The sequence below is a fragment of the Coffea eugenioides genome, chromosome 2 (assembly GCF_003713205.1).
Source record: "Coffea eugenioides isolate CCC68of chromosome 2, Ceug_1.0, whole genome shotgun sequence".
NCBI classification, from domain to species: Eukaryota; Viridiplantae; Streptophyta; class Magnoliopsida; order Gentianales; family Rubiaceae; genus Coffea; species Coffea eugenioides.
In genome coordinates this window covers 58,329,460-58,401,548 of record NC_040036.1, presented here as the reverse complement: position 1 = coordinate 58,401,548, position 72,089 = coordinate 58,329,460, and the positions used below count along the sequence as shown (strand labels likewise).

General features: G+C 36.3%; 3 protein-coding genes across 3 annotated transcripts; 1 reads left to right on the top strand and 2 right to left on the bottom strand.

The window, feature by feature from the left end:
* Positions 1 to 31,819: 31,819 nt before the first annotated feature.
* On the top strand, positions 31,820 to 37,927 carry LOC113759961 (receptor kinase-like protein Xa21). The gene is made up of 5 exons (XM_027302541.1): positions 31,820 to 32,048; positions 33,829 to 33,900; positions 35,637 to 36,187; positions 36,304 to 37,627; positions 37,797 to 37,927. The coding sequence occupies exons 1-5, from the start codon at positions 31,820 to 31,822 to the stop codon at positions 37,925 to 37,927; spliced, it is 2,307 nt and encodes a 768-aa protein (XP_027158342.1).
* Positions 37,928 to 50,538: 12,611 nt separating this feature from the next.
* Positions 50,539 to 52,954, bottom strand: LOC113759960 (dammarenediol 12-hydroxylase-like). The gene is made up of 4 exons (XM_027302540.1): positions 52,906 to 52,954; positions 52,158 to 52,228; positions 51,338 to 51,571; positions 50,539 to 50,610 (listed from the first exon to the last, which is right to left on the bottom strand). Exons 1-4 carry the CDS (start codon positions 52,952 to 52,954, stop codon positions 50,539 to 50,541), a joined length of 426 nt encoding a protein of 141 aa, XP_027158341.1.
* Positions 52,955 to 61,593: 8,639 nt separating this feature from the next.
* LOC113759959 (dammarenediol 12-hydroxylase-like) lies at positions 61,594 to 62,504 on the bottom strand. The gene is made up of 2 exons (XM_027302539.1): positions 62,055 to 62,504; positions 61,594 to 62,001 (listed from the first exon to the last, which is right to left on the bottom strand). The coding sequence occupies exons 1-2, from the start codon at positions 62,502 to 62,504 to the stop codon at positions 61,594 to 61,596; spliced, it is 858 nt and encodes a 285-aa protein (XP_027158340.1).
* Between the last annotated feature and the right edge of the window lie 9,585 nt (positions 62,505 to 72,089).

Below are 72,089 nucleotides of genomic sequence, written 5' to 3'. Positions count from 1 at the left end.
ACAGTTGGTTATTTCAAAGTATTTGGTTGTAAATGTTTTATTTTGAATCTAAAGGAACATCTTGGTAAGTTTGATAAAAAATCTGATGAAGGAATATTTTTGGGGTATTGTGAAAATAAAAGAGGATACAGAGTTTTTAATAGAAGGACTCTTGTGATTGAAGAAGCTATACATATAACATTTGATGAAACCAATGATGATAATTCCAAAAGTCCGTGTGAGGATGATGATGTAGGTGTTCGAGCAGGAATGGAAAAGCTGTCAATTGGAAATGAAGGAAGTTCTAAACCAGCAGCAACTGAAATGGAAAATGAAGTTCATAATGATTAAGAAGAGGAAGATGAAGACAAAAATGATGATCCACTCAAAGATCTTCCCAAGGCTTGGAAATTCAGCCAAAATCATCCAAAAGAGCTTATAATTGGTGATCCATCCGAGAAGGTAAACACTCGTTCCTCATCTAGAAAATTGATTGACAATTTTGCTTTAGTGTCTCTTTTTGAACCCAAAAATGTCAATGATGCTTTAAAGGATGAAAACTGGATTTTGGCAATGCAAGAGGAACTTAATCAATTTGAAAGAAATGAAGTTTGGACACTTGTTGATAGACCTCAAAATCAGCCTATCATTGGCACAAAGTGGATTTTTAGAAATAAGTTGGATGATAAAGGTGTTGTTGTAAGAAATAAAGCCAGATTAGTTGCTAAAGGATATGCACAAGAAAAAGGAATTGATTTTGATGAAACATTTGCTCCCGTAGCAAGATTAGAATCTATTAGAATGCTTCTTGCTTTTGCTTGCTTCAAAGGTTTCAAATTGTTTCAAATGGATGTTAAAAGTGCCTTTTTAAATGGTTTTATTGATCAAGAAGTGTATGTGGATCAACCCCCCGGTTTTGAAAATACAAAATTTCCAAGTCATATGTTTAAACTTTCTAAAGCTTTATATGGTTTAAAACAGGCTCCAAGAGCTTGGTATGAAAGATTAAGTGGTTTCTTGATTGAAAAAGGTTTCAAAAGGGGTGTTGTGGACACCACACTTTTTACTAAGCACGTGTTGAAAGACCTTCTTATTGTGCAAATATATGTTGATGATATTATTTTCGGTGCTACTAATGAGTATCTATGTAAGGAGTTTTCCACCACTATGCAAAATGAATTTGAAATGAGTATGATGGGAGAATTAAATTTCTTCCTTGGACTTCAAATACATCAAGCTCTTGAGGGAATTTTTTTAAATCAAGCAAAATATACCAAGGAATTGCTGAAAAGGTTTGGCATGGAGGACTCAAAACAAGTTGGAACTCCAATGTGCACTTCTACAAAGCTTGACAAAGATGAAGAAGGTAATCATGTGGATGAAAAGCATTATAGAGGTATGATCGGAAGCCTACTTTATTTAACCGCAAGTAGACCTGATATTATGTTTGTTGTTTGCTTGTGTGCTAGATTTCAATCTTGTCCAAAAGAATCACATTTGAATGCTGTAAAAAGAATTTTTAGGTATTTGAAAGGTACATTAGACTATGGTCTTTGGTATGCTAGATCTAATGAGTTTGCTCTATATGGTTATTCGGATGCTGATTTTGGAGGTTGTCATGTGGATAGAAAAAGTACGAGTGGAACTTGTCATTTTCTTGGAAATTGTTTAGTCTCTTGGTTTAGCAAAAAGCAAAATGCAATATCTTTGTCTACAACCGAAGCGGAATATATTGCCGCTAGTGCATGTTGTGCTCAACTTTTGTGGATGAAGCACACTTTGAATGATTTTGGATTGTTGTATGACTGCATGCCTGTATTCTGTGATAATACTAGTGCTATAAATTTGACCAAAAATCCTATTCATCATTCTAGGACAAAGCACATAGATATAAAGCATCACTTTATTCGTGATCTTGTTCAAAAAGGTGAAATATGTGTAAATTATGTGTGTTCTAAAGATCAATTTGCTGATATATTTACCAAAGCTCTGCCATTAGATCAGTTCATTCATCTAAGATCAAAATTAGGAATAATCGAAAAATCATCCTAATATTTCTCAAAGTCTTCGGACGTCCGAAAGAAGATGAACGGACGTCCGATGATGTTCTTCAGCCATTTTCCAGAATTGCACCTGTTCGGACGCAACTGTCGGACGTACAACTTCGTTCGGCCGTCCGACAGTGCAACGGCTCATTTGTTTTAAATCAACTTTCTTCCTCATTTGCTTCAATTTTTTTTTATTTCCTCTCGGACGAAAACCCTCTCATTTCTCACTCTCAAATTCATACCATTCTGAAGCTCTCATTCCCAAATTGATTCAAACAAAACTTTTCCTGATTGATTGCGATTCATTTCTCCTAATTATTTCATCGAATCGCAAAACATTTCGTAAATTCCCAAATTTCCTCAAAACCCTACTTTCTCATAACTGCTCTGTCAAATCTTGTTCAAGGACTTTGTGTCCCAAAATTTCTGTACGATTCACTTCCCTACTGCTGTGTGCATCATTTGCATTCCTCATTCCACACATTTCGCACAATGGTGAATCTAAGGGGAGGAAAAGTTACTGCCGGACGCAAGCATCCACTCAGGGATGAGGATGAGAGTCTTCCCACTGTCAAACGGACATCCAAACGCTTCAAAAGAGGAGCTATCAAGGGTCAAATGTCACGGCCTACACCACAACCCTCCTCTCAGCCTGAATCTGGACAGGGGACATCTTCTCAACCGCCTCCAAAATCAGCCCCTCTTCCTACATTCTTTGATGATGCTGCGAAAGACAAATACTCCTGGATATCCCAGAAGGGTGTCATCCCTCAAAGAACTGTAAACCCCTCTGAATTTCGCTCCATAGGTTTAGAATCCATTCTGAGTCTATTTGCTTTCCAGAAATGGTCACATCTTATTTCTATGCCAAATGTCTACTATCCTGATATGTTGCATCAATTTTTTGCCAATCTAAGGAAAGGTTCTGAACCAACTGAAATATTTTCCAGGGTTAATGGGGTAGACTTAATCATTGACTCTGAAATTGTGAACTCCATTTTAAATACTACCATTGAACGTTTATGCAAAGATAAGATTGCTAATTTCTTTTCTTATGAAGAGCTTCCTACTGCTGCAAATCATTTTGATGGGACAAAAATGTTAACCTATTTCAAAAGAAGTTTTTCCTCACCTGCTGATGCTAAATTGAATGATCTGGATCCTGTGAATTTAATTGCTTTTTCTATCATTTCAAACCTGCTTGTGCCCACTGATGGGCACAGAACTGATGCAAACAAAATGGAGTTGTACCTCTTTTATTGTTTTCAAGAAAAAATTCGTATTGATTTTGGTTTTGTCATGTGCAAGTTCTTACTTCGCTATGCCACTGATTCTCGCAGAAAATTGTCTTATGGAAAGTTTCTTCAAAAGATTTTTGAGTTTAACAAAGTCCCTATTCTAGGTGTTTGTCCTAAAGAAGCATCTTCTTATGCCTTTACAAAAGGGTATTTTGAAAGAAAAAAATCTTGTTTTCAAAGATAATCTGTGGGCTTATAAGGGTGCATCTTCTAGTGAACTTAGGTCTAAGACTGCACATGATCCTTCACCCATTTCACTCACTCCCATTCACCCTAGGAAGTCTGCCACTAAAGCATCTTCCTCTTCCAGTGATGAAGTAATTGAGCTCCTTCGTGAACTCAAACAGCATGTTCTTCTTCTAGAACATGGTCTAATGCTCACTATGTCCTCTGAGCAACAAACTGCCTTCCTAGACAAAAAGAACCTCCTGTTTCCCCCCCCTGTTGTTGAGGAAGTTTCCCATGACAAAGAGTCACACCCCACTGATCCCAGTTCATCAATTCCGGATCCTGGTTCTTCAACCCCTGTGACTCCTCATGGCACCTCTACATCAGATAAAGGCAAGGCACCAGTTGAAGAGGCTGCTGAAGATGATGAAGAAACTGAAGAGGAGGATCTTGATCAATATCAGCTCTCTCGGAGGACACCTGGATCCACTTAGTTCATCATTTAGGACATTTGCATGTTGTTTGTCTCTTTTATGTTTTTGTAGTATTCAACAATGAATGTGTAATGTAATGGATATTTTAAGTTTCATTTTGGATGTCTAAGTACTGTTTTGATGGATGTCTGAATATCTTGATGAATGATTGTCTATTCTGCTTATGTGAATGTAATGAATTTGTGGATTGTCTATTCTGATATTCTGATGGTCTAAGTTTTGATGTGTGAATTTGTCTAAATTTGTGAATTTGTGGATGTGGTGATGTGATTGGTTGCCCGTTTGTGATGACAAAAAGGGGGAGATGGTTATGATTGATGATTGGTAATGTTAGGATATGTTGGATTGATTGTTTAAATTTAGATTGGCTGATATGCTTAATTGATTAACTCGGATGGGCAGCTTTGTGAGGGGGAGTTTTCCAAAATTTTCAAATTTTGTGATTCACTAAGACAGGGGGAGTTCTTGTCTATTTTGAAAGAGGAAGTTTTCATTGCAATCATAAAAATTCATTTCAAACCTTTGTTTTGTCATCATCAAAAAGGGGGAGAATGTTATTCTTGGTTTTGATGATCACAAAGTATTTTGAAATGTATCTAACCTTCTTCGATTATAAGTGTCTTTACATATCAAAGAATCAGGTATGAATAGGTCATGAAATGCATTTCAACCAAAAGAAGAAGCAAAAACAGGATACTCACGTCGGACGGCCGAAAGGAATCTGTCGGACGTCCGAAAGGATAAAGAGCATCAAGAAGGAAGCTCTGTCGGACGCTCGTGAGGAAGCATCGGACATCCGGAAGGATCGGACGCTTGCCATCGGACGCTCATCAACCGCATCGGACGTCCGAAAAATTCCAAACTAACTTGCCAACTCTCTGCCTACGATCGGACGCTGCGGTGTCGGACGATCAAGACGCATCGGACGTCCGAACGTCAACTTGGATGCCATCGGACGATTGGTTCGGACGATGATTTGATCGTCGGACGTCCGACAGCCCCAACGGCTAGTTGACTCTTCAGCTGCCTTCTATCCGTTGGAAGCATTGATGAAGCCCATTTCTGGTTCCCTTTAAAATCAAACTGGTCTGAACGAAGTAGAGACTTTTGCACACTTTGTTTACAAGATCTAGTGAGATATTTTAGCTAGAAAATAGTCTCCAAAGCAGATTTGTTTTAAAGTGGTGTGAATTTCTGTTGAGCTTTTCTTTTGTGAGTGAAAGGATCTTTAGTGTAGCTCTGTTGAGGGTTTTCTGAGTGATTGTAAAACTTCTTGGCTTGACTAAGTGAGGCTTAGGGCAAGGAGGAAGTGCTCCCTCCATTGTACATCTAGTTGATCGACTTTCATCAAAGAGAAGTTGCTCTTCCTTGTGTTTGGTCTTCAAGTTTGGGTAAAGCTTGGTAGACACTTGGTTTGTTTCTCCATTTTACATTTCTGTTTAATAAAATCTTCATTGCTTATCTATACTTGCTTCTCCGATCAATATTGCTATTGTCTTCTAATCTACTTGGTTGATCATTACTAAAAAGGAAGGTAAATTTTCATTAACGAAAAAGTGCATAAACTTGGTTAAGATTTTAATCAAACCAATTCACCCCCCCCCTCTTGGTTGTCTGTGGGACTAACATACATAAATTAATATACATATATAATACATATAACTAATAATACCATTGTTATTGGTGCACTGAAGAGACGCATAAGCATTGTGAGCAATGAAAATAGATGGGGAGAAACAGAAGTTACTGTTCCTACACCTGAATGGAACGATGGGCAAAAGAAAAGGCGTTGGGCCTTACGGTCATTGGTTAGGATAGCAAGGAGAGGAACAAACAGCCCATATCGTAAAAGCAGTTTATAGTAGCAGCGTAAGGCACCAGTTTACAAAAGCCGGGCAACTGAAGCTGATTCCCAAGTAGCCACTTCGGAAAACGTCTACCCCACGAAGAGATTTTGCGCAACATACGCTTCCACTTAATTTCCTATTTACAAAAAAGGACCGTAACAAGTTTGGTTCGTCTAATAAACAATTTGTCAACTACTTACTCTCCTATTAACCAAGTGCAGTAGCACTATTTGCTACAGCAGTGCTTACGACGCAACCATGACAGTCATGCATCTGGTGATCCTTCTGTGCATCACCCCTTCGGTGGAACTACAATGACTTACCCATCTAGACCTAGCAACCTTGAATACTCTTCATCCCACCGATACTTAACAAAAGACAATCCCTCGAGCCGGTGTTGCTCTGTAACCTGTCTGTCGTCACGGCTGCTACTTCCATGCATAACCATACCATCTCTTTCAACCTCTGCATTTCACACCTAAAAGAATATATAATAGGATTTACACACGCAACAGCAGTGAAATAAGAACAACAAAGCCATTTACCGACAGGTACTGCATCAGTACAATGACTGTTTACTACCTTTGAGTGGCTGTGGTCATAATAGCTTACAATGGCCCATGACACATTCAAACTTACATTATTTACACTTCAATGGTAACGGAATCAAATTTTTTTAAACACCACCACAACCTGTACCCAGCATTCCCCGCATTCACGAATACCTTGTAGCCTTCTCATGCTCAAAACAAATTAATGCGAAGGAAATATACAAACCGTTCCCCTTCTACAATTTCGTACTTGTTTCATGGAAAGACTACTCTTGCACCTCTACTCATCAAAACCTGCCTTATTTATTGCGTAACTGCAAACCGAAACATCACAACAGTAGTGCCTCATCTTTCTCCTGGACTTCTTTGTTGGCCACCTGTGTCCCTTCCACCGCTACCGAATGGTTGTGGTACAAATGCTTGTCCTCTCCATTCGCCTGAGTCGCTCCAGCCTGTACCAATTTTAAATGATTTTTCCAGCGAGTCATCCAAACAATTTTCCATATAATCATCATGAACTGCTGTGTTGTGCGAATTTTTTTTGTATGGGCATGTTCGTTGGTTGTGGCCTGCCTGCAATCTTCAACCCATATATCACATGTCAAATCATTTGTGACTGCAAGTAATCACGTCAACTAAGCACAATGCTAACATTACACCACTTCAACTTTCTTGCATTGCCAATAACTTTGTATACTTTATATGCACTTTTAATTATGTGTTTATTTGCTACTGTTGATAATAAGAACGAAAAATACCCACTTCTTCATTATTACCTTCACTGTCTACTTCATGTATTTTATCAATTAACTACTGTATAACTGCGTATGCAATTCCGATAGTACCTGCAATGACCACACTTTCTTTTCTTCTTTGCTTCTGCATCCTTGTGATCACCTTTAGACCGGGACACCCTGGGATCTAACAGCCCGAATATTCTTCTACTTCTATCGTTCCTCACTCTTGAATCCATTGCAAATCCGTCTCCCCCATATCCCCTGTCAATCCACTTCTCCTTTAGGTCCACAGAATGCTTGTCAAACATCTGCTGCAGGTCATTAAACGCATCATCCATGTAGGAGGCATAGTAACACATAGTATTACAGCTGGACTTTAAAGTGCCATATCTGGCCATTTGTATCAGTTGTTCGTTTGCAACAAATTCTTTCATTCCATTATTAATACAGTAAATTCCCTTTGTCCACCGCTTCGAAATGCATGCTTCTGGGATCCTGTTCATTCCTTCTACCACCATCACGCGAAACATGTGAGCACAAGGAATCCCCTTTGACTCGAATTTCATGCAAGAGCAGATTAGCTTCTCCATTGACCTATCATAATCCACCCTCCAACTTATTTCGTGTCCACCATATTTCGAGTAATAATATGTACGACTCCCTCCCTCCTCGTTCCAGCCCTCAAAATTAGAAGTCCTTGCCTGTTCAAATGCTTCCTCACCATGAAGAACACATTCCTTGTAAACACCTCCGCTGCGCTCCCCTTTAAATCAGGCAAGATTGTGGTTAAGACTGGTTTTGTGTTTTCGCTTGTGTGAACTGCTTTGCTCTCAGTATGTCGAAGCCATGCTATTGCCAAATCAAAACTTCTAACGAATTCATAGAGTCGCATTTTTTCATTCAAGTACTCATTCAAAAAAGTATTCATTTTCTCACACCTTTGAGTACTTCTCATACCTGCGAAAAAATGACCGCGTAAATACGCCTCTGCCCATAACCTTCTCCTACAGTACAACTTCTTCACCCACTCATTCTCTACCACCCCACATTCATTAACTAACCTAGCCCACCGATCCTCAAACTCAAGAGTGCTACACTTTCTCGCCATCAGGTTATACAACCTATTATTAAACTCCTCGCACCGAATATTACTCCGTGCATTTCTATGCAAGTGCCACGAACATAGCCTGTGACAAGCATCCGGGAGAAGATTCTTTATGGCTCTTCGCATTGCACTGTCCCCATCTGTCATCACTGCTACTGGCTTTCTACCTTTCATAGCCTCTACAAATGTACTTAGCACCCATTCATATGTTTCAATCCTCTCATCTGATAGCAGTGCACAGCCAAAAACAGTACTGTTCAAATGGTTGTTTACCCCTGCAAGTACAACTAGTGGCTTGCGGTATTTATTTGTTTTGTATGTTGTATCAAACACCAATACATCTCTAAATACACTGAAGTCCGCAGGAGATTTAGAATCTGCGCAAAACAACCTTGCCAATCTTCCTTCGTTATCTACATGATATTTATAAAAGAACATGTCATCGACATCCTTCTTCGCTGCCAAGAACCCAAGTGCCCCTTCTGCATCGCCATTAAAAATATCTTTTCTACGTTCCTCGTCCATTCGGTTATACAGATCCTTAATGCAAAATCCCACGTTACTATACCCTCCGGCTTTGATAACAAAATGTTTCATTATCTGGCATATTCTGGCACCAACCAACTTTAGACTTTTTGTCTGCGCATATTCTGCATCACTCACTTTTCTATGCGACCTAATGTGTTGCACACTTGCCTATGATGCCAGCGGGTGATTGTGCTCCATAATGAAACTTGTCACCACATATTTTATCGATTTTATGTCATATTTCACGCGAAAGCAAGGCCCACACCCGGTTCTTGTGATTGGTTTTGCTTCTCTTTTCCGGTCTTCATAATTAAACCACTTTTCATTCCTATAACCTTCACAGCAACATACCCATTTTCTAAATCTTGAAATGCCATCTGCATCTCGTTTGGCATTACTTTTACGAATCCCAAATCCGTTTAGTTTTGCATACAAATTATAGAATTCCCCAGCTTCTCCTTCCGTGTCAAATATTAATTTCATTACGTCATCCACGCCTATTGCGCCCACCAATTCATCTGCCTCCTCATCTTCGTGTCCTCCTATTGAACCACTGCTTTCTTCAATGAATGTGTCTCAGTCACACTCAGGTTCTTGGTTAAGGTCAAATGACTTTAACCTGCCGCAACCATCCATCCCCATTTTTCCGTTCTCTGTTTCCTGGACCATGTCATGAGTTTTAAGCGCCCCATCCTGCCCCATAGTTACAACCCCTGTGTGGTTGTTCAATGTTTTTTCTAACCATGGTCGCTTAACATTTTTTTTTCAGCCACCCCATATGCTTTCGTTTGTAACATAAATACTGATCGTCTACTAATGGAACAAAACATATATACACGATCATTTCAGTTAACAAACCATACTTTACCTCACAACTTTCACAAAATGCAGACGATAAACATTACTCTAACATTCATATACACAGTTTTTATAAGTGTGGCTGATGCAATTATATCAACCTTTAGCACAAAATACCACTATCGACATGCATTTTCATTAACACCCACAAACTCAACCTCTACTGTGTGTTTCTTTAATTCTTTTCACATAAGCATTCGCAATGCAGTATGGGGGCCATTATCAATGTCCACACAGCCATCCAAATCACTCTGTTTTAAGACTTTAGTCCTGTTACAACGTCTTCTTCACGTCTTCACTCATTTCTGCTTAATTTCCTTTACACAATTTAATACAAATTAGAGGACCAACATTTTCTACGTACGTACACAAAGCTCGGTGCACAAATAAACTGCGATAATTTCCCGATTTCGTTTCATCTTTGTTCGAAGACGCAGGGTCTTACACCCCGTATTTCGTATTCCTTATTCCTCTATCGTTGCCTTTTACAAGAACTGTAGAAATCACCCTACTAGATGTACAGGTGTTTTACTCGTTATTTTACTCCATTTTTCAAAGTTATGGACAAAAGTACTCACCTTTGATTTCTCTGCTTCTGTTCCACGCCGCTGCATTGTGTAACCACAGCTTCGGAAGGGCCTTCCTCAGATATATCTACCGTCACCGCCTGCGCCTGAATTTACGCCAGTAGACATCACCTCTATCTATTCCGCCTTGACTTCTTCTTTACCAAATTTTTGCCTTCGATTCCGACCTCACCACCTGTCTTCAAACACACGCATCACTGCGGGCCCCAACATGGCTGTGTGTTTAGTACCTAATATGCTTCCTTTTCGGTGGCCCCAGCATGGCTTTGTTTAGTACCGCTTACGCTTCGTCTTCGATGTTTTATACAACAGAACCGACACCGGCGTGCTAATTTGTATGCTTTCCAATAAATAATTTTGTATTCAAGGAAATTGGGTTCTCCTGACTGTCTGATGGATGAAAGCCGTAAAGAGCTGGTCGTTTATAAGACAACCATTTTAACTAAATTTTATCCCATAACCCTACATTTGTATTTAAGGCACGTTGGGTACTCTGTCACTGTAATGGTTGAAAGGCACAAAGGGCTCGTCTTTTACTTACCAACGGGTTTAATTTCATTTTATCCGATAAATCAGTCTGTCTTTATGGCACCTTGGGTATTATGTTGTTGTAATGGAAGAAAGCCAAGGGGAGCTGAAACTTTTAAACTGAGACACCCGTTTGAATATAATAATGGTCCTCAAAATGGATTTAATCTTTAGTTGTAGTGCAGAAAAGCCATAAAGAGTTGACTCTTTATTCAAAAATGCATTTGAATATGATATTGTGCGATCACTAACATTTGTATTCAAGGAAAATGGGTACTCCGTTGTTATTATGGACGAAAGAGTTGAAAATTGGGGTTGTTTTAATAAAGTTAACGGGTTTATTTTTACTCCTTAGCCCATTATATTTATGTCAATTCCGTTTCACCCCAATGCATTTCCAGCTTGTGCAGTACGCCAATGTCCAAACCGCGGTTATAGGTCATCACTTCCTTTTCTAGAATTATTCCCTTTCGTCGTCCGTACTTGTCAGGTTGCAACGTGGAGGCTTCTTTGCCATATTATTTGCTTTCCACACCTGTTGATGAGAACATGAAGATTTGGATTCCCTTCAAATTCAAGAAAATTCGATTGATGGTTGATGGTGCAATCGGGTTCAAGAATCATTGAAGATTTGTCATGCTTATTTCTTGTTATTTATTTAAGTAAGTTTCCAGCAATACTTGTTAGTTAGTCTTGAGTTATTAAGGGAAATAAAGGCTAAGGTCATGTTGATCATAGTTAAGCCAATTGAGTCAGTTAGTTTCCTATTCTAATTGAATTAGAGTTTTAGAAAAGTAGTTAATTGCTTCCAAATTTATTTAGGAAGTTGTGTCAAGTCAAATTAGGAAGCTTGTATTGTTTTCAATTTAGATTAGGATTTTGAGTCTTGTAAGGTTATAAATAGCCAACTTTATTTAACTATTGAGACACATGATATTGAAGATGAATTAATAAAAAGAGAGTTGTCTCCTTTTATGGAGTTCCTTGATGGAACTTGAGTTTCTTCTTGAACTGTATCAAGTATTTAGCTTGGATACTTGTGGTGTTCAAGGCAAGATGATTACATCATCTTGTTCTTTCAAGCCAATAGCCAATCCACTAGGTTTCTAGAGACGGGTTCTCTTTAGGTCTAGCAAGGTAGTTATTGTTCCTTAACCAATAACCAATCCACTATGTTTCTAGAGACGGGTTCTCTTTAGGTCTAGCAAGGTAGTTATTGTTCCGTAACCTGATCAAGATAGATCCTTCCGCTGCCTGATCGACTTGGTTCTTCAAGACAGGTTCTTGCTGGGTCGAGTTCGTATCATCTGGTATCAGAGTTTCGGCTCTTGATTCAGGTTAATATCCTTTTCTTTTCTTTTTTTTTCTATTTATTTTTCTACCAAAACCCTAGCCGCCTTTTGATTTAAAAGAAACAAAAAAAATAAATTTTGATTCTTGTTTTCTTGATTTTATCACTTGAGTCTAACCTACCCTGTGATTGATCGAGGTTGAAAGTTTTTGGTGTGATTACGTTCTTGAAAACAGGTTTTTCAAGGGTTTAACTCCCATTAAATTTTTTCCAAGTGAAGTCGTAACCTTGTGGCGAGTCAAAAAAAAAAAAAAAAAGACTGTTCACGGAATACTGTTCATCGCACTATTCACGCCTGTCGCAGTACTGTTCATCCGCTGGTACTGTAGTAACACTGTTCATAGTACTGTAGCAGAACTGTTCATCCGAAAAAAAGAATTTTTTTTTTCCTTGTGTTTGTTTCCAAAGTGAGAACATGAAGATTTGGATTCCCTTCAAATTCAAGAAATTTCGATTGATGGTTGATGGTGCAATCGGGTTCAAGAATCATTGAAGATTTGTCATGCTTATTTCTTGTTATTTATTTAAGTAAGTTTCCAGCAATACTTGTTAGTTAGTCTTGAGTTATTAAGGAAAATAAAGGCTAAGGTCATGTTGATCATAGTTAAGCCAATTGAGTCAGTTAGTTTCCTATTCTAATTGAATTAGAGTTTTAGAAAAGTAGTTAATTGCTTCCAAATTTATTTAGGAAGTTGTGTCAAGTCAAATTAGGAAGCTTGTATTGTTTCCAATTTAGATTAGGATTTTGAGTCTTGTAAGGTTATAAATAGCCAACTTTATTTAACTATTGAGACACATGATATTGAAGATGAATTAATAAAAAGAGAGTTGTCTCCTTTTATGGAGTTCCTTGATGGAACTTGAGTTTCTTCTTGAACTGTATCAAGTATTTAGCTTGGATACTTGTGGTGTTCAAGGCAAGATGATTACATCATCTTGTTCTTTCAAGCCAATAGCCAATCCACTAGGTTTCTAGAGACGGGTTCTCTTTAGGTCTAGCAAGGTAGTTATTGTTCCTTAACCAATAACCAATCCACTAGGTTTCTAGAGACGGGTTCTCTTTAGGTCTAGCAAGGTAGTTATTGTTCCGTAACCTGATCAAGATAGATCCTTCCGCTGCCTGATCGACTTGGTTCTTCAAGACAGGTTCTTGCTGGGTCGAGTTCGTATCACCTGTCTTCGAACTTTGTGAATATACTACAGAAATTACCCTCATTATACACTTTTCGCCAAGAAGTATGACTATTTATCCAGTTATGCTATAGCAAAGAATACAAAGCAAAGATTAGGGGATAATAGAGTTAATGCAGACTGAAACTATGTAAAGAGGAGGGCGATAGACATAACAAAGTGAAATGAATTAAATAAGAAGAATGCACAGAATGACTGCTTAAACGTTCAAGTGATTTGAACTATGACCATGAACTGACAGTATCAAAGACTTTGTGTACCAAATGAAACTTGAAAGAAGAATACAAGCAGACAATTTTGGAAATATGATAAACCATCTGCCAGGTATGTCTATCCATTTGCAACTAGGAGACGGATGAGCATGGGCAATATATAAGAGCTTCAACAGAAATTGCTTTACTAGAATGCAGAAATCTGTATTTAAATTAAATGCAGTGAACTATGTGGACTGTGTGAAAAGAGTCAAATGCATATACCAATAACTATGTGCCCAGTAAATTACACCTTGTACTCATGGACTCGCATCCACTTTGTTGATGACCACTTTTTCCCTCTAACAACCAGGGCAACCGCCTACAGAAGCACACCAGAAGACTCATAAACAATTTACACATCTAATAACTCATGATATGAGAATGATGTTAAAAATGGCAATCATTCAATGTAGTACAAGAAGAAGGAAAAAAAGAAAAAAGACAAGCACTTGAAAACCAGTTGAGTCCTACTGCCATCAGAACTACAGTTCAATACATACTGGAATAATCTCCAAAACGGTTTCTCCACCCTCTTCAACATCTGACCTGCTCGTAATAATAAAAAAAAACACCCCTGCCATGCAAAGTCAACACGGCGGGGGATAACTTTTTTTTTTTTAATCCAGTCAAAGGCTGCACAACTATGACAGCTTCTGCCAGAAAAGAATCTGTCAGACCCTTTTTTGTTTTGATTTGACTGGTGCTACTGAGCTAAGTTAGCACAGTAGTGTCAGCCATTTAAAAAAAAAAAAGAGAAATTGCCTTACCACGGCGGATATAGTTTGGTACACTATTCTTGTCTGAGCAACATTTGATCAATATTTTTTTTAGTTTTAATTTAAGGAATTAGCCCTCACATAGCCACCAATATCCTTCACGACCAGCAACAGCCTTACGAGCAAAAAATTCGACTAGTCCTTTCTCTCCCAATATGGTAGACCAAAGCTCCCATTGTAGCTTATTTTTTAGTTTCTATATGCATGTATTCTGGAATGTATATTACTTTTTATAATCATAACTATGAATTAATATATCATATATTCTTAGTGTAATTTTTTTTCCACAAGTGAATCTGGATCCACAATTTATGATACAAAAACTCTATTCAATTGTGTGGATGTGATAAAGTCACATAATTCTTAACTCCCTAAGATGTCATTTTTATACACTTTTAGCTCCTGAGCTATAATATGTACCATTTAAGTCACCAAACAATTTAACGTGTAAACTTTTGGACTTTCTATCAATTTTTGCAGTTTGAACTAATGGAATAAAGGAATAAAATTGTCCGTCCACAAAATAATGAAGGGACAACAAGCTTTTAGCTCTTCTTTCTCTTATTGAAGTTTTCAGAGACAAAATAATTTTAGCTTGGCTTGGAGTAGTATATACCTTTTATCATTCCTTGAAAATTGTTATACTCAAAATGCCACAGAGAATGGTGAAACACTGGAATTGCTTGTCATATCAATTACTCTACAAAACATAACAACGAAAGTTGAAGAAAAATACATAAAAACTAGTCTGAGGAAATTGAGAAGGTTAAAATTGAGAATGTTACTAAAAATAGGATAGGATGATAAATGAGAATTTGTAATCTTGGGAAGTAATTAAAGTGTGTTTTTAATACTTGGAAAAGCATTCTGTAATAATCTACAATCAAATGATAAAATTTAACAAGACCTTAGTCTGTAAATAATATAACTAATTTTGAAAGTATTGAAGTAAATCATCTAGAATACATGCCTGGCAATTCTGTATTTAGTCTAACACTGCACAACTTCCTATCGCTCTATTTTGTTAGTTCATTGTTATTAATGACTTGAAACCTAGAAACGAATTTGTATTTATCGCATCCTCAAGGTGGATCAACTACAAACCATAAACAAATATATTTTTCAATAAACACACCCAATAGATTTGAGAATTGGACTCTCATGGTTCTCTGTCAAGATAGCATCCTCAAGGTTGACCAAGTCTTGTTAAAGGTAGTGATTGTAATGATACGTGATTATCACCAACAGACTAGGAGAGCATGCACAAACGTGACAAGACAAGCAATTTAGAATTCTCCATAACCATTATTACTACTATTTGGAACTAACCCAATGATGTCCAAAGAGAGGAATTAATCTTCCCCCAGTGGGCATTTAATTCCTAGCAAGTAAGGGACAACAAAACATCAGTATCCAGAGAATAGAGCAGCAGGTCTTCATCAAGACAGCGTCCTTAGTGAATGTGGTCTTCATCAAGACAAGCTGCTTAAATTGTCCAAAAATACTGGGAAAGACCCACAGAGATCGAGAATACACTTGAAAATCTACCATGACAATTGTCAGCCGTGGGGTACAAATGACAATTTCACACTTACGAGTCAATAGTTGGTATTTAACTTAGTTTTAAATTGTGAAAAATTGAAAACATATGTCTCAGAGATAGAGTCAAGGCTTTATTTTTTATCCAGTTTTGCAATTGAAATACGACGACGACATGTTGTGGAAAAATATTAAGTCAACCGCAAGTATGTGCCTATATAAGTGCTGCCCAAGGTCACAATGTACTCATGTTCTATATTTGTTTGGCATTCCTCAAGTTTTATTTACCTCTATATAAGCAATGCAGAGAACTTATTTTCTTTTCGTTGCAGCCTTGCTACTGTTGCACTTTATAACAACAAGCTCAGCTAGCGCAAGTGTTGCCAACAACCAAAACAACACTATCGATCTGAATGCACTTCTAGCCTTCAAATCCACAATTTTCGATCCTCAAAGGATCATCCCAACCAACTGGTCCACTTCTACCTCTGTTTGCAACTGGATTGGTATCACTTGTAATGCTCGTCATCATAGAGTCGCAGCCATTGACCTTTCTTACATGGGAATTGAAGGAACTATACCTCCACAGTTGGGTAATCTTTCTTTTCTCGTCAGGTTGAATGTTATGAATAACAGCTTTCATGGACATCTTCCAACCGAGCTATCTCATCTACGCCGATTGAAGTACATCAACTTGGAAGATAATGCCTTTGAAGGAGAACTACCGTCATGGTTGGGAGGTTTAACTACACTCCAATACTTATCCTTCCGAGATAACGAATTTTCAGGTTCATTATCAGGCAGGCTCTCTAATTTCACAAATTTAGAGACCATCAGGTTGGGTTTCAACTTTTTTACTGGAAATCTTTCAGAAGAATTCAGCGCTCTACCGAAATTGACAGTTTTGGACATTCAACATAACCAACTTGTTGGCCCTCTACCATGGGATTTGCTTAACCTCTCCTCATTGCAAATTATTAGTTTTACGAATAATAGCTTATTGGGTTACCTTCCAGCACATATCTGCGATCATCTCCCACAACTTAAAGGGCTTTACTTATCATGGAATTACTTTAAAGGTGAAATTCCATCAGGCATCGGAGAATGTTCAATACTCCAAGTTTTATCCTTGTCTTACAACAAATTCCGAGGATATATACCAAAAGAAATTTGGAATCTAACCACTCTTACACAAATAATTTTGGGTGGCAACGACCTGACAGGTAAGTGCCAACTTGACTTTGTTTTGGGTGGGAAAAATTCTTATGTATTTTGAGCACCAATTGATCACAGATTTAAATGCTTGCAGGGTGTGGAGAAACACTTAAACTTAATGTTTAAGTAGATTAAGTTCAAACTTAAATGTTTAAGTAGACTGGATATAAGCAAAGGTTCCTTCTTTTTGCATTCTTTGTTCATCAATGATTACATGGGGATGTTTGAAATATTTTGGTTAAGCCGCTAACTTGTTACACCAATGGCCTTGCCAGGTTGATGTCTAGGCCGGGATTAATGACTGCCAAACACAATTTTGTTTGATGTAAGAAATAAAATTGTGAAAGAAACAAAATTGTGAAAGAAGGATGAATTAACAATATGTATACTAATGGGGTAGAGTAGTCTTTTTGTACAAAACCATTGGTTCTGATGGATTACATCTCTCTTGCCTTTGAATCCAAAGCATAAGGATGTTAAAAGTATATTTTCAAGCCACATGGGTGGTTTTGAGTAATTTCCCCTTAAAATTTTTGGACATTTGAAACTTCATGGCTTTTCCGTCTATGAAAGAAAATGTAAAAAGTATTAATTTCGATATTCATATTTAGATTTTATATCAATTTTATTTCTAATTTATGCACACATTTAAAAATTCATTGACATACGCATAGAGATTGGCACCAAAATGACCTCTAAGTTTTGGAGTGTATGTAATCATCATTTTGCCAATATTTATGAGAGATTTACATGATACTGTTTGAAACTAAACTGAAGATCCTTAGAATTCTGAAATGCATATATGTTATATACATATAATTATGCCATGCCGTGAATTATATTTATCATGATGCCATGATTTTTTAGCAGGTGAAATTCCAAAAGCCATTGACAATCTCTATAATTTGGAGCTACTAGCCATGGAGCGTGCTAATGTGACAGGTAAAAATCTTGATACATTTTGGCATGAGATCTATTTCATTATTCCATCATTAGAATACTTTTCTCAAACTTGAATTTGAGCCAAAACGAATGGACTCTTTTTCATACGTCAATTGGTCAGTCATACTAGTGCACTGCATAAGCCAAAACGATTTTGATCAGCTTGATCTCAATATGCTACAGCCTACATCTATAACTCAACTTCAAATTTCAATTGATTGCACTTCAAAAATAGAGATACTGATAGGGGGTTGCTAACAGATTATACAATGGGAAAAAGGAAGATGAGGAAGTACTTAGAGAGAGGGTACACGTGGTCGAGGTTCAACAAGGTCAACTGGTCTGGATTTCGTTTGCCCCTTTTGACAATGTCATGTTATTTCGTTTGCAACATTGTCTCAAAATGTTTTGTCATTTCCAAATTTGTCAATGAATTATACCACTTGCTTTCCTGTCTTTACCCCTGAATTAGTTGACATGCTTCCTCTTTCATTAAATTTAGCTACTTGACTTTAGATATATGAGATACAAAATTTTTTCCATGTTGTCATGCTTTGGTTACTACTCATCTAGGCAAAAAATCTACAAAATGGTATAGCAGTTTGTATCAATGAGTACGGATCAAGTACATGGAAGACACAAATACAATTACTGATGTCCAAGTGGTTTCGATCAGGCACACGAGCTGTAAATTTTATCGAGAGACATAAGGCTCAGTCCAAGTTACGAGTACCAAGGTGCTGTTGTGATAGGGTTGTGGGGCCCAAATTGATTGAACATAAAGATGATTGAAAGAACTGAAAGTACAGGGCTTTAAGTATGGTGGGCAGAGTTGGGGAATTAAAAAGGTAACTTCTTAGTGGTTGAAGCACTTGACGAGGACAATTAAACCAATCATGGGTAGGAGGAAAATGATAGTAAATTAATATGTACAATTAATTAAACCAATCATAGGAGAAATGATTATTAATTATTAAATTAATAAATTGTAAAGGAGTAAACGAATGGTTAATTAATTAGTTGAAATGGAATATGATATGCGTGGGGTGTGTATATATAAATAATCTCTACCTCAAGTTTTAAATTTGTAACTTCCTAAATACCCCATACACAACTGTAAGTATACAGATCATATTTGAGTATATGATATTAAGAATCGATCTCACAAAGAAGAGTGATCAATTATTGATGCTATTCGAACTCCTTTATTATTTATAAACTCATTGATACAAACATATAATAAAAAGGAAATAAATCAATAATATAAAGCTCCTAGGGAATGGAATTCATAACCATTCAATATTACTTGGGCAATTGAACACTAGTACCTTGGCTAGTTATGACTTAATTTCCTTATGCACGTGAAATCTATTTTTGGAGTGAATCAACTATACTTATAACCAATCTATATATACTCTCGTGGTTGTGAAATTCGTTACAATTTCATGAGCTTCTATGAAATTACTATAAAACAAGTCATAAAGGTGGACCTCTACTCTCTTAAGTGTATTTTTTAAATTTAGTACTTTCTTGAACTAACATTGAATTACAACTTTTATTGATAATCCAATATCTTTAAATAATCACAACTAATAGCCAATTAATCCTGATTATAAGAATCAAAAGTACTAAATAACTTACTCAAAACAATAGCATCAACCTCCCAAGCAAATCTCACAAACAAATCATAGCTAGTTCATACAACCCAAGGCATGAAACGTTAGCTAAATATAAAGCAAATGAAAATACAATCCAATATTGTATTAAAACTAACAAAGGAATCAAATACAAGAGTTAAAATGCTAGAAAAGATCAAACCATTGTCCCTAGAGCTCAACTTCTCCATCTTCATCTCCCTTTGTTCCCTTGTTGAGCTAATACAAAAATTGAAGAACAACCCACTAATTGTAAATTAATCCTACACTAATCCAACCTCGACTAAGAAGACTAAGGATTTCTAGTTTAAATCTACATTTTGATAGTGTTTTTCTCCCTCTTTTTGTTTGCAAAAATTGTGATAGCCCCACCTTCCCCTAAGGCGAACCAAAGGGGTTAGCGGACTGCCTGCCCAGCTCTCGCCAGGACTAACGGTGCAATTTAGAGCGATCTATTGCGTTCCGGAACTTATAACGCGCGTAAACAAGGCAAAAGGGCAAAATAACCCAAAATAAAAAAAAATGAAATCCGGAGTCGATCATGAATAGTAACCGACCCGTCAGAACCCAACCAAAATGCAGGCAGACATTCACATCTTGAACTTTAGCAATTACAACCCAAAGTGGCATACAAAAGTTGTCAAAAGTGAATATATACACGGTTTGCCAAAGTGAAAGTGAAAACGGCCCTAAAGATACATTTAGGGTTTTACTTCATATACAATACAAAAAAATATACATCTAGTTCATTCGGCAACCATCTATCAAGATTCATTCCAAAAGAGTCATATTCCTGTAAGGAAAACAAAAGGAACGGTGTGAGCTAATTGCCCAGTGAGATACTATCACTTACGCCACCAAGTGCATATAAGCATCAAGCTTTCATTCCATATAGTAAAAATAAGTAAAGGCACACTTCAATTATGGTGATAAAAGGATACCGATGGCTCTCAAAGGATACAGATGGCTCTCAAGAGCCCTTTCCTCGTTTGCATTTCTTGATCGGGCGTCATTGACTCTCCGTCAATGTTCAAAAGTAACCAACCGTAGACTCCACTTCTCTCCCATTCCTTCCACCTAACAACCCCCTACCGGGCCCGCACTCCAAACACTTGCATTGTGGTATTACTCGAGTATACCGGAATCGAGAGTCTCTCATACTACAAGATTCCTTATAACTTTACCTAAGGCTCATTAATTGTCACGACCAAACCCTTGCCGGCTCGATTCAATCAACTACCAATGGGGTTGAGCTCGATGATAACATTTGTAGTCGTTGGATACTCGTCCGATCGACACCAAGTCAAGTACTTTCATTTCATGTAACATTTCATGTAACATTCCAATAACATGACAACAATGATATAAGGCATATAAGTGAGAGTGATAAAGTACACTTTCACTTCAATCAAGTCACATTCAATTCACTTCATGCAATTTACATTCATAGCCATATAGTAACACACAAGTGAGTAGTACACTCACCAGGGTCAGTGCAGATACCTCCCAAAAGAGAGCTTTAATCACCAATAAACCCTAAAATAATCCAAGGAAAACAATTGAAGGTTCCACTTTCAAAATTGAGTATACAGAATGCACATGTGAGGCTCGACTACCAGTCGTATGCCTTGCCAAATAATTACTAAAGCAAGGTGCAAAACATGATTTTTGGTAACGAAAAGGTAACATGAAGACCTAGCCTCAAACAACCCAAAAGTCCTTCGTTCAACACACAAGTAAATCCAACTAGCCTTTAAGTAAAATTTCGGCAGCATATCCCTTGTGTTTACCTATTTTCCAGCCATCATGGCTTCATTATTTCCTCAAATCAGTCCCAACATCTTGTACAAAAATAATCTCATTCCCAAAAGCCGTTCACTAGGCTTAATGGCATTCAAGTACAAAATTTAGCTAGGAAATAACCGGATATGAAAGTCAAGCCCTAAACTATTCAAATGAACACAATAAGACTCGATTACAAGTCATAAACCAATTCTATATACTACCAAAACAGGGTTCCCTAAGCATACCCAAACATTAAAGGAAACCAGAAAATTCGGAAATGCAATTAGCTTTGGCCCTAAAAAAAAATAGTTTTTGTCCTCGTTTTGCGGTAATGGCACCAATTTCACTACGATTATCGGATAAGGGTGTAAGACCCACCATTTCGAAGCTAAAAGACAGGGATACAACATCACAGAAGGTCACTCAACCCATTTTTGAGTGCAAACAGGTCAAAAATGCAAGATACTACATCAAAACGTAAAACAGATTCACCAAAATGCATTCTAGCGGAAACATCATAAATCAGGCTCTCCAAGTCCAAATCCAGAAATTCCAAAACCAGATGAAATCTAAGAAACAGGGCTAAATTTCATCAGAAGGCCTCAATAACCAATTCGGAAGCAATTCCAGCCAAAACAACCAATTACAGGCGCAATTCTTACATTCGGGTAAAACCAGAACAACAATAGTAATTTCGACTTATATCATTCTACACTACTCCGATTGACCTGAAATTGTGTAGGCACCTCTAAAATGTCATTCCCTACAACTTTTATGTTTTAAGCTAAGGCCAATTCGGCCTCTATCTAGGACCTAAAAATTCGGACAGAATGCTCCCTTAAGAACCCTAGGTTTTTCAATTTTCTTCCAAAACAGAAATTGGTTGCAATTAATCACTTTTCCCACCTCCTTAAGTCATTATAGACCATATCCAATCATCATAGATAGCCACACAATCATGCTTATATTAAAACAGAAAAATCCCCAAAAATAATAAAACTTCATCATTTCAACCACAAATCAAAAATTAATCCATAAACTTGCATCTTATACTACCACTAAGCATGATTTAAGCATCAATTAAAGGAGGAGGGTGGTTCTTCACAACTTACCTTAGAAACAAGAGAGAGAGAGCTATTGGTCACCTTAACTTTCCAAAAAACTTCACACAACAACTCACCAACACTTCCTTAAGTGGTTTTATGGAGCAATTTCAAGGTTGGATGGTTAGTTTTGATGATTTGGAACAAGATTGAAGTGTTTTCTTCCTTGTGCTTGGAGTAAGAGAGAGAGAAAGAAAGCAAGAGAGGGCCGGCTTCAAGGAGGATTTTTTTGAGGATTTTTGGGTCATTTTTGGTTATTTAAGTCAATGGTAAGAAAGGTCTTAAGGTAAGCCCAATCAAATGGTGACACTTGTCACCTTTTATTAACTCTCTACCTAACTTGTCTCTCTCATATCAATCCAAATTGCACCCTCCACTTATCTCTTAACACCCGGTAAATTAATTCCAGTATTCAAAACTTAATCTAGTTGGCCGAATTTTTCCGAACTTTTCGCACTAGTGGGTCCCACGTCCGGTATACGCTCTTAATTCCTCAAAATCCATTCGATACTAGAAAAATCATCTAAAAATTATATCTGCTCCTTAAAATTACCTAGAAAATTTTCTAATCACGAAAATGCAGAAAACAAGCCATGAAAAATTCTAAAACCTAGAAAATGGGAAAAATACGGGTTCTCACACTCTCTCCCCCTTAAAAGAATTTCGCCCTCGAAATTTTACCTTCAATTTTACCTTCAAAATTTACCTCTCCACCACCCAAGCCGAACGCCACCAGCAGCCCCCAGCTCTTCCTCCACTGCCGCACGTCCAGTTCCGCCGCCATTGCGCGCTGTCTGCGCGCACGGCCGTCCACCACCGATCGCCACCTCACTCCTCTTCCTCGTGCGCTGCCTTCGAGTGCCACAAGCGGCCTCAATGGTGTCTGCTTTTCCCTCCACCATGGACCTCCACTGGCCACCAGCTCCTCTCCGTCGCTCGATCTCTCTCTTTCCAGCGCCGCGAGTCACAGCCACAGCCACAACTGTACCTCCCTCCAGCCAGCTCTCCTGCTCCAGCTTGCCGCCAACCGCTGCGCGTTTCTCTCCCACAGGCCAAGGCCGTTGCCGCTACAGTTCCCCACTGCGACCAACGACGCCGTTGGGCAGTGGGCAGGTATCTCTGTGTCCCTCTGTTTCCGAGTTGTACTTTACTCTCTCGCATTCTTAGAGTCCGTTCTAGGCTCACTTGGGGACTCTGTGGTTCAATTCCTACTTGAGACAGTCCGTGGCCATTGTGAGTTGCCTTTGTGCTGTCACTTCGAATTATTGATTTCTAGGAGCCATTGCTGCGATTTTGGGTTACATTATTTTTGCATGTGACTAACATTCGGATCACCATTGCTTATTGGTTGTAATTGCTGCTTTGTTGAGGCATTTGTCTAGACACTAGGTGCCTAGAATTACATTTTCTTGCTTGGGGTGGCCGTTTATGTTACTTCATTATCGGTAAGGTATACCAGTGGTACTAGTTGTAGTAATTTGCATACAATTTCTTAATTCGATGTGATTGAGCTTTTGTGACTGAGTTGCTAGAACTTTTGGTTGGTTGAGTTGTGCAATTGACTGTCCAATTGGAGGCAGTTGTTGAGATTTTGGGTGGAATTGTGTCTAATTGCTGACATTTGTTGATTGTGTCCAATCGGGCAATATTTGGGTCTAATTCCCTTGTTTGGGAGTTTTCGGGCAAGAGATTTCAGTTACTTAGTTCATTGAAGCACTTGCTGCGCTTTTGGGCTGCCTTGATACTGCATTTGACCAAATTGGGCCCACATGTGCTTATTGATTGCATTTGCTATCAGTGTTGGGGTATTTGTAAAACCTGTGGGTGATTGAATTGTGCATTTTGTTCATGGGGTTGGCTTTTCAATTGTTATTGCTTTGAATTTCCTGTTTCCATTATTTGTTGGCCATTGTTGTCTCTTGTCAATTGGAGTGATCTTTAGAACCAATGGTGAGGCCATGGTCATCTTCTAGGTCTAGGACACCTAGAACCTCACATGGCGCAGAATTTGGCAGCGTTTATGCAACATGCAGGTCTTGCTCCTCAGTTCCCGCCCGACCCGCCCCTATTTTGACGACTTCAGGGAAGTACCGTTGCCCTTCGCCTTGCTATTACTGTTTATTTGCCACATTGAGGGCAATGTGTGATTTCGGTGTGGGGGGGATCAGTTGTGGTACTAGTATTTCCAGTTTTCGATTTTTAGGTGTTTTTCCTTTGTTTTAGTTTGATATTTATCTCCTTTTTCGTTTATTTTCTTTTCTTTTTTTCTAGTGGTCAGTCTTCATATGAATACAAAGTTTTTGATGCCGGATTGTTGTCTCTAATTCTGCTATTGCCAAGTTCTATTAATAAAAGGGTATCAAGTTGATGTGGTTGAGTTCAGGAACATCTCTCTGGTGAATATCAGTAATTGCTTGACTTTTCTAATTTTTTGTTAACTTTTCTAGGCATAGAGAATGATTGTTGGCATTTTTCATGTGAATTGGTCCAGTTATTAATTTTAGTTCTCCATGTTTGGAAATTTGAGACTGGCTGCTGTTATTTTTGTGTTATTGTGCTATATGGTTGTAAATAAGAGCTGATTGTACTCCGCTTGTGATTACTATTGAGTAACCGGGGATCTTCACCTAAAGTGTCGATTCTCGCGTCAAAAGGTAGTAGTTACTATAAGTGCGTGGTCCCGTAACGATTGGAGCTTAGTAACCGGGCTCCTCCATCTGTCAAATGTTGGAGTTCGCGTCAAAAGGCTCTAAGGGCTATAGACTAAGTCTTTTGTTACTAAAAAACAAAAAAAAAACAAAAAAACAAAAAGAAAAAAAAAATAAAGATTGTGTTAGTATGTGAATAAGTCAGCTTGCCAGTTTGTGATCTTAATGTCGAGATTTTGGTTAATAGTTAGACCATTTGCTGATAAATGTGAGCAACCATTCCTTTTTCTTAGATTAGTTTGCTTTAAATTGGAGGAGTTGGTGGTTGGGAAGCTAACCGGGGTGATTTTTCTTGGGTCTTAACTTGTGATGTTTGATATATGTTTTTCTGGATATCTTGGCAATATGGTAGTTGGAGCAACAGCCATTGTCAAATTTTGGTGTTCAATTGCTGTTCCCATACTTGAGGGCAAGCATGATTCAGGTGTGGGGGGAATTGATAGGGTGTTAATTGTTGATTATTTTATTATTAATTTTCCCTTTGTCCTTGCCAAATATTGTTTTAATTATTAATATTTACTTATATGTGGTATCTGGACTTAATTTCAGGGAATGGAGCAGAAAACTACAAAAAAGGAGGTATTTTCTGGAGAAAATGGAGACTTTTAAATACTTCACAAACCCGGGCCCACAAGGTGCCACTGACGGATTGCATTTCTATTGTTGATTAGAAGTTTTTCCTATGAAGAGGAAACTAAAATCAAGGACTTCGGCAGAGCTCCAATTCTTTGGCCTTTGGACTCTCAATTCGGTGGGGACCACTAGATAGATAGCATTGAGTCATTTCTTTTGGCTTTAAGAAGACAAACGTACAGGAGGTTTTCTTATCAATAGTTCTAGCTTAGCTTTTAGCATAGTTTTAGTTTTCTTTTCTTTCTTGGTTCCTTTGATGGCCTGGACCTCAATTAAATTACGTGGAGATTTTCTCATGAGGCGTGGCTAAGTTTTTCTAGTCGAAGGTCAATTTGAGGACTCGGTTTCGAACATCTGTGAGATCTAATTATTTTACTTATTTCTTTTATTTATTGGTATTTGTACGTTTCCTGATTTAATTGCCTATGCTTGTTATGTTATTTGAATGTCAAGGGCCCGATATTCGAGTTAATCTAATAATCTACTGTCAAATTAATTGATTGAATCCGTAATTGTTCAATTGATTAATACCAGTGGCGACTAGCGTGATTGGTTTCATGGTAGGGAAACGTATGATTTAACTTAAACAAACCCTCGTAGCGTGTTTGTTGGTTAGGATTGGGCTTTTCTAATTATTAATGCAATCGAGTAATTAAATCCTATGGTCGTACCTAGGGTTATTTCTTGGTTAGAGAAATAGTTAACGGTCGTACCTTAACTATCGAGAAATTAAGGAAAGGCTAGTTGTTCATCGCGTGTATGACAACTATAACCAATCTAGTAATGAGTAATTGAATTATCTTTGCATCGATGATCAGTTGAATGGACCGTGTCTGAAAAGTTACACCTTTGGTTAGAGTCATATTGGTTATTGATTAATTTCTATTTATTTCTATTAGTTGTTTTATTGGTTAGTTAATTAGTTATTTTATACTCTCCAAAAAACCCCCCATACTTTGGACTTTAAAACAAACGAATTATCCCCAGTCCCTGTGGATTCGACCCTGCTCACCGCTATATACAAAATTTATATTTTTCTTGAGTAGGTAATTATTATTGCACAGGCTCGACACCCTGTCAGGGGGCATAGTGCATTTAAAGAAAATTTGAAGAAAAAGAAATGACTGCATTTGATGTAAAAGCAAGAACTCCTGTTACGATTTCTTTTTAGACATAGTTATTCACTACACATAAGATTATCCTAAAGCTCGTGTATTGGTGATTCGACATGTATCAAAACCAAGTATGGTTACAAAGAGAGAGAAATAAGGGTGCATGCAGAGGGGAAAAACACAAGTGATGCTAGAGCTCATGGTGCAATAGGAACTTGAAATTCTAGAGGCATGTAAGAAAAAAGATAATAACTACAGCAGGAAGGATTTTTTTTTTTTTTGTTGGGGAGGAGGGTGGAGACCTTTAGCAGGTCTAGGTCTTGGGTCAAAGTCTCCAATCTATATCTCGCTTCTTTCCATCCAATTAACAGGAAGGATATAAGAAAAAAAGAAATTAATTGCTGCAGGTCTAAGTCAAGATAGTGATGGTAGTGTAAGGCCTTGATCTCGTATAGACTGGGAGTCAGAAAACTCAGTTAATTACTTATCTTTCTCCACACTTTACTTTAGAATATTCGAATGGAAAGAAGAGACATAGATTTCGACCCTTGTGGTTTTCGTCAAGATGGCAATATTAGGTGACTTTAGTATCAACCCCGGATTAGGGTTAAATAGACTCAAATGACAAGAAAAGGTGTTTAAATTTCTCCATAACTTTATATCACTATCTGGAAAGAAAAACCTGCTTACCACGAAGTCCAACGTGAGGAATAAATCTTCCTTGGTAGGCAGGTAATGTCTAGCAAGTAAACAATTGAAATGCATGTAGACTCTGAGCAAATTAATATATAAATAAAAATTTATTTTGGGTTTTTTTAAAGAATATAATAATAGATGGTACAGGTGTACTTTATTTCTTACTACTTGCTATATACATCGAATGTATTTGAATACGTTATTGTTTGGAAAAGAATTTTTATTGGTATCATAAGCATATTTTTAAATTATCTTTTTTATTGTCTCAACCACTTTTTTGTCTTACGTATATCACACTATAAAAAAGTGTCATAGTAATTATTTAAAAATATCAATCCCCTAACGATTGGTTCCTTATCCACTTATTTGATTATCTGACAGTTCATTTTTCTAGTTTGAGGTAGAATTGATTCTCTTTATCTCCATTTTTTTCTGTGCTTCATCCTCCACCAATCATTTTCTAAATCTAGAATACAAAATAAACATAATGAAACTAACTCTGGTGTAGTCTAGTTAACATAAACACATTTATCACACACTTGAGTCAGGCCGTGTTACAGACTTTAAATCCCATGTTTTTAAGTCCTCGGCATTATTGTTGAACTCTTTTTTTGAAAATAAAGACTATGGCATCATCCTGATGGATATAATGGTAGAAATGAATTAAAAGATCATTTTGACACTTTTTATTGTTGTGAACCAATTTAATATTTGAAATAGATAAAGAACCAATAGTTGATCATTGGAATGGTTTAGGAGCTCCCTAAGTGGTTCACCCCAGAAAATAAAATCCAAAACTTCAAGTTAGTTTCTAACAAAAACAAAATTCAATATTGAAGTAGAATTATACATAGTGAAAAAAAACAAAATTTATGAGTTCTTAAAGTTTTTGAAGACATTACACGTAACATTTTAGTATAAATTGCAAACGATCCCGAGATTTTTTTAAGAACATGTTTACGTACAAGTAATAATAAAGTTATGGAGTATTCTAAACAGCTTGTCTTGTCATTTGAGTTTATTATCCTAGTCTGGAAGTGATAGTCATTTGACATTACAATAACCATCAAGACTACTAGTTCTGCACTGAAGGATGATATCGTGAAGAAGACCAATTGTAAATTCTTTGAACAGCGAATGGATATACACCATTCTTTAGGGTTCAAGCGTTAAATCCATTTCTCTTTCTCTGCTTTCCATCCAAACAATGGAAGAAAAGTAAAAGGGAAGATGTTAAGCTGCTTGACGTCCTATCTGCTTATTCGATTTATCTAATCATTCTTTCTCCAGTTTAAAAGAGAATTTATAACTTCCAATGGTGAGTGAATTACTAGAGATGTTGCAATTATTTGATTAACAATCTTATCTTAATCGAGTATCATTATAGACATTCTATCTATTTATCTAGTTATTCATTTTGAGCTCTGAAGTGAAGACTCGTTACAAAATCGTTAATTTGATGCCATATGAATTGGACCTTATCTTTCAAACGCATCCCATATCTACTCTTATTCTCCATTTAAGCCTTGAAGTACAATCATAAATTTTTCAGAGCATCATCTTTTCTTAAGTGTAAACTAATGAAATAAAATAATTTTCAATGGAAAAAAAAAACTTTACATAATCTAGGAAAGATCATCTAAATGAATTTTAAATGTTGATTACTGCATAAAAAACTTTGATTTTGTTTCAACTTTTTGCATCTCATATAGACGACGGTCTTGACACTCTTTGAATTTAAGTTTTCATTCCAAATTCAACCCTCTAGGAGCAATGTAAAAGTTTTTTTTTTTTTTTTTTTTTGGAAATTTTCTGTTCTTGTCCAGTAAATTCTGAAGGTTAATGCAGTATGTCCTTTTGAAGTTCAGTGTGTTTTGTGGTATAGATCCTAATTTATTTTTGGCGCCTCTTTCGAAACCAACAATGAATGCTAATCGTCCCTAATGAAGTGAAGTATTTTTTTAGTCAAATAACAATAGTACTCTTGATTTTTCTTTTTTTTTTTTTTTTGGTTGCATAGGCTCGCACATATTTTTATTCCATTTTAGTATCTGGACTATAATTTTTTACCCTAAATTACTGGTTATTTAAAAAAAAAAAAAACATTGCTACCCTTATATTAGAGATAAGTTACCGATTGATAGCCTATCATTTTTAGGTTATTTCTTGCTAGTCGCTGCATACACATACAAGCATGTTTCGATTCATTATTATTTGAAAATTTTTTAACTTGAATCACAAATAAATTTTTTAATAATTTTTTTGTTATCTCAACCATTATTTTTTTTACGTACATTACACCATAAGAAAGTGTCATAATAATTATTCTAAAAATGTCATTACCTAACTCTAGAGTTAAACGCAATTGATTCGTTATGCACTTATTTGATTCTTTGACAGTTTATTTTTCTAGTTTTAGGTAGAATTTCATTGTCTTTATCCCCTCTCTTTTCTTTGATTCATCCTCCACTGATAACCTTCTAAATTTGAAATAGAAAATAAATATAATGAAACTAGCTCTAGCGTAGTCTAATTAACCTAAACGCACTGATCATACAATAGACTGAGGTCATGCAATGTACTATAAATTCCAAGTTTTCAAGTCCTTAGTATTATTGTTGAAGTCTTTCGTCCAAAATAAAGACTCCGTGAGTTGGGCTTGAGCACAATCACATACAGGGGTAAATGTAATTTGGTCAACCGAAGGGCTCATTTGGTCATTTAACCAAAACATAAACGTGATTAACCCACTTATATCGTAGACTAAATCCATACAAGAGTTTCCAGTCAACTACCTTCCTTTCATGTATAAGTCTAGGGACTTAGACTAGAATAGTTCCTGGCAAAAACTTGTGTTTCGACACAATGGCCCATGGAGGCTTAGGACACTTGCTCTGCATCTTCTCTTCTGTTATCCTTCAATTTATTTTTGTATAGAGATTTTCAAACACATAATAATTTTAGCTTGGCTTGGAGTAGTATCCCTTTCATCATTCCTGGAAAATTGTTATACTCAAATTCAATTTTGCCACATAGAATGCTAAAGCACCGGATTGCTTGTCATATCAATTGCTCAAAAGTTGAAGAATACATAAAAAAAAAAAAAAGATAGTTTCAAATTGTGACAAATTAAAAACATAAGTCTCAGAGATAGAATCAAGCTATATATTAATTCACCAAATTCAGAAACAGATTTTCCATAAATTACTTCCTGTTTTGCCAGCGTAATATAGAGAAATCTAAAAGAAGAAAAGAATTTAAACTAGCAAACATATCAAAATACAGCCTAGTTGAACAAATGAGGATCTTCAATTTGTCACTTCCTCGTGGAAACATTTTAACTCAACCCCAAGTATATGCCTATATAACTCCTGCCCAATGTCACAATGTATGCTCGTGTTTTATTTACCTTTTGTTTGGCATTCCTCAAGTTTTATTTGCCTCTATAAGCAATGCAGAGAACTTATTTTCTTTTCGCTGGAGCCTTGGTACTGTTGCATTTTGTCACAACTAGCTCAGCTAGCATAATTGTAGCCAACAACCATAACAACAGTGCTAGTGATCTGAATGCTCTTCTTGCCTTCAAAGCCGCCATTTTCGATCCTCAAAGGATTATCTCTACCAACCATGGTTCGAAGTCTCGGCCGAGACCGAGACGACTCGGCCGAGTCGTCACCTTCTCGGCCCCTACCGATACGATACCGTGACGAAACGATACTGAGATACTTGACTCGCCGAGAAATCGGCCGAGACGTCACTGCGACGGATTGACTCGGCCGGGTCACACCGAGTCACTCCGAGTTATCCCGAGTCAAGACGAGAAATCGGCCGAGTTACACCGTGACGGATTGACTCGGCCAATTCTTTTGCTATTTTTTATTATTTTTGTTTAGCATACTTTTTTATATTATTAATAATTTTTAGAATATTAAATATTTTAAAATTTGCGTCTCACCGAGACCGCGACCGATATGCCGAGACCGATGTGGAACGTTCCGGGCCGCGACCGTGATCGCGACCACGACTTTGAACCATGCTACCAACTGGTCCACTTCTACCTCTGTTTGCAGCTGGATTGGTATCACTTGTAATGCCCGTCATCTCAGAGTCGCAGCCATTGACCTTTCTTACATGGGAATTGCGGGAACGATACCTCCACAACTGGGAAATCTTTCTTTTCTCGTCAGGTTGAATGTTAGGAATAACAGCTTTCATGGACATCTTCCAACCGAGCTATCTCGTCTGCGCCGATTGAAGTACATCAACCTTGCAAGCAATGACTTTGAAGGGGAATTTCCATCATGGTTGGGATGTTTAAGTGCAGTCTGGTACATCAACTTCGAATACAACAGATTTTCAGGTTCATTATCAGGCAGGCTCTTTAATTTGACAAAGCTAGACGTAATTGGGTTGGGTGGCAACCTATTTACAGGACCTTTCAGAAGAATTTAGCGCTCTACCAAAATTGAGAGTATTGGAAATTCAATATAACCAACTTGTAGGCCCTCTGCCACAGGCTCTGTTTAACCTCTCCTCATTGCAAACAATTGGTTTTACAAATAATAGCTTATCGGGTTATCTTCCAGCACACATCTGCGATTATCTCCCACAACTTCAAGAGCTTGACTTATCACTTAATAACTTCGAAGGTGAAATTCCATCAGGCATTGGAGAATGCTCAGGACTCCAAGTTTTAGGCTTGTCTTACAACAAATTCCGAGGATATATACCAAAAGAATTTTGGAATCTAACCACTCTTACAGGTTTATATTTGTGTGGGAACGACCTGACAGGTAAGCTACCAACTTGGCTTTATTTTGAAAAAAATTCTTTTGTATATTTCAAGCACCAATAGATCACAGGAGAATGCTTATGTGTCTAGTTTAGATGCTTGTGTGTGGAGAAACACTTAGACTGGATATAAGCAATGATTCCTTCTTTTCGGCCCCATTCTGTACGTTATCTTTATTTATTTCAAAATGAATTGTTAGTTTGCAATGTTTTAATGTTTTTATTTGTCAACTTTTTCATCTTTATTTTGTCAAAAAAAGTAAAATTTAAAATATTTTCTTTAATCAATCAAAATTTGCAACAACATTAAAAAGTAATTATTAGTTATAGCCGGCAATTGTCATCCAAGACTAATTTATGTAAGTTTATTGTGTAGAGTACAAATTAAGACTGAAAATCCATCATAACCCAATGAAAATTGTTCAAAAACCTTTTTAACCCATTGAGAAATTTTCATTGGGTTTAAAGGATTTTGAGACTAGAATCATAATTGCATGAAAAATTTACATCACATACACTATTTCTGATGATTGCTAACTGCTTAAGTATTGGTGCAAACTTCGTGTGAATAAAGAAGTTTTTGTTTTCAACAAAATAAAGATAAAAGTTCGGAAAAAAAAAAACTCAAAGCATGGCGAACACAGAGTTACTAAACCCAACCCAATGGTTCAATTGGTCAACTTAGTGATCTTGGATTAGTAGTTGGACTGAATGAGGAAGGAAATAGTTGGATCAGTAAATCTATGGTTAAGCCAATGGCCTTGCCAGGTTCATATCTAGGCCGGGATTAATGATTATGCCAAACACACTTTTGTTCGATGTAAGAAATAAAATTGTGAAAGAAGAACGAATTAACACTATGTATATTAATGGGGCAGAGTTGTCTTTTTGTACAAAACCATTGGCTTTGATGGATTACATCTCTCTTGCCTTTGAATACAAAGCATAAGGATGTTGAAAGTATATTTTCAAGCCAACATGGGGGTTTTGAGTAATTTTCCCTTAAAATTTTTGGACGTTTGAAACTTCATGGCTTTACAGACTATGAAAGAAAATGTAAACAGTATTAATTTCGATATGCATATTTAGATTTTATATCAATTTTGTTTCTAATTTATGCACACATTTAAAAATTCATTGACATACGCATAGAGATTGCCACCAAAATGACCTCCAAGTTTTGGGAGTGTACGTAATCGTCATTTTGCCAATATTTATGAGAGATTTACATGATGCTGTTTGAAACTTGACTGAAGATCCTTAGAATTCCTAAATGCATATATATTATATACATATAATTATGCCATGCCGTTAATTATATTTATCATCATGCCGTGATTTTTGAGCAGGTGAAATTCCAAAAGTCATTGACAATCTCTATAATTTGGAGAAACTAGGCATGGAGCGTGCTAATGTGACAGGTAAATATCTTGATACATTTTGGCATGAGATCTATTTCATTATTCCATCATTAGAATACTTTTCTCAAACTTGAATTGGAGCTTTAAGTCGAGCGAGTTCAAATACAAAACAAATATGCTCTTTCTCATACGTCAATTGGTCAGTCCTACTAGTGCACTGCATAAGCCAAAACGATTTTGATCAGCTTGATCTCAACATGCTACAGCCTACATCTATAATTCAACTTCAAATTCCAATTGATTGCACTTCAAAAATAGAGATACTGATAGGGGGCTAATAGATGATACAATGGGAAATAGGAAGATGAGAAAGCACTTAGAGAGAGGGTACAAAGAGATAGAAAGAGTGAATGCTTGAAGAGGGGAAAGTGCATAATTCTATGCCACTTTTGACAATGTCATCTTAGAGTTGATTTGGTTTCAAATTATTTACTTGCATCACAGAAACAATTTTCAAAATATCTTTTTGTCTCACATACATCACATCATAAAAGTTTTATAGTAATTATTTCAAATAATCTCCTATCAAAACACACTCATTGTCTCAAAATATTTTGTCATTTCCAAGATTGTCAATGAATTGTACCACTTGCTTTCCTATCTTTACCCCTGAATTTGTAGAGATGCTTCCTCTTTCATTAAATTTAGCTACTTGACTTCAAATATGTGAGCTACAAAAGTTTTGCCATGTTGCCATGCTTTGGTTACTACTCATCTAGGCAAAAATTCTACAAAATGGTATATGGAAGACACGAATACAATTACTGAAGTCAAAGCGATTTCGATCAGGCACGTGAGTTGTAAATTTTACTGGGTTGAGGGTAACAAGGTGGCATTGTTATAGGGTTGTGAGGCCCAGATTGAGTGGACAAAAAGATGATCGAGAGAATTGAAGGTGAAAGGTGGCTCTCCAAAAAATAAATTCTACATTATGTGGATCTTCAAAAAATTCAGACCGGTGTGTTGTGCACTCATTTAGTTCGATGGTGGTTTAGTGAACTATTGTAATATGTACAATTAATTAAACTAGTCATAGGAGAAATGATTATTAATTATTAAATTAATAATTGTAAAGGAGTAAATGAATGGTTAATTAATTAGTTGAGTTGGAATATTTGTAGGAGAAATGATATGTTGTTGCATGATTGTTTATTATATTTGTGGGTATGGCATAAAGAAATTTTAAAAAATGCATTTGTAATGGTATTAGACCAAGTTAATGCGAATGAATTGATGACATAATAACGAGAGTGCATATAGGTGAAATTTAGTTAGACCATATTTGTCACTTTTAAATTTTCAACATTATCATCACAACCACTTAATTATACTTTTGTGATCTGATTAACATGCTGCCTATGTATTGTAAATCAATAGCACAGCTAACTTTTACCGATAACCAACCACAAACATTATAATAATATTAAAAAAGCTTTTAAAAGATCAAAGTTTTTTCATTTATTAAAATTTTATACCAATTTCTTCTATATAAAAAGTGATTTTTTAAATTACATGTAAATTGATTGTGCCCTTTATCACTAGTAATGCTAATGGTATTTGTACTAATGTATACATGCTTGAAATCAAATATTCATATTGATTAGACTATATAGAGATATAGCTAAGAATATTTTTTTAATAGGTGTAAATACAAAAATATAACTCCTCATTATCTATTCTAAAAGTAAGACAACAAACAATCTTTACATTTTTTCCTTACCAATTTGATTTTCCAGGTATAATACCTCAAGAGGTTGGTAATCTTAGCAAGTTGGAAGTACTATTGTTGCATTCGAACAGGTTGAGAGGTCCCATCCCGCTGAAACTTTTCAATAGTTCAACTGTACGACTTATTGCTCTCACGGAGAATGATTTATCAGGCGAGCTTCCATCAACTATAGGTGCTTTCTTACCCAATCTTGAGGGACTCTACCTTGGGGGAAATGAATTCACTGGAACTATACTAACATCCATCTCAAATGCTTCCAGGCTCAGAATGCTGGACCTTGGCGGTAACCATTTTACTGGTGCAATTCCTCATTCTCTTGGAAACTTGAGATTATTGGACCACTTGAGTATATATCGAAATGATTTTTCTGAGGACTCGCTATCCAAAGAGTTGAGCTTCATCATATCTCTGTCAAACTGCAAACATTTAAGAAGCTTGTGGATAAATGAGAATCCTCTGAATGACTTCCTCCCAAAGTCTATTGGAAATCTTTCTAGCTCACTCGAATTCATTGATGCACTCGTTGTGGAATCAGAAGTGAAATTCCAAGTTCGATTGGTAATTTGAGCAACTTGATAGGGCTGAGCTTTGCAACCAATAGTTTGACAGGAGTAATTCCAACCACAATCAAATGGTTGTTGAAGCTTCAGATGATAGATCTAACTGACAACCAGATACAAGGAGCTATTCCAAGTGAACTTTGTTATTTGCTGAACTTAGAAGGATTATATCTGGCAAAAAATAAGCTTTCTGGTGTGGTGCCTTCTTGTTTAGGAAATGTTACAACACTCAGATGTGTTTATCTCAATTCTAACAATTTCAGTTCTATGATACCAACAAGCTTTTGGAGCCTTAGAGATATTTTGAAGCTGGACATGTCAGGAAATTATTTGACAGGTTCTTTGCCTGCTGAAATTGGAAACTTGAAGGCATTACTCTATTTGAACCTTTCAAATAATCAATACTTGGGTAGGATACCTAGCACTATTGGAGGACTACAGGATTTGCAAGAACTCTCCTTGGAACATAACAAGCTACAAGGATTGATACCAGATTCCATGAAGAATATGTTGCAGTTACGACATTTGGATCTATCTTTTAACAATCTGGAAGGTGAAATTCCCAACTTATTACAGGTACTATCAGATCTCCAATACTTTAATGTGTCTTACAATAGATTGAGAGGACCGATTCCTCACGGAGGGCCATTCACAAATTTCACGAACCTATCTTTTCTCTCAAATGAAGCATTGTGTGGCGCTCCTTGGCGCCAACCTTGTACAAGTACATTTCAACATGAATCAAGGACAAAAAGGATATTCATGATTGTTCTGTTGGCATCAGGTTCTGTCATATTAGCCTTGGTGATTTCAATTTTTTTGATGCGGTCAAAGTTGGGAAAGAAAACTCTAGCTCCGACTCAGAACTTGCTTCCCATGGCGACATTTGAAAGGGCATCCTTCCATAAACTTAGACAAATAACAAATGGATTCAGCGAGAGTAACTTACTTGGCTCGGGGAGCTTTGGTTCAGTTTACAAGGGAATTCGTGAAAATGGGATGGTTTGGGCCATAAAGGTATTTGATTTGCAGCTAGAATGTGCATTTAAAAGCTTTGACAGAGAATGTGAAGTCTTGAGCTGCCTTCGTCATCGAGATTTAACTAAAGTAATTAGTGCTTGCTCTAGCCCTGACTTTAAGGCTTTGGTGATTGAATATATGCCCAATGGATGCCTTGAGAAATGGCTTTATTCAAACCATCATTTTTTAAACATGAAGCAACGATTGGATGTTATGATAGATGTGGCTTGTGGTTTGGAATATCTCCATTATGGCTATTCAACTCCTATAGTTCACCGTGATTTGAAGCCTAGCAATATTCTACTGGATCAGGACATGGTTGGGCATGTTTGTGATTTTGGAATTGCAAAGTTGTTGGGAGATGGAGAATCTGTGGTACAAACAAAGACTCTTGCTACATTTGGATATATTGCCCCAAGTGACTTTTCTTGATTACAATTTCGAATTTTTTATGTCATTCAAATTAATGTTTCAACTTTAACAACTAGTACGGTATGTGAAATATAAGAACTTTGAAAAAAAACATAAATTTGCTGAACCAATACCAATACTTGACTTTAACTGCGAGTTGCAAATTTTGATGCTAGAGTATGGACTGGAAGGATTGGTTTCAACAAGTTGTGATGTCTACAGCTTTGGAATTAAATTGATGGAGACATTTACAAAAAGAAAGCCTAAGGATGAGATGTTCACAGAAGCATTAAGCCTCAGGCATTGAGTACAAGATTGCTTACCAGATTCTGTGATTCAAGTTATAGACAGAAACTTACTTCATCCTGAAAATGAACTGGTACAAAAGAAGATTAACTGCGTATCATCTATCTTGCAACTTGGTTTAAGTTGTACAACAGATGCTCCTAAGGAGAGAATAAACATGAAAGAAATTCTAAGAGCGTTGCAGAAGATCAAACTCCAGTTTATCAAAGACATCACACCTTGAAGCAGGTATAAAACCAATAATCCAATAGCAACTTTTTTTCTTCAATCATATGGTATATCAAAAGCTTATTCCAAGGATTATTATTCATTCAAGTAGTACTTATGTTTTTCCACTCAATACATGGCAGAGCCCTGAGGTGCAAATGTATTTGAGGAATTTTTTGTCCTAACTTGGTGCACCACCGAAATGCTTAAAGTTCAAGGAAGGAATGAGATATGTTAATGTATTACCAATAAATTGTTTACAGATATAAGGACCTCAAGTTCATGATCCCAGTTCTATGTTATGAAACGCCAAGCATTTTACTTGGTGTTTATGTTTGACATATTTATACATATGGCAATTAAGTTGGTAATTTACTTTTAATTACTGATACAACTTTCCTCTTTTCAATTTTTGCAAATAAATGAGAAAAAAAATTGATCACCAGTATACATCACCATAGAGGTACGCATAAGCATATTTATTTGTACATATAGAACATGTGTATGGCATGTAGATTCATGCATTTACTTTATTACAAATTACACATTTTAAAGGTGCAAAGAACAGCGATGGTAAAGTAGTTTTATATGCAACAATTACTACTTAATAGAAATTAGTAGCACCTTTTCAGGGTAAAATTGAAGCTTATATTTGTAATTATTGTTGAGGATAGTTGGAGGTTGTTAAAATTAATTATGTACCATTTCCTCAAGCTAGAAAATGGTGGGTGATAGGTTACAATTTCGTCATCTATTTTATTATTAATTTCTTTTATTACCTGACCTGATGTGGATTAATTATTAGATTCTACTCATTTTTTGTATTTCGCATTTATTTCAGGGAGTAGAATGAAAATACCACAACCAAGGCATTCAAGGGCATTTTTGGAACAAGGAGATGCAAGACCTTTTTGGTAATTTTGCCGAAGAAAAAAAAGGGGAAAAAACCGGAGTCGTTCTCTCCGCAAGGGGAGCTGCCGCACAGGAGAGCCAAGGATTAGAACAGGCAAATTGTAATTGCGGAGGGAGGGCATTACCTTTTTCTTTTTTCGTCCTGTAGCGTAGTAGTTAGACTAGTGTTTAGCTTTAGCTCCAATTCACGGAGGTGAGGATCTTTCTTAGAGAGCTTTGACCTTTCTTTTGTCTCTTAGGAAGCTTCAGTCCACGCATGACAGGGACTCTTTGAAGAATTGAATCAATCGTTGTTTTCCTAGCTTTTCTTTATTCATTCGGTCAAGGTGAAGTCTCGTGAACAAGAATAATGGTGGCGACCGTTTCTTCACTTTCCTGTGGGTTTTGTTCATCAAATATGAACTAATTTCTTCCTTCTAGTCAAGGAACGACGGAGGCCTTGGTTCGCCTAAGGCCTTGGTTCGCCTAAAATTGTGAGATCGATTTAATTTAATCTTTTTCTATTATTTATTGGTATTCGCATATCCCTTGATTGCTATGTTTATGGTTATTCAATTAATTGATTGTCTTGGATCCAGATAATTAGTTAATTTGATAATCTATTGTCAATTAGGGCATTTAAATCCGTAATTGTTTAATTGCATTGAAATAGTGACAAATGGTACGATTAGATTCGTGTCAGGGGGATACGCGGGCTAATTTGAAATAACCCTGGTAGTGCGTTATTTGGTTAGAATAGGGCTCCTCTAATACGTAAGGCAATTGGGAAATTAAATTCTATGGGCGTACCTAGGATTATTTCTCAATTAGAGTAGTGATTAACAGGTGTACCTTAATCACCGACACAGTAAGGAGCGGTTGACTGTCATCGCTCGTTTGGCAGTTATAACCTATTTATCAATAAATAATTGGAATTGCTTGTGCATCGATGATCAATTAGGTGAACCATTGCTGAAGTTATTCCTTGGCTGGATCTCTAATTATTATTACTTTGATTTTTAGTGAATTGCCATTCGATTGTTAGTTGCATATTTTATTTTATTTTTAGTTGTGTTGGAGTAGTTTAATTGTTTTAGACCCTTCATTACTGTTACTCTAAGTTTAGTGAGTTGTCATTTAATTTCTAGTTAGTTATTTATTTTTACATTTTCATTTGAATTTATTTGATTGTCACCTCCTGCACAAAAACACCCTCTGTGTTATTTTTGGATTTCGAAAGAGACAAATACTCCCAGTCCCTGAGGATACGACGCTACTTGCCCTGTTTACAAATTAATATTTATTCGTGAAAAAAAAGTCATCTCATTCGGGTATATCGAATTAAGCAAACTCTTCGGGAACAGGGTGAATCAAGTAACTCATTGCACACTTAGAGTCCCTACTCCAGTACTTGGAATCGGGTTTTGGTTATTTTAACTGGCAATTAGGTTTATTTTTATTATTGCACAAGCTTCAACAATCTGTCAATTTTTTACGCCGTTGCTAGGGACTGGCGTTATTATTTGTTTCTTTTTTTTGTTCATTTTTACTCTAATTTTCTAGTATTTTTCTAGTGTATGCCTCGGTCTTCACGTACAGGTGACTTGATTTTTGATCCTGAAGTAGAGAAGACCGCGCGTAGAACGAGAAAGGAAACCAGACAGCTCAGAGAGGAGCAGTCCAGTGTAGCATCTCAAGAACTTGATCCAGAGGTTGAGTCAGCGGATTTGCGTGGTGATAACTCAAGTGATTCAGACCAAGAGGAAGTCAACATGGCGAATGCACAAACACTAAGGGAGTTGGCTACTCTCAATTTAAATCAGCAACCTCTATGCATTACTTTCTCAAGTTTAAATGATAACACTCCATTTGAATTAAAATCTGGTCTAATTCATCTTTTGCCATCATTCCATGATTTACCAGGTGAGGAGCCCTATAAACACCTGCAGGAGTTTGATGTAGTTTGCAACAGCATGAATCCCCCAGGTATTACAGAATAGCAGATAAAAATGAGGGCATTCCCATTCTCCTTAAAGGACTCTGCAGAAGACTGGTTGTACTACCTGCCACCGGGTAGTATCACCACGTGGGACCAACTGAAGAAAAAAATTCTTGGACAAATATTTTCCGGCGTCTCGAGCTGCAAGTCTAAGGAAGGACATCTGCGTTATCAAGCAACACCCAGGCGAGTCCCTCTATGAGTATTGGGAGAGATTTAAGAAACTGTGCATCAAGTGCCCCCAGCACCAGATAAGTGAGCAGTTGCTCATTCAATACTTCTATGAGGACCTACTTTTCAGAGACCGAAATATAATCGATGCTGCAAGTGGAGGGGCGTTAGTGAACAAGACTCCTCGGATAGCATGGGAGCTAATTGTAGGAATGGCTGAGAATTCGCAGCAGTTTGGTACGAGGGAGGATGTCCCAACGCGTAGGGTGAATGAGGTAGAAACATCCTCCATCCAGCAGTAAATCTCTGAATTGACATCTTTCGTGTGACAGTTAGCTGTAGGAAGTGCCTCACAAGCCAAAGTGTGTTGGGTATGTGCTGCCGTGGGTCATTCTACGGAGGTGTGTCCACTGGTTCAGGAAGAAAGTGCAGAGCAAGTGAACATGGCAGGTCACGCGCCCGCGCCAAGAAGGCCCTATGACCCCTATTCAAGTACCTACAACCCTGGTTGGAGGGACCACCCCAACCTCAGCTATGGAGGGAACAAGCAGTCTAACTTCGTGCCGAATAGACAACAAGGGTATCAGCAGCAGTACCAATCCCGATCACCTCCGCCACCGAGCTCTAGTCCATCTTTAAAGGAAATGATGAAACAACTGATAGCTACCACCGCGCAACATCAACAAAAGGCGGACTCCGAAATGCAGGACATAAGAAATCAGATGAATCAAATGGCCACAACAATCAAACGTTTGGAGTCCCAAGTCCAAGGCAAATTGCCGTCTCAGCCTGAATTGAACCCGAAGAATGTGAGCGCGATGACCCTAAGGAGTGGGAAGGAAATTCAGGGGCCTGAACCGGTGATCCCCAAGGACAAGGATGAGGAAAAGATTGAAGATGAGCTTGAAAGGGAGGACAGCAATGGTACAAATCCAAAGGTACTTCCAGACCCAGTAATTACAGTTAAAACTAACTTGCCTCCCTTTCCTAACAGATTAGAGAAACCGAAGAAACAGGATAAGGAGAAGGAGATCCTGAAGGTGTTTCGCAAGTTAGATATCAATATCCCTCTGTTAGACGCAATCAAACAGGTGCCGAAATATGCAAAGTTTTTGAGGGACTTGTGCGTTAATCGAAGGAGGTTGAGGAGAGATGAAAGAGTCATTGTGGGGGAGAATGTGTCAGCGGTCCTGCAGAGGAAACTCCTACCAAAGTGCAGGGACCCATGTATGTTTACTATCCCCTGTAGGATAGGCAACACTGTGATTAGGAAGACCATGTTGGACTTAGGGGCGTCAATTAATGTAATGCCTAAGTCTATCTATACTTCTCTGAACCTAGGTCCATTAAAAGAAACTGGAATAATCATTCAATTAGCTGACCGAACTAATGCATACCCTGATGGGTTGGTTGAAGATGTGTTGGTAAAGATTAATGATTTGGTGTTTCCATCTGACTTTTATGTACTTGATATGGATGATGATCACTCCCCCGATCCCTCACCTTTGTTATTGGGTAGACCCTTTTTTAGCACAGCACAGACTAAAATTGATGTTAACAAGGGTACCTTGTCTATGGAGTTTGATGGGAAAATTGTTCATTTTAATATCTTTGATACTATGAAATACCCCTCAAACTCAAATTTTAGCTCTGTTTTCTCTGTGAGTACTATTGACCCTGCGGTGCAAGAAGTGTTTGAAACTCTTGGCAGGGATGAGTTGGAGGTTGCTTTAACCAAGCACCTCGAGTTGGAGACAACTCCTGAGGTGGAGTGGAGTGAAGATTTGAAATGCACAATAGAGGCATTACATTCATTGCCGACCACCACAAAAAGGTATGAAATCTCACCTATTTTTATTCCCGAACCTCACCAGAGGGTATTGCCATCTGTGGTGCAGACACCTGTATTGGAGTTGAAGCCCTTACCAGAGCACTTGAAGTATGCGTATCTGGGTGACAACGAGACACTCCTGGTGATTATCTCATCGGCATTATCAAAAACTCAGGAGAAAAAGCTGATTCGGTTCCTTAGAGAGCATAAAGAGGCGATAGGGTGGACCATTGCCGACATTAAGGGAATCAGTCCCTTCATCTGTATGCACCGAATAAGGCTGGAGGAGGATGCTAAACCTGTTCGGCAGGCTCAAAGGAGACTCAATCCCCTCATGATGGAAGTGGTAAAGAAAGAGATTTTGAAGCTGCTAGATGTAGGGATCATCTTTGCAATATCAGATAGCTCTTGGGTGAACCCGATCCAGGTAGTTCCAAAAAAGGCAGGAGTGACAGTGGAGGCCAACCAAACGGGGGAGCTCGTGCGAGTGCGCAAACCCACTGGATGGAGGCAGTGTATTGATTACCGTAGGCTAAACGCCGTCACAAAAAAGGACCATTTTCCTCTCCCTTTCATTGACCAAATGGTTGAATGTTTAGCTTGTCGGGCTTACTATTGCTTTTTGGATGGATTTTCAAGATATTTTCAGATAGCAATTGCACCAGAGGATCAAGAGAAGACGACCTTCACATGCCCGTTCGGGACCTTTACTTATCAACGGATGCCTTTCGGGTTGTGCAATGCACCTGCCACTTTCCAGAAATGTATGGTAAGCATCTTTTCTGAATATGTTGAGAAAATAATTGAAGTTTTCATGGATGATTTCAGTGTGTATGGTGATAGTTTTGATACATATCTAGATAACCTGAAATTGATCCTGATAAGGTGTATAGAGACTAATCTTGTACTTAACTGGAAAAAATGTCATTTTATGATTGACCACGGGATAGTCTTAGGTCATGTTGTGTCGTTTAAATGTATTGAAGTCGATAGGGTGAAAATAGATATTATATCTGCTTTACCTTACCCCGCGAGTGTGCGGGAAGTGCGCTATTTTCTTGGACATGCAGGATTTTATCGAAGGTTCATCAAGGATTTTTCGAAAATTGGAGCCCCGTTATTCCAGCTTTTACAAAAAGATGTAACTTTCGAGTTCAATGATAAGTGTGAGAAAGCTTTTGACAAAATGAAAGAGCTATTGACCTCACCCCCGATCATCCAACCCCCTGACTGGAGTTTGCCATTCGAGATCATGTGCGATGCTAGTGATCATGCTGTAGGGGCTGTATTAGGGCAAAGAGTAGGAAGGCAGCTCACGTCATTTATTATGCATCTCGCGCTTTGAATGGGACCCAATTAAATTACTCTAAGGGTTGTGCCATAGCACTCCCTTGGTCTAGTTGGGTCTGTATACCCACTAGCCCCTACAATAGCCTCCTTAGGCTCCCCCTCCCCCTAGATTAGGATAGAGTAGGTTATACAAATGTATCGTTGCTGACAAAAAAAAAATTAAAAAACAACAATTGAACAAAGGGAATTAATAAAGGGAAGTGCTAATCGATCGGACCAACACTCTATTTCTTCTCAAAGTACAGTTTGATTTGTAAGCAATACTCACTGAGGTTGGCCGCCGGCAACATATGTGATATGATATGCGTGGTGGGCTGGGGTGGAGGTCTTTCAAAATGGTGTGAACCAACTATATACGAGTACTAACGATGTCGCTTTGAAAATATGGGCTAATCCACAAAAGCTCGAACAAGGGACAATCCACAAAAGCTTGAACAAGGGAAACAGAAAAAATGGGAAAGAACATCAAAACAAAGAAGGCAGTACCTTAAAAAAGGGCAAAAAACAGAGCAAGCGGCGGAAGATGCTTCTGCACTTCCAACTCTATCTTAGATGGAGAATAAGAGTCCAGAAATTAAAAATAATTCTACCTGTAACCTAAAAAAAAGTGAAAAAAATTCAATGCAATGAAGGTTTTAACACAAAACCAAGTGAAAGGGGAAAAAAGAGAGAGATCTGGCGCATGCTGATGACTGAGGAAGGGGAAGAGGACCGGCCACGAGGCTCAGTAAAGTCACCAGTCCAGAACACGTCGTCTTCGTTAAGCTCGTCGCCGGAGGCAGAGTTGTCTCCAGAAGCAGTGAGAGCGGTGCTTCGTTCAGTCGGAGAGAAAACGCCGAGAAATCTATCAGAGGAGGGCAATTGACGATGACGGGAATTAACGGTGCCATTTTGGTCCATTTGAGTGTGACATGTGAGGCCCCAGTCCGTTCGTAAGTTGATATTAGGGTTATTCATTATTTTGTACGGTTAAATTAAGGTTTTAGGGCTAAGGAGAAACCCTAATCTCGGCTAAGATTGAAAACCCTAACCTTGCTTATGATAAAACCCTAGTTTATGTATTATTCGTAAGCTCGAGCTATAGTTTATATGCGGTATTCTAGTGTGTGTTTTGGCACAAGTAAAAATAGGATTCGTTATAGTTTACAGAGGTTTAACAAGTTTGAAAATGGTTGGCAAACTCTGGATTAGCAAACCTCTAGTGTTACAATATTAGAAAGCTTAAGTGGAGTTTTATTTATCGCCCGCCTTTTTTCACATTTTCTTTATTAGAAAAATTCCCCAGATAATTTTTATGAGTAAATATAGATTTTAGATGATTTTTCTAGTATCGGTTAGTTTTTGAGAAATTAAGAACGTATATCGGACGTGGGACCCACTAGTGCGGTAAGTTCGGAAAAATTCGGCCGATTAGGTTAAGTTTCGGATACTGGGTTTAATTTATCGGGTGCTAAGAGATAATTAGAGGATACTTTATGGATTAGAGTGAGAGGGAACAAAGTGATAGACTTGCATTAATGAATGTGACAAGTGTCACCCTTGGATTAGTCCTTAAGTAAGACTACTATTCCTTGTCTTACCATTTGGTTAAAATATCTCAAAAATTACCAAAAATTCACTCTTTTCTTCTCCATCTTGGCCGGCCTTCTCTAGCAAAGGAAGAAAGAAAACTCTTCAAAGTTTTGGCTTCCATCTAGCTCAAATCCTCCAAAACAATCACTTAAACTTGTTTCTACTCCATAAAACCTCTTCATTAGGTGTTAGTGAGTTGGTTGGTGAAGTGTTTGGGGAAGCTAAGGTGACAAGCAACTCTCCCTCTCTTGTTTTACTAGGTGAGTAGTGAATGAACCTTCTCCTTCACCTAATGAAGCTTAATTTGTGCTTAGTGGTAGTTAAAATGTTGAATTTTGTGGTTTATTTCTTGATTTTGGATGAAGTGGTGAAGTTTTCCATTTATTGGTGATTTTTCTGTTTATATATGAATTTGATGGTGTGGCCTTGTATGATGATTGGCAATGGCCTAAAATGAGGCTAGTAGGTGTAAATGATTGTTAATTGCAAGCACTTTTTGGTTTGGAGGGAAATTTGGAAGACTAGGGTTTCATACCCTTCAATTCTGTCCGGTTTTGTATCTCTTAGTTAGAGGTTGAATTGGCCTTGCCTTAAAACATGAAAGTTGTATGGAATGACATTTCAGAGGTGCCTACAAAATTTCAGGTCAATCGGAGTAGCGTAGAATGAGAAAAGTCGAAATTACCCTTGCTATCCTGGTTTTACCCGAATGTAAGAATTGCGCCTGTAATTGGTTGTTTTGGCTGGAATTGCTTCGGAATTGGTTATTATGGTCTTCTAATTAAATGTATACCTGTTTCTAAGCTTTCGTATGGCTTTGGAATTTCTGGATTTGGACTTATGTAGGCTGTTTTATGATGTTTGTACTAGAATACGGTTTGTGAACCTGTTTTGCGATTCTGGTGTACTATATTACATTTTAGATGTAGTTACACTCGAAATTGGACTGAGTGGCCTTCTTCAATATTGTAGCCTCTTAAGTTCTGAATATTCCTGTAAAATTTCAGGTCAAACGGATTAGCGTATCCTGAGTTATAGATGAAATACTCAAGCCTGTTTTGAACATCAGATTCTGTGCGTTTTTAGTTTAGCTTCTGCCCGTGACTTTTTTGGATTTGATACCGTACGATCTGGGTGTTTACTCCTTCATAAGAAATGTAGATCTTGGTTTTAGCTTCGAAATGGTATAAAGTGCGTCGAAATACGAGTTCCGTAGCTCCCGTTATGACCAAAACAAGATCGATCGTCAGAACTGCCTTTGAATCTGGACAGTTCTGACGGGTACTTTGACACTCAAATTTCGTTCTGTTCTGAGTGGATTTAGGTCTTACCCAAAACATCAAAGTTTTAGCCTTATGTCTCAGCTTTCTAATGCCTTTGGAATTTCCTGATTTGGATTTTTGAGCTGGGAGTTATAGTCCAGAAAACATACCCTGTCCGTTACATTGGAGTGCGAATTCCTGGAACGGTTTTCTGCACTTTCGACCCATCTCTGTTCAGATCCGGAGTTAGGGGTCTTCATGAAAGTTATATAATTTTCTCTTAGCTTCGCAACGGTACCTCATGTACCTTGATCCGACACTCATAGCTTCGATTAGGCTCAAAATAGTTTTGACGGCAAAATGGCTAGGTCGCCATTCCCGTTTCCGTGTGCCGTTTCCGCACTCGTATGTGCCGATTTTGCCGTTTTGCTTGTTTTAGGCATATTAGTAGCCGTTTATGATATTATGTGACGTAATCTTCTATTTCAGACGGTGGTGAGTTAGGTGGAGTCGGTGGGGCCTACTAGCTACTCCTCGCGACACAAATTTCGAACTTTTGCTCTTTTGTTCGTTGAGTAAGTATTCAGGCCGCTCTTACGTGTTAGTTGCTTATGTGTTTCGATATGTATGAAAAGGGTACCTTGGCGAGGGTGTACTTTATCGCACTCGACCTAAACCCTAATTTGCGCACATATTTGTACATGACATATGTATATAAATCATTTTGGAACTAAACCCCTTGAACTTGTGGCTCGGGGTGACTTTTGAATAAATTTTGTGAAGTTTGTGAGTTTGGGGCCCGATCTCATGACCTAGCTGGACTATTCGAGCCGGTTAGGGCTTGGTCGAAGTCAGTCCAACCTGGCTTGAGGTCACCAAGTTTGTAAAACCGGTTCACCGATTATGTGGACCAAGTTTGTGACCCGAGCTTGTGAACCAATCTCAATTTCGTTCGCTCGAGCAAGTTTGTGAGGTGTATGGCCAGAGAGGGTGATAAGGTGTACGGTGGGAGTACAAGTGAAGTTCTACGGACCATTAATTGTGGTCGACGGAGCGTCGGCAGGCGGTCACACATGGCAAACGATTTGGCTTTGGAGCCACCTGTATCCTTATTATGTGATGTTACTTTTCTGCTTTTGCTTTACTCTTACTGTGTAACTGTTGTTACGTGAAATTTACGCTTTCGCCCCTGTTTACTTACTAAGCATATAGCTTACCTCTTTCCTTTTGTTTTCCTTAGCAGGGGCCAACGCGGGGACTTTTGGCACGTACACTAGTCTAGTTAGGTTTGATTGTAATAGTTGGACATATAGTATGTTTGTTTTTGTTTTGGTGATTTGTATAAGGACCCTCCTTAGGGTCTATCTTTTGTTGGTTGTGGTTATAGTATATTAGAGTGGTTTGACTCGATACTTTTGAAGATGTAAATAGAACTTTTGGTGGTTGTATATATTATAAACAGTTCTCTTTTGGTTTAATATAGTTTTATTAGTTTTGTGTTTCGAGTCCTGGCGCGAGCTAGGCAGGCGTCCCGCCGATACCCTAGGGTTCGCCCTTGGGAGAAGCGGGGGCATCAGTCAGCTATGGTCCTACCTACTACTACTACTGTTGCCACCGGCAGTAGTGAAACTGCAGCACCGCGTGAGTAATCTGCTGGCGTTGGGAAGGGTTTAGCTTCTGAGGAAAAAGGTAAGGCGAGGGAGAAAGGGGAGAAGAGAGAGCGGCGGAAATATAAGAAAAAACCCTAGAGAGGAAGTATATGCGGATGTCTGGCGCATCGCGCGGGAAAAAAAAGGCTGGTGACTCACATGTGCGGCACGTGAGAGGACGACGAAAACGATTCCAAGTCACAAGAGGCCATCGGCTCTTGTTCTATATATGTTGATAAAGGCACTCTTTAGCTTGAAATTGATGAATAAGATGAGGTCTTACTTTCCCTTTGCTATGGGGGCTTAGCAGGGTTCTTCTTGCTCCGGTTTACCATGGTAATGCTGCTAATGCTGCTAGTCAGTCCTCAAGCAATAATAATGAGTCCATTTAGAAGGTGTGTTTTTTTGGGTATTTGTATAAAATTTTATTATAATTTATTATAGAATCAGTAGAAAATTTTTTGTATATTTGAGAGTTGGGAAAACAAAATTTCTTTTTCCTTTTCCTTTTCTTTTCTGTTTTCCTTTCTTCTTGCTCCCTCCTTCTCCCATCCTTCATCCCTCCTTACTGCCACCACCCGATTCCCACCTTTTTCTTTCTTTCTTTCCTCCCTCTCTCTCTTCTTCTCCATCTTTTTTCATCCTCTTCCCTCCCTCCCCTCTTCCTCCTCTCCTTTCCTTCACCTTCTCCCCATTTCCCACACTACCCACCTCCCCTACTGGTCAAGGAACCAAACCTACAACTAGCTCTGATCACACGACTAGTAGGGGACGAGAAAGTGGGGAAGAGGAGGAAAGAGGAAGGAGGAGAGAAAAAGAGAGGAAAAAAAGAAAAAAAAAAGTCTTTTGGCGCCGATGGAGGTGCCAACTGACGATGGAGATGTGTGGTGTGGTGATAGATTGAGGTGTGGGGAGAAAGAAAAAGATTAAAGAAGGAAAAAAAATTTCTATGTGTTAAGGTATTTGAGGTGTGTATTTAAAAAAACTTTGGAGGAATTTTTGAAATTGTTGAAACTAAAATTATTATAAAAAACTTGTAAAATAAAAATCTAGACAAACTTGTCTTATAAACAGACCTAAAATGCTCGGGGGATGTGGGGCAGGTGCAACAGGAGAGTAGATCTTCTGTCCAATATTTTGTGTCTAATTTTCTGTCCAATGTGAAACTACGTAGTTTCACTTATTATATCTGCTGATGTGGCAATTAAAAATAGGTCGCTGTTTGGCTGCCTTATACTTCTTTTTCTTTCTTCTTTTTTGGGTTTCCTTTGTTTAAACAATTTTGTTACAATTCCCAAAACTCTATTGCTATCGTTACAATTCCCAAAACCTGTTGCCACCATTTTCCGCCTAGAAGACGAAGGAAGTTCTTCAACAAAACAATTTTGGGAACCTTATTATTAAGCAAGAGACGTGAGTGTCAAGAAGATTTACGACTTCTTTTGTCGATAGTAAGAAAAAAATAATGTTCATACAAATTCAGTGGAGACTTGCCTGACAAAATCTCTAATCTTAGTAATCTGCAGACTCTCTCCGTCTTTATACAAATAAGTTTTCCGGTATCATTTCTAGGGACTTGCGGAAGAGTAGTCCCTTTTTTGGCAAATGTAAGCTTTTCAAATAATAGCTTTACTGGTCAACTGCCACCAGAAATATGTAGTGGTTTTGCTGTGGAGGAATTCACAGAGAATGGAAATTATTTGACAGGGCTGTTGCCTGGGTGCTTGAAGAATAAGACAGCCAAACAGCGACCTATTTTTAGTTGCCACATCAGCAGATATAATAAGTGAAACTACGTAATTTCACATTGGACAGAAAATTGGACACAAACTATTGGACAGAGGATCTGCTCTCGTGCAACAGTGATTTGGTAAGGTTGGGTCCAGTTGTTAAACTTCTTATATGACACGGTTTACACTGAACACAAATTGATGATGTACAAGATTTGATGGTGTACAAGTTGATGATGTACAAGTTGGGTCTAGTTGTATGATTTACATGATGTACACAAACAAGCTTTACACAGCGGATCTTCTGTCCCACACCCTATACCATTCTCTGTCCCCTTTTTTATTATATTGCTATTTTTCCTATATAAATATCATATTTTAGTTCTTTTTTTGTTTTATTAAGATCCAATAACTATTAATTGAAATAGTGCGAGTGCACATCAATACATGTAACAAATACAATCCTGGATATAATCCCACGTAACACAACTAGAAATACCCTTTGTTTATATTTGCGAAACAAGAATTGAACCAAATAAGGATGAAATTGATCAACTGAATATTTAACGCGGGCTTGAAGCTTCGCCAGCTTCACATTATTTATAGGGAAGAAAAAATAGGAAAATATAACCAAAAAAGAAAGAAAGAAAGAGAGATAAGGAATAAAAAAATCTTAACAAATTCAGAGCTTGTGAGGATGGAGAATAGCAAGAAGTTCTTGAGCTGGCCTTATAGCAAGATTAACATACTATTTTTCCCTTGGGAATCAGTATTTCCCATCTGAAACGAGTCACCACATTATGCATACAGATGAGTATTGCTAGTCGTGCATACCCATTACCAGGGCACAGTCGTGGCCCTCCACCGAATGGAATAAATGCATAAGGGGTTACACCGTCCTTTAGAAATCTTGATGGATCGAAATTCTCAGGGTTTGGAAAGTAATTTGGGTTCTTGTGTGTGGCATCAGAAGTCCAATGAATCTGTCCAAGTAAAGCATAATCATTTATTTGTATTATAGATTTCCCATCCAAAATTAATTAGTATTAGTTGTACTTTACCATTGGAATATGGGAACTAGCAGGCAAACCATTTCTAAACAAATCTCCTTTTGCAAAATCAATAAAAAAAAAAGGCTAACTTACGCTTTAGACGAAACATAAAAAGCATTAAGGAAAAAGTGAAACAAATTAGCCATTTAATTTAAATAGTTAGTAAAAGCGGAGAAAATAAGAAAACTGTTCAAAAGACTTTAAGATTACCTTCTTTTCTATGTGAAAAGATTGATCTTCAATCGATTTAAATTACGTACTCTTAAATTTTATTGAGTTTATCTGAGCGGCAAAAGTTGGAAAAGGGAAAGCTTTTATACTCCAAGAATTAAACAAAAAACAGGTGTTTACAAGGGTTGTTTGTGTCACAATTTTTTTTTTGACATTATCTTAATTATTCAGACAGAAAATATAAGTGGTGCTGTTTCAAAGGAGTAAAGTAGAATTGCAACAATGTTCTGGGGTAAAGTGAAATTAAACGTGAACTTTAGGAGGTGCAGTGAAGGAATGAATTTACCTTGGAACCCTTCGGAATTAAATATCCTTCATAGGTGAAGTCAGTGATAGCCTCTCTAAAACTGCCAGACCCTGGTCAAATTCTCAACACTTCACAAGCAACAGCCCAAGAGTATTTCATCTTCCGTATGTCCTCCCAAGTAAGTTTATCATCCGGCTCCTTTGCATCAACAATTTCATTTTGTTCTTTTACGCAGCATATGCAAGTTTATTACAACAAAAAACTATGCCAAATTTCAGACAAACTTTAATATTGAAATTTTCAGAAAAAAATAAAGGTATTTGTTCAGTTTGAAAAATTCAAATTACCAATTCTAATGTTATCCGAAGAACTTCCAAGGTGACCAGAGTAATATACTTAATTATAACTTGCAAAATCGAAGCTTTCTTGGCCTAATCAAGTTTAGTTTCCTACATGAACATCATTCGACATCTTACATTTTGTAACTGGTCATCATATTCGTACATATTGAAGACTCTAACAAGTGGCTATTACCACTTGTTAAGATGTACTTCAAGTGTTAAATTTTTGGAAAGATAAGATTCATTAGAAAAAGTATATAAATGTAAGATATGGTAATAATTGTTAGTACATGTACATACATGAATTGATAGGTAATGCAGAATTTATTATATGTGTTGAGTGAATGTCTAATAGGCACACGTTAGAAAAACCTTATATTGAATATAAACTTTTAATAGTAACTAGCTTAGCCTTCAGGAATTGCCGAAATTATTGCCAAACTCACCTTTAAAGACAGACTCGTACATATCTGGAAACTCTGCAAGATATGTCATGATGCTAGTGATTGTGTTGATGTGGCGTGTCCCACATCAGATGTTGCATAAGGAAGTTTTCTTCTTTTCGTCCCACATCGAAGCAGACAGCAGGAAAGGTTCCTTTCGGTGAACCTATAAATATAGAAGGCTTATGAAGGTTTTAGGTGCACCAAACCAAAAGTGCATTAGTAGGCTATTTGAGCCTTTGGGTCATTAAGTCTTTTGTAGTAGAAATACTTTGGGCTCTCTTGTGTTTTAGTATTAGGTAACTTTTGGCCTAGGAACCACTTTCCTACGGCTTTTGTATATTTTCTTCATAGTGGAAGATTTGCTCCTCATCTGCCCGTGGACGTAGGTCAATTTGACCGAACTAGGTAAATCTCTGTGTCTTTTATTTTGCTTTGTTATTTGTCTTTATTGGATTGCCACAACCCTTTTATATGGTCGGTTTTACCACCTAAATATTATATGGCTGGTGTCTACCGCCTAAGCATTATATGGTCAGTTATATTGCCTATTTTATTCTAATTTTAGTTTGTTTATTCCTGGGCCAGTCCTAACAAACTGGTATCAGAGTTGGTTGATATATTTTGTAAGACAGGTTCATCTCGTGGAGTCCATTCATCCTGTGGGGCCCGTTCATCCTGTGGAGCCCGCTCATCTCGTGGGGTCCGCTAATCTCGTGGGGCCCGTTCACCCTGTGGGGCCCGTTCATCCCGTGGGGTCCGCTCATCTTGTGGGGCCCTCTCATGAGACTTGCATATTTGTTTTGACCAATTTTTTGAGACAAACTTCAGGTTTCAGATTTTGTGGCAACAATGACGATAACAAAGACGGTTGTCAAGAAATTCGACAGGAATGTCAACTTCGGCATGTGGCAGCTCAAGATGGAGGTCATTTTGGTTCAAGACGGAGTTGATCCAGCAATACATGGAATCGAGAAAAAGTCAAGATGTGACAGATGCAAATTTTGCTGAGATGGATAAGAAGGCAAGGTCCAATATTATCCTAAATCTCTCTGACGAGGTTTTGCGAGAGGTAGCCACTGAGATTTCGGCAAAGGCCATGTGGGACAAGTTTAAGGTCTTGTATATGAAGAAAACAGTCGAGAATCAGTTATATCTGAAACAGAGTTTGTATATATTTCGGATGTCTGAAGGTACATCTATACTCTCCCATCTTGATAAATTTGATTCTAATATTATAGATTTGGGGAATATAGATTCGAAAATTGATGATGAAGATCAGGCCCTATTATTTTTATATTTTCTTCCCCAGTCCTTTAAACATTTTCGTGATACTATGATTTATGGAAAGGAAACAATTTCGTATCGAGAAATTAAATCTGCATTAAAATCTAAAGAGCAGATAGGTAGGGATATTACTTTGGAAACTAGTGGGAGTCAAGCCGATGGCTTGTTTGTTCGGGGTAGATCTGAAAAGAGACATACAGAAAATAGAAGTAGATCCAAATCCAAACATAAAAATGTGGTGTACAATTATTGTAAAAAGAAGGGCCATGTTATCTCTGATTGCTTTAAATTGAAAAATAAGAAAAGCAAAAGGAGAAAAAGAGTGAGACCACCGAGGCTAGTATTGCAGTTGATGAGAATGATGGAACCATTTTCTGTGCAACGAAAAATAATTTTAGATCTAACAATGAGTGAATTTTAGATTCGGATTGTTCATATCATATGTGTCCCAATAGGGACTGGTTTTCAACATATTAATCAACTGAATGTGGAGTTGTCTTAATGGGTAACAACGCTGTTTATAAAGTTGTTGGCAAAGGCACAATTCGGATTAAAATATACGATGATATTGTGAGAACACTCACAGATGTTAAACATGTTCCAGATTTGAAGAAAAATATCATCTTTTTAGGCACTCTTGAGTCTATTGGATGCAGGTATTCAGCTAGAGGTGGAGTTCTCAAAATCACTCGAGGTACTCTTATTGTTATGAAAGCACACAAATCTGATACTTTGTATATTTTGCAGGGATCTATTGTTACAGGTGCTGCTGCTGTTTCAACATTAACTTTATCCGATTCTAATTTCACCAAATTATGGCACATGAGATTGGGGCACATGAGCGAGAAAGGCTTATCTATTTTATGCAAACGAGGTCTTCTTGGTAGTCAAAGTATTGGAAAGATGGGACTCTGTGAACATTGCATTTTTGGAAAGTAGAAGAGAGTTAGCTTCCAATTGCCGACAGTTCACAGGATAAAAGGAACTTTGGCTACATTCATTCTGACCTCTGGGGGCCTTCTCGTTCTCATTCTAAAGGAAGTGCCAGGTACATGTTGACTTTCATTGATGATTATTCAAGGAAAGTTTGGGTATATTTTTTTAAGCATAAAAATGATGTTTTCCTAACTTTCAAGCAATGAAAAGTTTTGATTGAGAAACAAACAGGAAAACATATTAAGCGGTTAAGAATAGATAATGGCATGAAATTTTGTGAAGGTGAATTTAATGAATTTTGTAAGAATGAAGGAATTGTTCGACATCGCACTGTCAGAATGACGTCTCAACAAAACGGTGTGGCCGAACGTATGAACAGAACGCTTTTGAAGAGAGCAAGATGTATGATCTCCAATACAGGGTTGACAAACGACTTTTGGGCTGAAACGATCAATATGACCTATTATATTGTCAATCGCTCTCCTTCTGCATATTTAAATTTCAAAACTCCTGAGAAAATTTGGTCAGGTACTCCTGCTGATTACTCCAATTTAAAAGTTTTTGCGTGTTCAGTATACATGCACGTGAATGATGAAAAATTAGAGTCTAGACTAAAAAGTGCATTTTTCTTGGTTATGCTTTTGGGGTGAAAGGATACAGATTATGGTGTTCTGATCCCAAATCTCCAAAATTTGTGATCAGTAGAACTGTTACTTTTGATGAATTATCTATGTTATCTTCCAAGAAGGAGTCTTCTAGTCCTTGTACTACTGAAAGTACATAGAAGCAGGTGAAACTTGATATTGGCAGTTCTGATTTTTCTCAGGCCAAATCTTCTATTCAGCAAGTACTAGTAGATGCACCTGAATCTACTGTTGAAGATAGTTCAGAAGAAAAGGAGTATTCCATAGACAGAGATAGACCAAGGAGAGATATTCGACCACCACAAAAATATGCAAATTTAGTTGCATATGCTTTGTCTATTGCAGAAGAAACTGATGCAGTTGGTGAGCCTTCCACCTATTCAGAAGCAGTTTCTTGTGATGATTCTGTAAAGTGGTTGATTGCAATGAATGAAAAAATTGAATCTCTTCATCAGAATGAAACTTGGGCTCTTGTAAAGCCGCCTTCAGATAAGAAAATTGTTGGATGCAAATGGGTCTTCAAGAAAAAAAAAGGTATTCCAAGGGTTGAAAATGCAAGATATAAAGCACGATTGGTTGCAAAGGGCTATAATCGGGTACAATGTGTTGATTTTAATGATGTATTCTCACCTGTTGTTAAACATAGTTCTATTCATGTTTTGCTTGCTTTTTACCATGTATAATTTGGAGTTAGAATAACTCGATATTAAGACGATTTTCTTATATGGCGAACTTGAAGAACAAATTTATATAAAACAACCCCAGAGTTTTGAGATTGAAGGTAAGGAAGACCATGTTTGCTTGTTAAAGAAATCTTTATATGGATTGAAACAATTTCCAAAACAATGGTATAAAAGGTTTGATTCCTTTATGTTGGGTCATGGTTATTCAAGGAGCATATATGATAGTTGTGTTTACTTTCAGAAGTTAGATGATAATTCTTTTATCTATTTGTTGATATATATTGATGACATGCTCATTGCTGCCAAAAATTTGTCAGAAATTCACACTTTGAAACTGCAGTTAAGTAGTGAATTTGATATGAAAGATTTGGGAGCAGTTAAGAAAATTCTTGGTATGGATATTAAGCGAGATCGAGGAGCAGAGAAGTTGTTTTTAACTCAAGAAAATTACCTGAAAAAAGTCCTGGAGCGTTTTGACATGAAAGATGCAAAACCTGTAGTATTCCTCTTGCTAACTATTTTCGGCTATCTGTTGCTCAATCACCACAATCAGATGAAGAGAAAGATTATATGACACGGGTTTCTTATTCCAGTGCAGTCGGCAGTATTATGTATGCAATGGTTTGTACTCGTCCAGATATCTCACATGCAGTCAGTGTTGTTAGCAGATATATGTCTTGCCCTGGTAAAACACATTGGCAGGCTGTGAAGTGGATTCTCAGATACTTGTGAGGTACTTCAAATGCATGTTTGGAGTTTGGAAGAAATAATAACACTTTGATTGGTTTTATAGACTCAGACTACACTGGAGATCTTGACAGGAGAAAATCACTTTCAGACTATGTATTTTGCATTGGCGATTGTGCTGTCAGTTGGAAAGCTACTCTACAACATGTCGTAGCTTTGTCTACTACAGAAGCAGAATATATGGCTATGACCGAGTCAATCAAAGAAGCCTTGTGGTTGAAGAGTTTGTTTAGCAAGTTTAGTCTACACCAAGGTATTACTGTTATTCACTGTGATAGTCAAAGTGTCATACATTTGACTAAAGATCAGATGTATCATGAGAGAACGAAACACATTGATGTGAATATCACTTCATTCGGGATATCATTGCTGAAGGAAAGGTCCTTATTCAGAAAATCAATACCAAGGACAATCCAGCCGATATGTTTACGAAACCTCTTCCAATTTACAAGTTCAAACAATGTTTAGACTTAGTTGGTGTTCGTTGTTCGTGATTTCGGCCCATTGGGACTCATGTGGAGAAGGTGGAGCAATTTTTTTTATTGTCGATGTTAGGGACACGCCAAGGTGGAGATTTGTTGATGTGGCGTGTCCCACATCAAATGTTGCATAAGGAAGTTTTCTTCCTTTCGTCCCACATCGAAGCAGACAGCAGGAAAGGTTCCTTTCGGTGAACCTATAAATATAGAAGGTTTATGAAGGTTTTAGGTGCACCAAACCAAAAGAGCATTAGTAGGCTATTTGGGCCTTTGGGTTATTAAGTCTTTTGTAGTAAAAATACTTTGGGCTCTCTTGTGTTTTAGTAGGTGTCTTTTGGCCTAGGAACCACTTTCCTACGGCTTTTGTATATTTTCTTCATAGTAGAAGATTTGCTCCTCTTCGTAGGTCAATTTGATCGAACCACGTAAATCTTTGTATCTTTTATTTTGCTTTGTTATTTGTCTGTAGACACCAAATTTTTGTCAAAATTTAATGTTTTCTTAATTATTTTTCATTTAATGTGTTATTTATTTTCTTACATTTTACGTGTATTATCTCATTTTTGCAGGTTTTTTTTTTAAAAAAAAAATTAATTTAAATTTTTTTTTAAATTATGGTTTTTCTTTCCTTGATTCCAAAAAAAAAAAAAAAATCACATAATGAGCCATCATGAGCCTTCATAATGACTCATGATGGCATCACCGCCATTTGACTAGGAAAGGCTCTCAACGGATCCATTAAGAAGAAAATTGCATAAAAAGGACTCAAGGGGAACTCATTTGAGAGACGACGAGGAATTCTTCTTCTCTGGGGCTTGGGCAGAGCCAACAGACAGAAAACAAATTTTGCAGAGACACTGGTCTTTTGATCAAAGAAAGCTTGAAGGAGGTGAAAACAACAAACAAATAAACGGTTGAGGCTTAGGAATTTATTCAAAGCTTTAGCCAAGAAACTCCCTTTTTATTGAGGTATTTTTCAGTTTTATTAGACATATTTTGTTTGTGTAATTTCTTTTACTATTGCCGTTTTTATTGTTGTTGTATTGGTGAAAATTTGGAAATGACATAAGTTAGATCAATGAAAAGGAAATGATTCTTGTGTAGGCATGCAAAGCGTTTAAAAAATATTTAAATGGAAAGTCGAATGAAAATGTTATTTTGTGCATATATTAATAATCCTGACTAGTTAATGTTTGGAGAGGTTGTTTAGCTAAGTTTTTTTTGTCGATTTTGTAATCTAGACTTTTGATTTTTTTTTTTATTTTGATTTTATGAAATTTAAAATATAGTGGTATTATAAAAGTCATAAGGAATGTTTTTGTCACAAAATTTGTTGAGGAAATGAATCGAAGTTTTTGTGTTGATTTAGTTGACAAATGGTTGGCTTTGTTTGAGTTTTCTTTGTATAAATGTGTATGAGATGATGAACTCAGGAGTTGCATAAAATTTCCGTTTGCAGAAATCTTCTTTGGAGTTTTGGATGAAAAATTTGGAAAAATTACACTTTTGATCCTCCAAGTTTTAATTAATTACACTATGGCCCAAAATCTGGAAAAATCGAACTAATGCCACCCCTCTAAGTTTAATCCTCTTTTTGCATATTTTATGTTATTTTTTTTTATAGATTAATTCTTGATTTTAGATCATATTTGTGGCTTAATAATTTTAGTTGATTTAATTATGTTGGTTTTAGTGAAGTAAATAATTTGGGTTAAGATGTTATTTTTGCTTAGGTTTAAGGGAGTGGGTTTAGCTTATTTCATTTTGGGTTTCGGTTGGGCTAAGAGGTTAAAGCCCATGTAATTTGGTTGGGTTTTAATATGAAAAACAACAATGGGCTATCCACTTCATTTTCTTGGACTTCCGGTTGGGCCATGTGTTCTTAGCCCAAGGGGAATCAGACAATGGCCCAATGGCCTGTTTAGCCAAGGATCTGGTCAATGAATTTGTAGAATGGTCCCTGTACTTTTCATTAAGTATACTGTAACCCTAAGGCCTTTGATTTCTTTCAATTATGTCCCTATTTTAATTATAAATAGATCCCTTAACTTTATTTTTCTTTAATTTTGGCATCAAAACTTTATTAATTTTTACAATTAAATCCTTACTTGTTTTAATTTCATAGACATGGTTTGTTCACCTTCATTTAAGTGCCTCGTTTAATTCAATTTCATATTCATTCCCCTTTTTATGTGATTATTTGTTAATTAAAGTGATGCCTTGACCTTTTCTTTATTTTTTTGAGGGTAAATAAGTAATTCCACTTCATTAGGGTACCAATTCAGGGGAGGTACACTCTTTCTTTTATTTTTGACTTTATTTGAGCCTATGTGCCCTATGTGACTTTATGTGCTTAATTGCATGCCTCTTGAATGTTTTTATTTATTTATTTACTTGTTTTAATTTTGTATATTTATTTTAATTTGATTCGAAATTATTTGGGAAGGCAATTAAATGCCACAATTGTAATAGTTAGGTATTTATTTTAACTATTTATTTTATTTCCCCTTTTAGATTGTAGTAAGCCCTCCCCACAATGTAATAGTTAGGGTTTGTTTGCTTTATTTGCTTGTTGTGATTTGCATGCTTACTTGCTATGCGTTACCGTTTTTCTTAGGATATTTGCTTCTAGATATTATACTTATGTGTTATGTGCTATGTGCTCTTATGTGTTTATTTATTTTAATTTATACTTTATTTGTTTACTATGTATTGTTAATGCATGACGTCACCACACTAGTCCAACGCTAGTTGTGGCTTCTCCCTCCATTTACTTGCTAGTCCAATGCTAGTAAAGACCTTTAGAAATGGGCTAGTCCAACGCTAGACTTGTAGATAGTTCATGCATTAGATTCATTTTTTTGTATGATATTTATTATATTTCCATGCATATTTTATTTTTTAGGATTTTTCTCATTTGTATGATATTCCCTATTATATTATCCCCTACCCTCTATAGGTGTTATTCATGTCATTTAGAATTGCATCTCATTTAAGCTAGTTCATTTGCTTGTTCATGTTAGGATAATTATTTTTCAAACATGGGAAATGGGTGATTATAACTTTTTAGTTTAAATACCCTATTAATCCATGTATAAGAAAATTATATCACGAGTTTTTGCCTCCCGTACCCTTTATGTTGCATTCCCTTTTCTTTGATCACTTTTATATGTATATAATTTAATTTCTTTTCTTTTCTTTTAATTTCACCATTCGCATACTCGTGACACTTTCAAGGAATCATTGTGGCCTTCGCAATTAATGCGATTGGTTCGATTAAACTCTTGAATGGATATTTTGACCCTTTCGATATTTTATAAATTTAGATTTGCATCCATGTAGGAAACATCCAAATATGATAAAATTAAGGGTTAGATTAGAAAAATTTTGACTAAACCTCGCAACTAGCTTAGACTAGGTTGAAAGGGTGCCTTAGGTTTGAGTTAATCAAACCTTTGCCTTCCCTTTCTTCAACCGTGACTCCTGAATCCATTTTCTCTTGTTTTTTAAAGACCTGGAGTTGTCGAAAAGGGTTTTATTTTATTTTATTTAAATACACTTTTTGGGTGACTTGGTACACCCAAACTCGATACCAAGTGGCGACTCCTAATTTTTCTTCAAAACCCTTTTAGACTAAATTTTGGACCCAAATTGTTGCATTTTTTTAAGTCCTATTCTTGGTCCTTTTCCATTTATTTTTAAATAAAATCACATCTTTTTTTACAAACACTTTATTTATTTTTCCATCGCGAAAAATGGGGCGCGACATTGTCTTTATTGGGTTGCATAACCCTTTTATATGGTCGATTTTACCGCCTAAGTATTATATGACTGGTGTCTACCGTTTAAGCATTATATGGTTGGTTATACCGCCTATTTTATTCTAACATTAGTTTGTTTATTCTTGGGCCAGTCCTAACAGATTGTGTGTTGCATGGTTGAGTAGCTTCCTAGTAATAAAGATGCCAAATTGCTTGCAATGTCCTCGTCGAAAAATGACTGACCATTTTCATTTGTTGCCAGGATCAAATGCCACATGATGTCCATCACTGAACATGAATCATGTCCTGAAAGATCAATCTTTCTTTGCATGATTGTTTCCTCAAGCTCTTTCTGAATATGCCTGGCCGCTTTGATGGCACGATTCAGAGCCGTTCCTGACAGGTTTATGGGTATTGATCGCAAACCGTTGTCTATGTCCTGCATATCCTTTTGAATTTTCTCAATTTTTTTTGGATCATTGATGCCCAAGATTATATTACAGGACAAATTGAACAAGTGTATTGCTGGAGGATCACTAAGGTTCACTTGTTTCCAATGTACCTGTAAATGATTTTTGGTTGCCTCATCTATGAATCCAATGTATCTCAACGCACATCTATCTTTAGAATCGATCGAAGAAGTTTACGCAGTATGTCTGAGTGCTCACTGGAAGGTTTCTCCATCTTGGGAAATATTTTCTTTATGGCACTCCGCCGCCAAACTTGGACCAACCTCTTCTCGTTCGAGAACAGAAACTTGGTCCCTTCGGCACCAGAAAAGATCACCACGGTCTCTCCAATCATTGAAGTCTTGAAAATGGGGGACGAATACTTATTCCACCTTTCTGTTAGAAACTCATATGTGAGACCTTGTCGACCTTTGGAAATGTACTCAAAAGTCTTTCCGATTAGAGGCCAGCTAATGGTACCTGGTAAAGGCTTTGGTTCTCCAACCTCAAACTTGGTGGTTACAGTGTTGGACTCCTTTCTCAGGGTAAGCTTGCGGAGAAGATAAGCAGCCGGAATTAGAGACAGAAAAACAAATATCGACGGCAATAATTCCATCATCAACTCGGTGGAATTGGGGCTTTTTTGTCTAGGTATAAATTGGGTAATGAAGATTCGATTAGACAAAGGAAAGCAGAATGAAGAAAGGTACTAAGCTGTGGCAATCATGAGCTTCCAGTTGCACGCTTCAATGCTTATATAATAGTTTGTATCGTATACGTGATTAATTGAAAATGGAAACAATGCTTCTTCACCCTATCAAGAAGGTCTGTCGAAATCTTGGAGAATGTTCATTGGGCTAGAGACTTACAACCAACAAGAGACATGCAACTAAGAATATGTGAATGCAGTATTATATTTATTGATTCACGTATTTGAACGTGAATTCATAAACTTAATACTGCATGTCGATTCGGGAATCCATTAACCTAATGTTGCATTCACGTATTCTTTTTGTTTTTTGGTACATTCATTGACGTATTCTTGGTTGTATGTCTCTAGCCATATTACGTTTAGGTTTATGGCTAGAGACATACAACAAATATTGATGCAGTATTAGGTTCAAGATTAACGTACCCAAAAGAAAATCCAAACAAGTCAAGTTGCATGGAAAAAATGTAAATGCAAAACAAAAGCAATCATGAATAAAATAGTTGGACTGCTAGCCGCGGTAAAAGTCATTTCTTGGAGTTTAGACCGAGTGCTTTTTGATAGGTTGCATTTTTATTATTAAATTTATGATTGGTCTTCCCTTGATTTTAACCAAATAATGTATTAATTGATAAATTCTATTTATATTTGGTTAATGGTGATAATTGTAGGAAAGCGAGTAGAAAGTAATTTTAAGACAATTTTATAAGAGACTATACCAGTTTGACAATTTTATAAAGGGATAATTTCAGAAATCTCGCTTGAGGTTTCTGACAATTTCACTCAACTCCCCTCAATTTTAGAAAATTATACTGACCTCCCTTTCTTTTACTATTTAAGTAACATTATAAACCCATTAGGTTAGAATTATATTTAAGTATCCTAAAATACCCTTATGCAATATCATAATATCAAAAGAAAGTGAAAAAAAAAGGTTTAGTGATCAATTTAAAAAAAAAAAAAGTAACAAACACTTTTATCCAAATTCTTTAGTTCTTTAGGTACAAATTCTTTAGTTCGGATTTTTATGGTAAAAAAAAAAATAGGATTCCTGATTATTTAGACCTTAATCGAATCATATGTACTGGTTATTGTAATCGCATATATCCGGCCATTCTTCACGAGAATTCTGATTTATTGTCAAAGAGGCGAAGAAATAGATTTATTATGCCACTCCAATCGATTCAAGAACGCGATCCCAAAACCTCATCAATCGTTCAAGCAAACTCCAATTTAATTCCCAAATTCTATCAATTTTGGCATCACTAAAATCCCAATTTATTGATAACTATGTCAAGAGTAACCCCATACTCCAATGGCATTAGGAACAGAGAAACTAATCTTTATGACAAACTACCACCAATAATTGTAAATCAAATAAAAATGAAAGTAAATGAAGATATTAGATTCTAGTGCGTAATAGACATTATAGCATAACAAAGTCATCCTTTCTTCTCTTCCAACCACAGCCCATTAATTTCATTTTTTTTCCTCTCTATCACAACTATCTTCATCATCTCCATCTAATTTGACCATAAAATTTTCATTTGCTTCCTCAATTTTTTGTAATTTTGAAAATTTTGATTCTTTAGTATATGCAAATTATAATACAAGAAGAAATAAAGAAAGGGGCTAATAGTTAAGTACCACGGAAAGAGAGAAAATAGACAAGAAATAAATACTTCGGGTAGGTTTGCATGGTGGTGTGGTTGATGGGTAGAAGAAACTATGAGGTTATAGATAGGAAGGAGAGAATCATAAGAGATAGAAAAAAAAGGGAGGGAAAGAGAAAAGAAACTGCTGTTAATTAAAGTAAGATTAGAGATAATAACGAGATGTTGTAGGTTTTTATATTTTCTTTTTACTTTTGGTTTGGTTTTTGTATCCCATATATGTGGTAAATTATCTATTAAGTAAAGGGTATTGTAGTCATTTTATTGAACTGAGGGAAGTTAGTGTAATTTTCTAAAATTGGGGGAGCTAAGTGAAATTATTAGAAACCTCAAGGGAGATTTCTGAAATTATCCCTTTTATAAAAGACTATAAAGGAAAGTGAGGCAATTTTATAAAAGACTATACCAGTTTGGCACGGACGTGATTAAGACGTGCTGTCAAATTCGAAAGGCTCGGAATTTGGCGCGGAAGGCAGTTTCCTGATTCAAATTGAAGTCCTTTTCCAAGATATTCGGCTTTCCATTTGGAAACAAGGAGCTCACCTTTTGTGTAATTAGGGAAATATCTCTTCTGTGAGAAATTTGGATTAGTATTGGTAGTAGTAATAGTCTAGGAAAAAAAAACGTGAGTAGCACGAATTCTTGGCTGTCGACTTTAAAAAAGGATTGTGCCCGGTCCGAGAGACTAGTTTCTTGGGTACGAAGCAATAAACTAAGCGAAGAGCTTTTCTCTTCGTCGTTTCTTTTCTTTTGCTTTTTCTACTGTCAGAAGATGCTCATGCGTTTTTTATCAATTGAATAATTTGAATTGCGTTGTTTGATCCCAGTGATGCCCAACTAATTTTTTTTTTCTAATCAAGGAATGACGAAAGATTTGGTTCAACAGCAATCTCAAAATCTAATTATTTTTACCTATGTCTTTTATTCACTAGTATTCGTATATTTTCTGATTTAATTTCTCATGATTACTTTGTTATTTGAATATCATGTGTCCAATATTTAATTCAATTTAACAAACTAATACCAGTTATGATAGTTAAATTCATAATTATTTAAGTGTGTTAAATTAGTGGTAACTAACGTGATTGGTTTCATGTTAGGAAAACGTATAATCTAATTTAAATAAATCCTGGTAGTGTGTTTGTTAATTAAAACAGGGTTTTTCTAATTTCTAGTGCAATCAAGAAATTAAATTTTACGAATGTACCTAGGGAAATGGTTAACGAGTGTACTTTGATTATCGAAACAGTAAGAAAGAGTTAGTCGTCATATCGTGTTTGACAACTATAACCTAATTATTAATTAATAGATGAAATAATTATTGTATCAATGAACAGTTGTATGAACCACTTTCGAAGTTATATCCTTAACTAGACCTTGTTTACTATTGATTTAAATTTAATTTCCTTCCGTTTAATTATTTTATTTCTGTTAATTATTTCCGTAGAGTATTTATTTTAATTTTAATCATCCACGACCCCTTTTAGTTCTTACTTGAAAGGGAACAAATTTTCCCCCTAATCCCTTTGGAGACGATTCTACTTGTCATTGTATTCATTTATATTTTTGTTGAATAGGTTTTTCTTATTGCATAAGTTCGACACCTGTCACTATTCACAACCGCATTCAAGACAAACACTTTTTTTTCCCTGCTCTCTGAATTTTCTAATGATTCTTCAAACTTCAATGGCATGTGGGGGTCCTTAGGCTAGTTAGATAAGTAATATTCAGCCACGTTCTAAGTTAAAAATTTGAGGCTGTGATGTCGATGAAATGTCTAACGGGACCAAACAATTGAAAAGAAATAATGCTTAAAACAATAAATATTTAATATCAAGATTTAGTATAGTAAAAAGCCTGAACAGGAAAAAAAAATGAGCAGGCCTAACATTAGGATACAAAAAAAAAAATTCCAAAGAAGACGTGTTGCCTAGCAAAAACATAAAGGCAATCACCATTAAAGGCGAAGTGATGATTTGTGTTTTTTCAAATATCAAATATCAAATAATAGTTAACCCTTTTGGTTCCTCTTTTATTTGTGTTTTTTCTACTTCGTCTCTTAGTAAGCAAACATTTCGTTCATTTTTAGGCAGTGCGCATTGGCATTTCATAGGAACTGTGAATTTAGACTACGTATTTGTATTTATTTGCATAATCTTTATATATGGCAAATCTATAGTTTCCATGATGACATAGGTATTTCAATATTGTTAATAATAATTAATGGTGTACCAACATTTCTTAACGACACTCCATCATCTATATATGTGTGTGTGTTTTCTCAAAGAGCAAGGAACAAGTGGAGTAGCACTAAATTTCTCTTTTGCATAAATGTTTCATATTAAACTGTTTATTTTAAGTTCCATCATATAAAAGATAACAATTTGAAAAAACCACCAAATAGTTGACAATGTTAATATATAAGTATTTGATTACTTTTGCCAATGAGATCTTGATTCAGTAGCTAATGTTGAAGTCTGAAGATTAGAGTTCTTAAGTTTTAATCTCTATTCTCGCGCTCTACTTCTTAAATTTCCCTCTTTTCGTGTTAGAAAAAAAAAAAAAGAATTTTAATCACTTTTCTTAATGCATATCAACAATAACAATTAAACAATACATTTTTTTGGGCCCCATAATTGTACTATACTAAGCCCAGATATACCTCATTTAAGATCAGAATGTTGCTCAGAGTAGGCCCATCCAAACTAACAATAATATCACAGGCCTTGGAAAAGAAAACATGCCAACCCAATTTTTGTATCATTAGTGCATGACGTACATGATAACAAGAAACTTACCAAAATAAAACTTTACAATTGTTTCCCCCAGTTCCCAAATGTTAAAAAGGACAATATTTCCAGAATTAAACTTGAAGCAAATGTTGTTGTCATTAATCGTCCTAAATTGTTGTATTCTTTTAGCGCAATTATCTTGAATGTTTTTCTATATTTTGGAAGACAATTATCATGTATTAGTAACTTTGATTCTCCACACTGTGCATGTATCTACGTTTATTTGTTTTCATTTGATTTTATGAAAGATTTAGAGCAAAATAATAAAAACGTCTAAGATTCAAATGATTTTTTTTCTGTCTCAAGAGTACGTGGAAATGATAGGAAACGTCTAATCGAAAAAATAATGCATTTGCAGAAAAATATCGTTAGGGTGCAAATCTCTCCAAACTAGACCCTCTTCAGGTGACAAAGGTGGCCTCAGTTGATGTACTTCAAAGAAGACTTGCGTATTATCTGGTCTTGCAACTTTTTGATCAATAAATTTAAGCACTGTGGAACAACACAGGGAAACCACTTCCGCAGAAATGTGAAAATTTTGTAGCATCTCACAAGGTACAATATAATAGATGTTCAGCAATAACGTAAATTATATTTGTCTGTATATTATCGACACTAATAGTAGTGGAACTTAATCAGTCAACTAGTTTTAATCCAATATCTACAGACTTTACATCTAACGTGCAACACATGCACTTTTCCCATATCTAGAGCAAAGGAGGGCAACGAATTGATGTAAGTAAACCATTTGTAGAGCAAGATATTAATCAGACTACTTTAACGAGAGAAAGTTAAAAATTTAAAATAAATCCTAATTTTTTGCCCCGGGGGAAGAGTCCATGCCTGCCTTTCAGCCAAGCACCTTTGATACAAGGGCTAATGGTGGAGATGATGTCTTGGGTTGAGGCACCAAATTCATGAATTGTTAGTAGGGCTGTGGTTGTAAAATAGGAAGAGTGCTTTTACCATATGGCAGCAAATTGAGTAGAAATCAACTTCAAATAATTCTTAAAATAGTGTCTAGTAAAAAGGTATAGTAGCAAAATTTGAAATAAACCAATGCAGTGACTTGGTTGTTTGCTTGACAACCTAAAAACTTGCATTAGCTGTCTTCTTATTTAGCATTTCAAACATTGTGATAATTGGTTTGTCTTTTGAGTCTTTGACGAATTAATTAAAGGGTTAAATGAGAAAACTCCCATGAACTATTACACTAATTACACTTTACGCCCTAAATTATTTTAATAGGCATTTTACAGCCTTAGTTAACTAGAAAATAATAAGAAAATTAACTCCATCCAACTAATTGATCAAATGACTAAGTTATCCTCCATTACAAGGTCATAAGTGACAAAAATACCTTATTGATAGAAAAAATTGTCACTTTAAATGGATTAATTTTCACTTCATAATAAAATTCTAATTGAAAACATATAACAATAAAACATATGATCACTTTGAATGACAATTAAAACAAAAGAAGTAGGGAAAAAAAAGAAGAAGAAAGGGAATATATTCAATTCAAGAATCACAGCAACTCTATTTTACCACATATTTCAAGTTAGCCTAGGTAAGAAAAGATTCTCATCAAGGAAACGTAAATAATATAGGTGTTTTTGTTGAGACTTTTAAGTCCAATATTTTGTTTACTAATATGTGGGTTTTAATTTTGGTTAGTTTGTGAAATTTTGCTGATTATATGAAATTATGGCATGATGTTGCATTCAAGAAAATTATGAGATTTAAAAAATTGCAACAACAGTCATTCAATTTTCATATTTTGCCCCCATTAGATCCCAATGGTTTTAATTCTCATTCAAAGTGAAACAATATTTTTTTTTATGTGTTAACAATTAGACTTTTTATTATAAAGTGAAAATTTGTCTATTTAAAGTAGCAGTCTCTACAACCAAAATGTATTTTTGCTACCTAAGTTTTTTATGACGGATAAATTGGCCATTTCATCAATTACTTGAATGAAATTGATTTTCAAGTTATTTTTAAGTTCACCAAGAGTGTAAAATGCTTATTAAAATACTATAAAGTGTAACTAGCTTAATAGTTCATGGGAATTTTCTACATTTAACCATATTATTTTCAAGCAAACACAGTTATTAAATCCGGCCCAGCCCAACGGTTCAACCGATCAACCTGGTGAACCGGCCATGAAGCCGGGCTGGGTTTGTAATTGGATCGTTTGTGCAAGGAACCCGGTTTTGGGATAAAAATGATTAAAAGATGTTTCAATGCTGATTCAAACCTCAAACCTCAAGTATAAAGGTTAAACACACTAACAACTAGTCCAACAACTCACTTGATGCTTATTTATTCCTTCTATATTATATATTAGATTTTAATTCTTATTTTATTTCTTCAAAACAAAATTTGTTTGGAATCTTTTAATAAAATTTTATTATCCCTAAATTCTATAAATTATGAAATGGATTTAAAAAATAACATATTACACAATTCATTTTAAAAACAAATATTGTTTTTAATAACATTTTGCACTTAAAATTCGTAAATAAACTAGATAATTACACTTAGATAAAATTTTATACTTGAAGTTTGGTGGATTACTAATTAAATTTAGGTTTTGTTAATTCTTATAAGAATTAATGATTCTATAATAAATTGGACTAATTGAGTATTTACTATAACATAGTTTATTATAGTTTTAACCATATCAAAAATTATAAAATATAATATTTAAATATATGTAGTGACCCACCAATTGGACCACTCACCTATTGGTTGAACCAATAATCCGTTGACCCACCTCTTTTACCGGATTTCTTTTTGGGCCGGGTTTAATAACTATACAAGCAAATCAATTATTCCAAGTCAATTTACATTTTACAAGAAAGTATCAATATAGTGAAATATCAACTAAAAATTGCCAACTTATGAATATAATAAAAGATCACCTTCCACCAACCTTCTCGAAATTGTTAACACTTGCCTGATGGAAAATATAAGGAACCACCCACTGGATTTGGACCAAGTTGCCAATCTTGCTTGGTAGTTATCGCTTCTATGAGTTGTCACTTCATGAAATTCACTCAATCTCAGAGAATAACCAACCACCACGATAGGCCAACGACTTGACTCGCGAGCCATGAAATTTTGCTGCCCCTTTCGTCGGTTGTTACTTCATGAAACCTGGCTGGATCTCACTGAATAATAACCAACATCATAGGGCAACGACGACTTGGACTTGACTCACGAGCCATGAAATTTTGCTGTCGCTTTCGTCGGTTGTTACTTCAGACTCCAAGTCTTCCGAAATGGTACGCCAGATAGGTACACACGGCAACAAAGTAAAGGCAACTTGGTGCAATTGTGCTGATATTGGCTACTTTTTGACCGTCCTAAAGCTATGGTTACCATTGACCACTGTACAATGGTACTAGTATGACTATTTTAATTAATCCCTTAGTGGATGTCAAAAAAATGAAAAAGAAAAAGAAAAAAAATGAATATCTTAAGATCTAAAATCAAACTGAAAGAAAGAAGGAAACAATCACAAAGGAGGACATGACAAGTGAAGAGAAAGAAGAACAAAAATAAAAAGATTCCACGGTTTTTTCTTCGTGTGAATAAGAAAAAAGAAGCAAACGATAAAAACTAAAAATAAAAAGAGGAAGAAGTGAACAAGAGAAATCAGAAAAAGGAGACGAAGAAGATAAAATAGAGGAGGAACTCCATGCAAAAAGCATAAAAGGAGGAATTGAACACAAAATACTCTTAAATTTTGTGATATTTCATTTTGACCATTGGATACTTTGGGCAACAAAAATTGCTCTTATGCATTTTCCAAAACTTCAATTGTAGCCTTAAATTCTTCATTTCTATAAAATAGTTCATGCCGGATTTAACACTAGACTCATCAGTTGCAGGGATTTCGAATTGCAGAAAATGAAGAGCAAAAATAAAGAGACAATATTTATGTTGATATTAGTAATATATCTACAGATTTATGGCATCCTCTGACCCCTAAACTTGGCAACCGTTAAGTTTTGCCATTAAAGAAGTAATAATGGTTTCATGTTGTGTCTCCTCTTAATCATCAGATCAATAACCTGCTATTCAGTAAGATTTTGCTTTCTCTTGTGCTTAAATAAAAAAAAAAAAGAAATGTTGTGCATGATTAATTTACTTTATTTTGAAGGGTCTGTTAATAGATGCTTATTAAGCATTATTAAGATGTACTTGAAGTAATAAAAAATTAGAGGAAGTGATCATCTATTAAATGTCTAATAAGACCAGAAAAACAAAAAAAGAAATAATTCTTAAAACAACAAAGAATTCTATATAATGAATTAATAGTAAAAAACCTAAACTGGAAAAGAAAATAGAGAGAGAGAGAGAGGCCCTAACATTAGCATACAAAAAAAAAATTCCAAACAAGCCACGGTTCATATAAAAATATAAAGACAAGATATACAAAAAAAAGGCTCGACCACCAAAGAATTGATGGATACTTGGACAATTAACATATAAGAAATAAAGCAAAGTGATTACTTAGACTACTCATATTCAACCCTTCGTCTACTGTAGCTGTCATACTTTCCATTTTACAATATGTTAAAATGTTTGTCATCTTACTAAAATCAAAATTTTTTATCTCTTTCCCCAATACTATCAAATTTGAATTTTTAAGGGCAATTTTGGAAACAAAACCATAAGCATCGCCATCAAGTTATTATTCTTAAAAAGTTGGAAAAATACGACAAACAATTTGGGACAAAGAGAATATAATAGTTATTCCTTTTTATAATATTTGTGTTTTTCTAATTTGTCTCTCAGTAAGCAAACATTTTGTTCATTAAATTTTTGGCAGTGCATTGGTAATATTTATAGAAACTGAACTTAGATTACGTGTTGGTATTTATTTACAAATACTTTATATATTGCAAATCCCTAGATTCTCAGGTGGCGATGACATAGGCATTTCAAATTTATTAAGTGCTAATTGTATATCTGAATTTGTCAATGAGACTCCATATAATCGTTATGGTTTTTGT

Bases quoted from the DNA above. Each gene is read 5' to 3' on its own strand.
- LOC113759961 (XM_027302541.1), top strand. From the start codon at position 31,820: ATGGGAATTGCGGGAACGATACCTCCACAACTGGGAAATCTTTCTTTT. The intron at 36,188-36,303 runs GTAATTTGAGCA...ACTGACAACCAG, and splicing joins TGAAATTCCAAGTTCGATTG to ATACAAGGAGCTATTCCAAG. The intron at 37,628-37,796 runs GTGACTTTTCTT...TTTTGATGCTAG, and splicing joins ATTTGGATATATTGCCCCAA to AGTATGGACTGGAAGGATTG.
- LOC113759959 (XM_027302539.1), bottom strand. From the start codon at position 62,504: ATGGAATTATTGCCGTCGATATTTGTTTTTCTGTCTCTAATTCCGGCT. The intron at 62,002-62,054 runs GTGCGTTGAGAT...AATCATTTACAG, and splicing joins GATCGATTCTAAAGATAGAT to GTACATTGGAAACAAGTGAA.
- LOC113759960 (XM_027302540.1), bottom strand. From the start codon at position 52,954: ATGACATATCTTGCAGAGTTTCCAGATATGTACGAGTCTGTCTTTAAA. The intron at 52,229-52,905 runs GTGAGTTTGGCA...GAATTTGACCAG, and splicing joins GTACGAGTCTGTCTTTAAAG to GGTCTGGCAGTTTTAGAGAG. The intron at 51,572-52,157 runs GTAAATTCATTC...TTACTTGGACAG, and splicing joins TAATTCCGAAGGGTTCCAAG to ATTCATTGGACTTCTGATGC.